The sequence below is a fragment of the Miscanthus floridulus genome, chromosome 16 (genome assembly GCF_019320115.1).
Source record: "Miscanthus floridulus cultivar M001 chromosome 16, ASM1932011v1, whole genome shotgun sequence".
NCBI classification, from domain to species: domain Eukaryota; kingdom Viridiplantae; phylum Streptophyta; class Magnoliopsida; order Poales; family Poaceae; genus Miscanthus; species Miscanthus floridulus.
Genome location: NC_089595.1, coordinates 82,307,641 through 82,379,457, shown reverse-complemented (window position 1 = coordinate 82,379,457; position 71,817 = coordinate 82,307,641). Strand labels below are relative to the sequence as shown.

Below are 71,817 nucleotides of genomic sequence, written 5' to 3'. Positions count from 1 at the left end.
ATCGAATTCGACGTGAATCCGATCGAGACTTAGTCGAATTTCCTAAGTCGGGAAGCGGTTTGACAAGGCCAAGTTTGGCAATTTTTGTAGAGCAATTAGGTTAGAGGGTGGTGTGGTTTCTTGGCTGGTTTTAGTAGCTTGATATGCCCTCTTGAGAATGGTATAGGTGGTTTGGTGATTAGATCAATGTTTTAGGGTTTTTTGAACGCTTTAAAAAGCATGCGCACAACGTTCCTAGCCGATTCTTCGTGTTGACGCGGTCACCGTGTCCCTGTGCCATCATCGGCGCGCTGGCCACATGCGCGCATGTCTGGCCGTGCCTGACTGGTCATGGTGGCCGGCTGCTAGGCGTGCCGCTGCTCCTCCCCACTACCACGATGTGTGTTGATGTCCACATCGCTACCGGCGCATTAGGACCACCCGTGTCACTCCATGCTGGCTCTGCTCCGCCAGTCGCCATCGCCGGTCCACTCGGGTGTAGTGGTGATTCTAGGGCCGCAGCTGTCATCACCAGCACGCATGTTTCCTCTGCATTGCGTTGTCACTTTGCATGCACCCACGCTGATTGCGTCGCATCACCACTACCGCTGCTGCGCGCGCTCGCTGCACCGTCATGTGGCTTGGCCACCATCGTCTTGCGAGTCAAGTCATGCCGGCCTCGTACGCACACATGGAGCCATCATCCATCATACTATTGTCCTCTTCTATGTAGTGGCAGCGCCACGCCATGCTCCCCAATCACAGTCGCCTTCACGCCGGCCGGCCGAGCCACGCCTCGGCCAACTCATAGAGCCTAGCCCAATCCATGTAATTGCACACACCTGGAGCTTGAATTGGAGCCTAGCTACGCGCCAAACCTACCACTGCTGTAGCCGTACGGTGTCAGGCTTCAATTTGAGGTTTCCCTCACCGTCGACCACCTTAAGACCGAACGGCAACGTCCACGTAATTGGCCTCACATCGTCCACCTCCATCCAATTAACCATGAACCCAACTAGCTCTGGTGGTTAGCTCATGAGTGGAGTCGACCCAACAAGCTTTCATCCTCCAGTGAGGTACTACGGAGCATTTCCCTCATGGTGGTCCACCATGGCCATTGGGGTGGGTGCTCGGCCAGGGCATCGTTCCTTGCTCCTTTGTCTCAATTGAGTGGGTCTTTTGCATCTTCTTGACTTGGTTTCCCCTCCTATGAAACAGTTTCACCAAGGGTGCAGCGAGTCACCGAGAGCACCATCGCCGCTCAGGAGCGGGGGCTTCGAGTCCAAGTTTGGACGGGGACCTGGACCCGTTGACATGAGACTGGTGGGTTGGTCCTGCTTGTGCCTGGGGTACAAGCGGGGCGTGTGTTTTGGGGTACCCAGCTAGGCACATTGATTCATGAATCGCCGTCGTGTCGGTATGACTTGTCTCTATAAATGTGTTTTTTTGGGTGGTTCTACCACATGGGACGAGCTGCTTTAGAGGGACGCTGAGACCCACCAGTGGATCCTCGACCTTCTAGATGAGGCTGAGAAGGAACAGGAGCTGAAGCTAGTCATCGAGGAGAAGCTCGCAGCCCTAGAGGGGAGGGTGAGTCTAGATGCCAAGGCGGTCACCCAGCTACACAAGGAGCGAGACGAGCTGCTCCAAACCATGGGGAGGCTCCGCTCGGAGTGTGGCGTGGCCCACGAGGAGTGCTACCAGGCCATCCGAGAGCGCCACGAGGCACAGTAGAGGATTGGCTCCCTCTAGGCCAAGCTCAGAACCGCTACAACCTAGAGGCTGGAGGCCGAGGGCGTCTCTGTCGGGCTGTCCATGGAGCTCTCCGAGGCGAGGAGGAACCTTTAGGCAGAGAACAATGAGCTCCGTATCCTGAGCGCCACCCTCGGAGTGGTCTACGATGACCTAGAGGTGGTGCGGTCGGAGGGGACCAGTTCGCTCGTGGCCCATGTCGTTGAGATCACGATGTGGGTGCGCCAACTTGAAAGGAATGCCCTTTGCGCCAGGATCAACAAAGCCTTTGCAATTACCCGCTCTCATTACGTGGACATCATTGACTTGGAGACGATGAGCCTCGGCTTCGCTCCTGGCTACGAAGCCCATGGCTAGATGAGATAGAGATGGCGGTGGCTCCTCTCTCGCAGGACCTAGCGAATAGAATTGAAGACATAGTTCTCCCCCGGAGGGGGTAGTTTGTCAAATAGGTCAAATGCTCATTTATTGTAATGAAAGGATAAGACCCTTATGTATCATAAAAATAATTTTGTCATTTTGTTTTGCTTGATTAAACTTGTTTTCCTCCCTTTTTGTATGTGAAAAAGGGGCTCACGTATTTCAACCCTTCTGTTCATTAAGATCATAGGGCTCGAGGTGTAAGAGCGGAACTTTGATCATGCTGGTGAGCAAAGACACCATAGCCGCCGAGGTGTAGGCTTTTTGCAGTCCGACCTGGGATGCTCAGTTGTTTGTTTCTGCAAACCTTGCCGCTAGGCTTAATGTGAGGAAGAGGTCTAACATGGTGACTATTTCAGAAAAGGTGTATTTATACCTTTATCATCCCCCAAGTGAGATTTGGCCCATTGCCATTGTTGGGGTCGGATGTCACTGAAGATCAAGGAGAGGATAGCGACGTTAGTAGGAGAAAGCATCTCTTGCATTTGTGTGTACCCCTCCCTAGTATCTGAGCTATTGTTCTACGACTACGTGTTCCTTGAGCCCCCACACGTAGCAAGGGTTCGGTCGAGGGTCAGCTTGTTTTTGTGATTGTCACTCCGTCCATGGTTTCTACAACTAGAGGGCTTGAGTTAACCGTCACCTACCTCGATGGCTTAAGTGACGCGCTCGGTGAGCTCATTAATAGGCATGTTCGAGCGGAATCCAGTTCCATCGTTCGTGATGGGGCTGGTAAAGCCCTCGTGTGGCATTCCACTGCTCCTTAACCCACCTTACAATAGATGCCCTCTCAATGGGGATTCTATGGGTTCGGCTAGAGGCTAGGATTGAATGAGAAGGTCGAGATGAGGCCGCTGGGGCTCATCTACATTTTCTCCCTTGGCTCTTGTTTGGCGCGAGGCAGCCTCGGGCCCTCCACGGGCTAGCCTTTGAACCTTGGTCTCCTGATTTAGGGTTAGGCGGCCTGAGCCCCCGAGCCCCATGGGGTTTAGTAGGGGTTAGCTAAATTTCATGTGTCACCCCATCCTTGGTTTTTGCAACCGGAGGGGCTGAGCTAACGGCACTTTCCTCGATGGCTCAAGTATCGTGCTCGGTGAGCTCGCTAATAGGCATGTTTGAGTGGAATCCGAGTCTATCATCCACTGACGGGGTCAATAGAGCCCTCATGTGGCATTCCACTACTTCTTAACATGCCTAATGGGCTTGGCTCAAGGTTAGAATCGAACGAGACAGGTCAAGATATCCCTATCCATTTCTAAGCAGGGTTGGGCAAGGCCGCTGGGGCTCATCTTAGTTTGACGTGAGGCATCCTCGAGCCCTTCACGGGCCAGCCTTCGAACCTCGGTCAATCGCCACTCATATCAAATGAGACGACTACCGCTTCGTGACGCGACGCGAAGCGTTGTGATGTAGCAATTGCATATGCGATGCTTTGGTGTACGGGATGAATGAATGAATGAGAATGGATGAATGGATGATCATATAATGGAAAAGAAAAAGCAGGGCCAGTAAAGTTACCTCGATGGCTCCAGAGACGGGTTCGAAGAGCTCTTACCGGATATGTCCGTGTGGGGTCTGGATCCAACGTTCATGATGGAGCTAGCGTAACCTGCATGGTGTATCCCACTACTCCCTATCTATCTCTCGGTAATGGCCTAAGTCATTCGATCAACATGGGTGACCTGTCGGACTCTCCTCGATGGAGATTCCGTAGGTTGGCCCCTACAAACCCTCCTTGAGAAGGTGGAGGCTAGAGCTTGTGGTGTGGAGACAAAGACTCTAATCATGCTGGTGAACGAAAACACCGTAGCCGCTAAGGCAAAGGGTCATAGCGGTCTGACCATGTTTACTCAGAGTTTGTGTCCACACACCCTGCCTCCAATTTTTAATGTAAGGAGGGGTCGGTCACAGAGAATGTCTACCAAGTAGACACTCTCGCCAGCCCCCGAGCGATGTCTGACCCCTTGCCATTGCTGGGGTCGGAGGCTTGGTAGCAAAATTAATGCATAAAGTAAAGGTGCTTGTCTCTCGGCAGTGGCTTTGAGCTGTTCGATCGAGCTAGGCACCGATTTTACCTTGATGGTAAGAGTGATGGGTTCAGGAAGCCTCCATCGGATGTGAGCAGGATCCATGTCTGCACCCTACCCATTTCTTGGTGGTGGCTAAGCCATTGAGTCGACTTGTGCTACCTGCTGAGACAAGATTTTCCTATGGAGATAAAGGATGAGAACATCCTACGTAAGAATTTAGTTAGGCAGATAAGCCAGGCGAAGAAACTTGTAACAAATGGATAGGTTTCCAAATTTCATTATAGCAAACAACTTTTTAGCTCTTCTCACCTTTCGGTATAAAAAAAGTTAGCGCACTCCAACGCTTTCCATCGTTAAGGTCATAAAAGCTCGGAGTGAGGGTGAGCCAGTTCTGATCACACTGGTGAGCAAAGACACCATAGCCGATGGGGCGTAGGTCTCTTGCAGTCCGACCAGTTATACTCAGAGCTTGCTCCCATAAACCTAGCTCTTGGGTCTTAACGTAAAAGGGGGGCAGGCACAGAGAATGTTTGTTGGAAAAATGTGCTCATATTAGCCCCCGAGCGAGGCCCGACCCTTTACCGTTGCTAGGGTCAGATGTCCTGAAAGATCATGGAGTTTGATAACAAAACTGATAAGAGAAAGTGTGAGTTTATTAAGGGTAAAAGCGACATAGCTGCTCGATGTTCCAGGCATTGGCGAAGACCTCACCGTCGTTGGTCTTCAGCTTGTAGGCGCCTGTCCAGAGCACCTCCACGATGACGTACGGTCGCTCCCACAGAGGAGAGAGCTTGTGGTGGTCTTTGTTGCTCTAGACGAGGCGTAGAACCAGGTCTTCGACGTTGAGGGCCCAACCCCACACTCGACAGCTGTTGTATCATTGTAATGCCTGCTGGTACTTGGCCGAGCGGAGGAGGGCAATGTCGCGTGCTTCGTCCAATTGGTCCATGGCGTCCTCAAGGATTGCCTCGGCTCATTGTTCACCGTAAGCCCTGACCCTTGGTGCTCCGTAGTCGAGGTCGATTGGGAGGACAGCTTCGGAACCGTAGACTATGAAGAATGGCATGTAACTGCTGGCCTGGCTAGGGGTCATTCTCAAACTCTAGAGCATTGCGGGAAGCTTGGCAACCCATCTTGCGCCAAACATGTTCAACCGGTTGAAGATCCTAGGCTTGAGGCCCTGTAGGACCACGTTGTTTGGGCATTCTACCTACCCATTCATTCGGGGGTGCGCTATGGAGGCCCAGTTGACGTGGATGTGATATTCATCACAAAATCAGAGGAACTTCTTCCCAGTGAACTGTGTCCCGTTGTCCGTGATGATGGAGTTTGGGACTCCGAAGCGATGGATGATGTCGAAGAAGAATAACACGGTCTGCTCAGATTTGATCACGGAGATAGGCCAAGCCTCTATCCACTTTGTGAACTTGTCAATGGTGACAAGCAAGTGGGTGTAGCCCCCGGGTGCTTTTTTGAGAGGTTCAACCAGATCGAGTCCCCAGACCATGAACGGTCAGGCGATGGGGATCATCTAGAGCGCTTGGGCCGGTAGGTGAGTCTATTGAGCGTAGTACTAGCACCCCTCGTAGGTGCATACGATTTGTTCGGCGTCGGCTATCGCGGTAGGCCAATAAAAGCCCTATCAAAACGTGTTCCCAACTAGGGTTCTAGTTGCGGCATGGTGACCATAGACCCCACCATGGATATCGCTCAGTAAATGTTTCCCTCGTTCAATAGGGATGCAGCGCTATAGGATTCCAGTGTGACTTCGCTTGTAGAGTTCGCTCCTCACAAGATCAAAGGACTTGGCGTGACGTGTGAGTCGTCGGGCCTCCATCTTGTCCATTGGTAGCGTATCACGGAGGAGGTAGTCATGGTAGGGCGTCCTCTAGTCAACCAGAGGGTCATGCTCTATCGCTGGATCCTCTTCAAGCTCCATGACTTTGGGGCCAGATGGAGCCGACAGTTGGTCAGCCCCTGAGCCTAGAACGGGTGGACCATCACCGTCTTGTTCCAACCCCTCATAGCGAACTGAGGGCTTGTGTTGGTCGCTGGCAAAGACACCCATTGGCACCGGCTCATGGCTGGATGCCACCTTTGCCAGCGCGTCAGCCGCCTCGTTGAAGCGCCTCAGGATGTGGTTGAGCTCGAGGCCATTGAACTTGTCCTCTAGCTGGTAGACTTCTTGGTAGTATGATGCCATCTTGGCATCATGGCAGCTTGATTCCTTCATCACTTGGTCCACAACCAGCTGGGAGTCTCCCCGGATGTCGAGGCGTCGGATGCCCAACTCGATGGTAATGCGCAGGCCATTGATGAGCGCTTCATATTTGGCCACATTGTTGGAGGAGGGAAAATGGAGGCAAACCATGTACCTCATGCGTACCCTGAGGGGTGACACGAAGACTAGCCCTACGTTGGCACCCTTCTTCATTAGCGATCCATTAAAGTACATTATCCAGTACTCTTGGTCGACGACCACTGGTGGCATTTGGACCTCGGTTCACTCTGCCATGAAATCAGCAAATACCTAGGATTTGATGGCCATCTGGGAGGCATACGCAATGCCCTGACCCATCAACTCAAGTGCCCACTTCATGATTCTTCCCGTGGCATCCTGGTTTTGGATGACTTTGCCGAGGAGGAAGGACGTCATGACTGTCACTGGATGTGACTCGAAGTAGTGGCGTACCTTCCTCTTGGTGATGAGGATGGCGCATAGGAGCTTCTAGATTTTGGGGATAGTGGGTCTTAGAGTCGGATAGGACCTCGCTAATGAAGTACATGGGGTGTTGTACTTTGAGGGCGTGCCCCTCTTCCTCTCGCTCCACTATTAGGGCGGCGCTAACCACCTATGTGGTGGCCATGACGTAGAGCAGAAGGGGTTCTCCATTGATGGGAGGAACAAGGATCGAAGCCTTCGTCAGAAGCTGCTTGAGTGTGCAAGTGCCTCCTGGGCCTTGGACGTCTATTTGAAGTAGCCGGCCTTCTTCAGAAGTCGATAAATGGGGAGACCTCATTCACCGAGGCATGAGATAAAGCGACTGAGTGCAGCGAGGCACCCTGTAATTTGTTGTACCCCTTTCATATTCCGAATCGGGCCCATCCTTGTAATGGCTGAGATCTTCTCTAGGTTAGCTTCGATGCCACGCTCGAAGACGATGAAACCAAGCAACATGCCCCTCGGGACCCTGAAAACGCACTTCTCGGGATTGAGCTTGATGCCGTTTGCTCAGAGTTTTGTAAAGGTCTGCACAAGATCAGCTACGAGGTGGTCATCCCATTCGAACTTGACCACGATGTCAACCCTGGTATGTAGCCCTAGTGTTCTTCAGACCGAATGGCATTGTGACGTAACAGAACGATCCGAAGGGGGTGATGAAAGATGTTGCGAGCTGGTCGGACTCTTTCATCATGATTTAATGGTACCCGGAGTACGCATCAAGGAAGCAGAGGGTTTCGCACCATGAGGTAGAGTCAACTATTTGGTCTATGTGTGGCAAAGGAAATGGATCCTTTAGGCATGCCTTATTGAGACCCGTGTAGTCAACACACATCCTCCATTTCCCACTTTTCTTTCGTACAAGAATAGGATTGGCCAACCACTCTGGGTGGTATATTTCCTTGATGAATCCGGCTACCAAAAGCTTTGTGATCTCCTCACCGATGGTCCTGCATTTCCCCACATCGAAGCGATGCAAACGCTGTTTCACCGGCTTGGAGCCTGGGCGGATCTTCAAGGCATGCTCGGTGACTTCCCTCGAAATGCCTAGCATGTCCGAGGGTTTCCATGCAAAGATGTCTTTGTTGGTGTGGAGGAAGTCGACGAGCGTGCTTTCCTATTTAGGAGAAACTATGGTGCCAATGTGCACCACCTTGCCCTCGAGGCTGTCGAAATCTATTAGGACCTCTTTGGAGCCCTTCGCTGGCTTGAAAGACCCGGTCGCCTTCTTGGGGTTGGGCGCCTCTTCGGTGACCTCTTTCCTGATGGTCGCGAGCTCTCTAGAGGCGATGATTGACGTGACGTGATCGCAGCACTCGACCTCGCACTCGTAGGTGCGCTGGAAGGAGGTGCCGACGGTGTTGACCCTGCCAAGGCTCGGCATCTTAAGCTTGAGGTAGGTGTAGTTGGGAATAGCCATGAACTTCGTGTAGAATGGTCATCCCAGGACGGTGTGGTAAGTTCTGTGGAACCCCACCACCTCGAAGGTGAGGGTCTCCGTCCTGTAGTTGGACGGACCCCCAAAGGTGATGGGCAGATCAATCTGCCCAAGCAGCATGGACTGCTTTCTAGGCACGATGCCATGGAAAGGTGCTCCGGTTGGCTGGATGCACGCTCGGTCGATGCCCATAGCATCGAGCGTCTCAACATACATGATGTTGAGACCACTGCCTCCATCCATCAGTACCTTGGTGAGCCGCTTTGTACCGACGATTGGGTCGACCACGAGCAGGTATCTCCCTAGCTGCTGGATGCTCTTTGGGTGGTCGGTCCGATCGAAGGTCATAGCGGACTCTGACCATCGGAGGAAGGTTGGTGTGGCCGGTTCGGTCGTATAGACCTCACGGCGCGTGACCTTCTAACGGCGCTTGGAGTCGTAGGCCGCCGATCCTCCGAAGATAATGAGGCAGCTATCCAGCGTTGGGAAGCCGCTGTCCTTCCCCTCGGCATCCTCCGTGGTAGGGTCAGGGTCCTTCTCGTGCTCCCCTTTGTTGGAGCCTCCAGATAAGAACCGCTTTATAAGGCCACAATCCTTGTACAGATGCTTGACGGGGAAGGCATGGTTTGGGCATGACCCCTCGAGTAGTTTTTCAAAGTGGTTCAGAGTGCCCTCCGTGGGCTTCCAACCACCCCTGCGGTCAGTGGTGGCCACGAGCAAGCCCTCACGCTGTTGTTTATTCTTCTTTTTGGCAGGACGACTGGAGGCACCTTCGCCGGTCTCCTCGTCCCGCCTCGCCTTGCCCTTGAGGCGGTCAAAGATCGCTCCGACCACTTCTTCGCCCAAGGCATGGCTAGTGGTGATGTTGAGGAGTTCCTTGGTGGTTCATAGACCCTTATGTCCTAGCTTGTGAACCAGGGACTCACAGGTGGTCCCAGATAGGAAAGCTCCAATAATGTCGGCGTCGACGACGTTAGGTAGCTCGTTGCATTGTCGAGAGAAGCACCAGATGTACCCATGGAGGGTTTCTTCGGCCTTCTATCGACAGTTCTTGAGGTCCCACGGGTTCCTAGGGTGCTTGTATGTGTCCTGAAAGTTTCCCACGAAGATCTCCTTTAGGTCTGCCCAACTTTAGATTCTATCGGACGAGAGGTGTTCCAACCATGTTCTTGCCGAATCAGCCAAGAACAATGGAAGGTTACAAATAATGAAGTCATTATTATCCGCACCACTGGCTTGGCAAGCAAGCCGATAGTCCTCGAGCTATAGTCTGAGGTTTGTTTCCCCAGAGTACTTTGGGATATTGGTTGGTGGTCGGTACCTTGGCGGAAAGGTAGTGTTGAGGATGTGTTGCCTGAAGGTCTGAGGCCTCGGTAGGCCGAGGCTCGGGCTTTGGTCCTCACTGTTCTTGTAGCGTCTGCCATGATGAGGGTGACAGCCATGGCTAGCTCCATCTCTCAGGCCATCGTAGGCACGTCTTTAGGCGTCGAGGGTGTTGCGTGCGTCACGATTGCGGCCGAGATGCTGACGCACCGGGATCGCGGTGTGCTTCCTACTTCCTTGTGGCTCCTGGTGGACCGATGCGTCCCTATCGGGGTGCTCCAAGGGCATGTGCTGGCTAGTGTCGAGCTCACGTCGCAGAGACAATGAGCTCTCAGCCTGCTGTGTCACCGCACACTCGATCAGCGTGCGAATCTCATGGTGGGCCCGATGATACTCGGGCGTCGCGGCCTCTGGAAGACCATGGAGTAGCGGCAATGTTCTGGCTCGCTCGGGTGAAGCGAGGGAGGGCTTCTTCATCGGTGATGATCCTTCGGTTTATGTCACGGACCATGGCGCATGCGCGCCCACCGTCTCCGTGGTGCTCGATCTCCCGATTGAGCTCCGCGCATTCCTACTTGAGCTGGAGTCGCGCTTCCTCGATCTCTTGGTGTCGGGCTTTCAGCAGCTCCACCCGCATGCGAGGTGGGGACGTTGTCTCCCCCTCGGCCTCGTCGTCGAGGTCATTCGCTGGGGTGGCCTCCTCGTCGTGGATGCCTTCGACGTGTCTCTCGGGGGTACCTGTCATGAAGCATTCACGAGAGGGATGATGGCTTCCCCTGCTGGAGTCACAGCCAGAGGGTGACTTTGGCTCCTCTGTGAGGAGGTCGTAGAAAGACTCCACGACGTGTTTGATCACCCCCACGAACTCGTTGTTCGTGGGGGATGGGATCATGCGCTGCGCCACAAGGTGGTCAACGGTCTCTGTGACGTTGCAGAGACCAAATGAGAGCATTGTCGGGGCGCTCCGAATGAGGTATTCCGAGGAGAACGGCTCCCTCCCGATAAGTTGTGCCATGACATTGGCGAACAAGAAGGTGAGGTGGTGTAGGTTCTCTTGGGACAGTTGGGGTCCTAGGAAGACGCCGAGCTGACGCTCCAACCTTCCGTAGTCGAAGTCAAGCATCTGGCCACTTCTGGGGGCGCGGGCCTTCGGTGCATGCAGCCATAGCTCCTCAAGCATCTCGATGATCGTGTCAAGGCTAGCGGAGTGGAAGGGTTGAACGACAACGGGCGCCCACGCCAGCTCTCCCTCCGCCGTGACATTGAAGTCCAGGTCCCCAAAGCGCACGTGTGTACCCGGGACCCAGCTAATGTCGTGAGTAGCCATCCGTGGCCTGATGTTAATGTCGGGACATGCAAAGACCCCTACCTAACGCGCCAACTGTCGGTGTTTCGAGTAAACACCAACGAGTGAATTTGTGTTATTGCGCGTCTGGTTCGGATGGTATGCTAAAAACACACAAGATTTATACTAGTTCGGGCAGAATGTCCCTACGTCCAGTTCGTGGATGCTGCTCATGTTATTAGCACTGAAAACTTCGTAGTAGGGGTAACAAACGGGCGAGAGAGGGACAGGTCCCAAGTCTCTGATGGAAAGATCGAAGGGTGCCAAGAGCTAAGTCACTGCTCAGCTGTGTGTTCGAGGTTCGACGCTAGTGGTTCTGCTCTGATGCGGTGAATCGATCCCCTTAGTTGGGTGCCCTGCTTTCCCTTTTATAGGCCAAGAGAGAGCAGGGATTACAGATGGGAGAAAAGAGAAAAACCAGAGGCAAAGGAAGTCCTTCAAGGACGTCGGGTCTTCCTTTTCCTCTGTGCGGGCCCCACTGACATGGCAGGTGGTGACAGGGATAGCTCCACGCCGGGCACATGTCCGCTAACCCCGACAGGGCCACGCTGGGCGTCTATCCGCTGACAATGCCATGTCCTGGCATTGTCAGCGAGTTGTCACGTCCCATCCTGCCCCGACGGGCGGTGCGGCGGACCAGGGTGCTGATCAACGACCATACAGGGAGCAGGCAGCACAGTGACCGCACGTCTATTACTGTGGATGATGCGAGTTTCCTTCTGGACCGTAGTGGTTGTCGTGAGCTTCCGTAAGGATTCGTGCCCGAGGGCAAATGACCGGGCGAGGCGGAGTCAGCCCTTAGACGTCGGGCGAGGTGGAGCCAGCTCTCGAGGGTCGGGCGAGGCAGACCCAGCCCTCGGGGGTCGGGCGAGACGGAGCCATCCCTCGGGAGTCAGCCGAGGCGGAGCCAACCCTCGGGGGTCAGACGAGGCAGGGCCCACCGCCTTGGTGGCCGGACGAGGCGGGACCCAGCAAGCGGTGTAGTCACGCTCTTTATCGCGCGGACGAATCAACGTTGATGGTCATTAGCTCCTCCTCTTCGGATACTCTAGTATTGATCCTCGACGCCCTCCATCCAGAAATGATAAGTATATTTAACGGGAAACCATTTAGAGTAGATTTTAACCTTTAATCTATACATAACTTGTTGAGTGTCTGTATATTGTTATGGGTAAAACATATGTATAATCTCATAATATATGACGACACATGCAAAAAAAAACTCATAACGTATAATATAACCAATATTGAAATTGAATCAATATCTGGCAATCTAAGTGCACTAACGGAACCTGACTTGCCCAGGACAACGACTGCCGCAGGTGCTTGTGAGCCCGTATGTTACTTGGGAGAGCTGATTGTGCTCCTTTGTCCAGAGTGCACAGTTTTTTTTTTTTTTTGTGTGTGTGTGAAAGACAAAGTTTATTTTTTTTTTACTTTAGAAAAAAAATCCAAAATATAAGCTATGTTCATATACCCACTAAACTATCGTTTGGTTTGGTTGTTTACCCTTCTCAATTATTTCAGTCGATCCAATTTACTTGTAAACAAGATTTGCCTTTTTTTTTGTTTCTCCACATTCAAGTTTATTTCTAATTTCAAATTTTATGAGGGGATAGCTAGCACCATAGTTTATATTTTCAAATATGCCATAAATTTATATCATTATTTTGGTTGGTTAGGACGTATAATAATAAATTAAAACTAGAAATACAAATTGTATTAAACATAATGATATAAAATTCATAATGTATATTTTAAAAATACTTTATGTTGTCCACTATCGCCTTATAAATTACGAAAGTAAAATTCAACTTATATGTATAGAAATGAAAAAGACAAAACTTGTTAAAGGGTAAATTGAAGATTGGAATAGTTAAAGGGAGTAAACCGAACTAAAAATTAGTTTATGGGGTTATTTGGACATAAACTACACTTGGAGCTATTACTTTGAACTTTTTTCTTTACTTCTCAGATTCTCATTTTTATCATAGTAGAAACACATACTCTCCTATATGCACAAACACTCATTTATAAACTTAGGCACACAACTCTATCCTTAAGAGCACCCACCAGAACACTAAGCTGATATATTTTAGGCAAAATTTATTCTTGGATACTAATTGGTTGGCTTTTAAAATTTGCCAAACCAAAAATTTGGAAGCCATAATTTTGGCTATTATTTGGTTGGCTACCAAAATTTACCAACCTCTCACGTTTGGCTTACCAAATCCATGGTATTATTTTTTTTTTTTTGCCTAGCTTTGATTTGCCGAATCTTTGGTATGACAAATTTTGGTCACAAACCAATAAGCTTTGAAAGTGAACGCCCTTTGCGGGTGGACTCTGAAAATGGAGCGATTTGCTGATGGATATTTTTGTTGTTGTAAAATTCGCTCCTAGACATTACACACTATAAAATATTCATTTATTGCTTGGAATGAGAGAGAACAGAGGTGAAATATCATTTTTGCCCCTTTCTTCTTTCTCTCTCCCTCTCTTTTCTTTCTCCTTCGCACCTGATCCAGGCCTGGCCTGTGAGCAACGCCAGGCCGTGGAGCAGTTTGGGCATGTTGCTCTGCACCTACTGGTTGTTCTCCCCGACCTTGTCTAGAATGTTTACTAGGCCACACAGAAGGGATTTGTTGAGTTTCCTTTGAGTGATGAAAGTTCGAGAGTTATTTTTTCAGCTCCAATACTCTATTCTCTGGAGTACATTATAGGTTATTTGGTCATTACTGTAGCAACAACTATTCATAATTATATGAATAACCACATTGAAATGTCTGATTGATTTCACAGAATGCATTGTTAATTTGTTCGACTGACTCATTTGCAGCTGCAGCGGCTGCGCGTGTGAGACAACAACAGTAGGTAGAAAAGCAATAGATACAGCTGCAGCACTGCAAATAAGGGCAGCCGAATAGGCAAAAGAGCTAACTGGATGAAGCATCATGTTTATTGTTGCGCCTAACTGAAGATTCTGCCAACATTCAGAGATCACACTAACTCTGATTCTGCAAACACTCAGAGATCACACTAACTCCATGAGAATTTTGTCTTAAGATTTTTTAACAGTTTTATAAATGACTCCTGAAACACTTCGTGGTTGACTAACTGAAAGAGCAATAAAGCAGCAACGATTATTCAAAGATCCCAGTGACTCACTGAATATTCGACTTTGAAAATTTCTGATTAATTTCACAAAATACTCTGTTAATTTGTGATTGACCGAAATATTTCTTTCTTTTGGATGATTTCAGGAAGTGGATTTTAAAAATGCTACCTGTGAAGTTTTCAAATCTTCTGAACAAGGGAAGATCTGAAGTTCTGAACAATTAAAAGAGCTGCTGTCAACTACATGAAACAGCAGGTTTAAAATCTTCTGAACAATCAAAACAAGCGCCTAACTGAAGATTCTGCTAACATTCAGAGATCACACTGACTCCCTCCTAGAATTTTGTCTCCTTAAAAAAAATTCATAGTTCTGTAAGACTGCCAAAATTACAGATTGAAATGACTCCTGAAACACTTCGTGATTGACTGAAAATACACTTGTTTGAAAGAGCGATGAGGCAGCGATTGCTCAAAGATCCCAGCACTAAGAAACCAATTATACAACATTTCCCTTTGAAAATTTCTGAATGATTACACAAAATGCTTTGTTAATTTGCGATTGACTGAACATTTCTTTCTTTCGAATAATTTTATGAAGTGAATTTTAAAAATGCTACTCGTGAGGTTTTCAAAATCTTCTGAACTTTGATCCAAACAATTACAAGAGCTGTTGTCAACTGCATGAAGATGCTGCTAACATTCAATCAGATCACACTGACTCCCTGTGAATTTTGTCACCTAAAGTTTTTCACTTTTGTAAGACTGTCCAAATTACAGATTTGAATGACTCCTGAAACACTTCGTGATTGAAAGGGAGATGAAGCAGCAATTATTCAAAGATCCTGCCAGTGACTCGCTGAGAACCAATTATACAACACTTCACTTTGAAAGTTTCTTATTTGCTTTCATAAAATGCTTTATTAATTTGTGATTGACTGGAACATTTTTTTCTTTCGGATGATTTCACGAAGCGAATTTTAAAAATTCTACCTGTGAGGTTTTCAAATCTTCTGAACTTTGATCTGAACAATTAAAAGAGCTGCTGTCAACTGGATGCAGCAACATGTTTATTGTTGTCTAACTGAAGATTCTGCTAACATTCAGATATCACACTAATTCTGTGAGAATCGACCACAGTTCACAGCACCTACAGTGCTCCTCTTATAAGCACACCCTACCCGGCCCAAGTTGTTGTGGTTCATCTGTGTCACTGTGTGCAGCACGCACACTCTGCAAATAAAAAAAAATCACAGCACCAACAGGTGCAGCCTAGTTTGTACTGCTGAAGTGACTCCGTTTGAGATTCGGAGATCTCAATGTGAAACGAAGTTGATGAAAGACGTGACATCTTTCCACGAGGATCCACCGTCTTCAGACGCAGCCCGAGCCGCATCCTTCCATAGCGCCGCTCGCTTCCTAATGTCCTGGACCTCGGCCGTGTCAGGGCGCATCAGCCTCTCCACGGCCGCGGCGATCTCCTCTTGCAAAAATGGGACTCCAAATATGGGGTGTCTACAGATTGAGTTAAATCCACCAGCGGCCCTCGAACTTGTAGGCGTGTGTCACATAGGTCCATGAACTTGGAAAATGCATTTCTAGGTCACTAAACTTGTTAAGTAGTGCACCGCAGGCCCATACCAGCCACGTGGATATTTTTTTACTGACGTGGCATGCTAATATGACATAATTTTTCATTTAACCCCTCACATCTATTTTTCTCATAAAAAACAGACACAGCGCCCGCCGTGCTTAGGAATGCATCGAATAGGGAGGCTTCAGCGACACTGCTCCATGCTCGACAAGAAGAAGCGCGGGCCGCGGCCGCTGCCGTCGGGGGCGGGCGTGGAGTCCGGCTGCGGGCGGCGGCTGCAGGAGAGCAAGCCGTGGGAGGCACTGGAGGAGGCGTCCGAGGATGGGTCCCTCGCCAAGTCCCGTGACGAAGGCGCTCCTCGATGGAGGAGACAGTGCGGAGGGGGGGTCAGTGCGACGGTCGAACCTCGTCCTCCGGCGCCGCCAAACATGCCCAACGGTTCGCTGGACAGGGTGCTTTTTGGGGGAGCTGCGGCGCCGCCGACGCTGAGCTGGAGCGCCAGGTTCCAGATCGCGCTTGGCGCCGCCCGAGGCTTGCTGTACCTCCACGAGGGTTGCCGGGACTGCATCATCCACTGCGACATGAAGCCGCAGAGCATCCTGCTCGACGAGGACCTCGTCCCCAAGGTCGCCGACTTCGGCATGGCGAAACTGGTGGGGAGGGACTTCAGCCGCGTCCTTACGACGGTGCGGGGCACCATCGGGTACCTCGCGCCAGAGTGGATCTCCGGCGTGCCCATCACCGCCAAGGCTGGGTGACAACGGAGCACGGCGCGTCGCTGTCAGAGTACTTCCCGCTGGTGGCCGCGAGGAATGTCAGCGAAGGGGTGGCGCTTGTCGCGCTGCTGGACGAGCGGCTGCAGGGGGACGCCGACCCGCGGGAGCTGGGACGCCCGCCAAGGCGCATAGCCCGTCGCCGGCGGCCGAGCCGGCTGCCAAGATCGAGACGAGCGACGTGTCAAAACTGCTCGCCGCCCTGGAGGAAGAGACCTGCACAGTGGAGCAAGCGTGGGAACGGTGGCAGAGCAGTCGCGACGAAGGCGAGGCTCCGTGGTCTGCGTCGGCTCGGTGTGTTCTTAAGCACGGCGGGCGCTGGGTCTATTTTTTATGAGAAAAATAGATGTGAGGGGTTAAATGAAAATTATATGTCATACTAGCATGCCACGTCAACAAAAAATGTCCACGTGGCTGGTATGGGTCTGCGGTGCACCACTTAACAAGTTTAGTGACAAAAAATGCATTTTCCAAGTTCATGGACCTATGTGACACACGTCTACAAGTTCGAGGACCGCCGGTGCATTTAACTCTTACAGATTTAACACTCGGGGTGGATGATATATGGGTCCATCTATGTCTATGAAATATGGATGAGTGTCAAATCTGCAAACACGTCATGTTTAGAGTCCCATTTTTGCATTTTTTTCGCCCGGGCCATGTCCCTGAGGCCGACCCCAGTCTTCCACACCTCGGCGACGAGCCGGCTGTGGTCGGCTGGTCTAACGCGATGGGCAGGGTGAGCATGGGCACGCCGGCGTACACCGCCTCGAGCGTCGAGTTCAAGCCACAGTGGGTGAAGAACCCCACGACCGAAGGGTGGCACAGCACCCTCAGGCCTCAGCTGGTCCGTCCACGGCACGATGCGGCCGGAGTCGCCTTTGCGGATCAGGCCTCTCATGCGGGAGCACGCGTCGGCGTCGCGGAGCACCACAGGAACCGGGCCTTGATCTCGGCCAGGCCAGCGGCAATCTCGTCGAACTGGGCGGCGGACGCCGAGAGGAAGCAGCCGAGCGAGACGTACAGCACCGAGCACGCGGGCTGCGCGTCCAGCCACGCCATATAGCCGTCACCGTCTGGACTGGCCTTGTTGTGCTCTTGCAGTGCCATGAAAGGGATGCAGGGGGCCAACTGCGTACACTGGGAAAGGAAGGTTTTGCCTCAGCGCGTCGATGGCGTCGCTCTCGAGCTATTGGAAGGTGGTGAAGATGATACATTGTGCTTTCTTTGCAGAGGATGTCCAGCACTATCGAATTGGTGTGTGTGGGTGTGGGCACAACATCAGCGAACCTGATTGATTTCGTGCCAGGAATGTAGTTTTCAATCAAACAAGGATCAGTAACATCTGCATAAGAGCACGAGATCAGCTTGCGGAAATGTTGACATGCCAAAGAAGAACAATGTTAGTATACGAGTTGCACAGCTGCTCGCACCCGGAGACATGGGCAGCAAGCCGCTCGAACGGCGACGCCATCTTGGTGTGCACGGCCTCCAGGAAGCCGACCATGTCGTTGGCGCGGCCGTGCTCCGAGGGGATCACGTTTGGGATGGCCTCGAAGCGGACGCGCGGGCCCAGGTCTGGCAGCGCCGCCGAGGCGCCGAGGAGGCCGAGCCACTCCTCGGTGACGACGACAGTGATTTGTGTGTTAGGATCGATGGTGTGTATCTCTGTGTGTAACCATGGATTCGGTAAGCCTCCTCGTCTTTCTCTACTGCGATGCAGCAGCAGCGTAGACGCCGGTGCCGTGGCGTAGTAGGCGTCCAGTGTAGAGACAGCTCCGGCTTGGTGTAATCCTCGCGGACGCCGGTGCTCGGCGCGGCCGGTGAGGAGACGAGGTGGCGATCCAGTGGTGTTCCCGTGGCCTGTAGAGGCGACAGCGGTCGTCGGTCGGCACATCCCGTCGCTGGCAACACCTCTTTAGGATCGGATTAGGGTTTTCTGTAGTTGGGATGGCGGCTCCGTTCAACCTCGTGACCCGAGCCCAGTTCCTCACTCCTCTATATATATGTGTTGTGCGACAGGGGCCCACCAACCAATTAGGGTTGGGCTCCCCCGATCAGGGAGCAGAGGCAAAGGCCCAATAGGCCGTTGGGCCTATTGGTGGAGATCAACTAACATTCTCCCCCTTGATCTCATTCCATCTTTCACTTTCATATCATTTATTTTTGTTCATTCCATTACAGATTAGCTCATAGAGCATGTCTCATCGTCACGGTCCATTGCCGATAGACTTAACAGCTACAATACACTACTCTGTTCTGAAATAGATCCTTATCTTTGGGCCTTCTTTTGTCCAGGAATTTTAGGCTTTCCCTTAAACCCATGCTAGCTACATGTTCTCTGAACACCATGTTCTCTAAACATGTTGGGTGGTAAGCCTTTTGTAAGCGGATCCACGAGTATCTTTTCTGTACTTATATGCTCAAGACTTATGACTTGATCCTGGACTTTATCTTTCACAACATAATACTCTATGTCAATGTGTTTGGCAGCACCACTTGACTTATGTTGTGAGCATACTGTACTGCCAGATTATAATCGCAGTATAACTTTAAGTGGTCTATAGATGTCGTCAACCACCTTCAAACCGGGTATGAACTTCTTTAGTCAGTTCACCTGCCCGTTGCCTCATAACACGCTACAAACTGTCATACATTGTGGACGATGTAATGATAGTTTGCTTTGAGCTTTTTCATGAAATAACTCCCCTTTGCGAGATGATAGAAAATCCACGTCTGGATATATATACACTGTCGCATAATCAGAATCTGAATATTCCACTATGTGGAGTCAATCAGATCTTCTATACGTCATCATGAGGCCTTTCATTCCTTGCAAATAACGCAAGACTTTCTTTATCAATTTCAGTATTCTGTTCCAGAATAGCTCTAGAATCTACCAAGTAAAAACCCGGTAACAAATGCCAAGTTAGGGCGCATACATACTTGAGCATGTTGCAAGCTTTCGACAGCTGAAGCATATGGAACCACTTTCATTTGATTGAGCTCATATTGGTTCTTAGGGCATTGAAAATCACCATATCTGTCGCCCTTGACTATAGGAGCAGGTGAGAGACTACATTTTGTGCATACTGAATTACTTTCTTTAAGATTCTTTCTATGTATGCCTTTTGTGACAGTCCTAATACCCCTTTTCTTCTATCTCAGTGAATCTCGATTCCTAGAACGAACGAGACTTCACCAAGATCTTTCATATCAAGTTTTGAGGACAAAACTTCTGTCTCCTGTAGTAGACTGACATCGCTACTAGTAAGTAAGATATCATCCACATACAGGATAAGGAAGATAAACTTCTCATTCTTAAACTTTGCATAGACATAATTATCCTCTATATTCTCTTTAAAACCCAAAATTCTTTATTGTCTGATCAAACTTCAAGTACCACTGTCTTGAAGCTTGTTTTAATCCATAAATGGATTTCTTTAGGCGGCATCCCATTCGTTTTTTTCCTTCCATGACAAAACCTTTCGGTTGTGCCACGTAAATATTTTCCTACAAGTCTCTGTTGAGAAATGCCGTCTTTATATCCATATGATGTAATTCTTAATCGTAATGTGCCACTAATGCCATTATGATTCTGAAGGAAACTTTATATGAGACTAGAGAAAATGTCTCATTGTAATCAATCCCTTCTCTTTGCATATAGACTTTTGCCACAAGTCGCGCTTTATATTTCTCTATATTCCCTTGAGAGTCAAGTTTTGTTTTATAGACCCATTTACAGCCTACTGTTTTGGCTCCTTTAGGAATTATTTCCAAATCCTAAACTTTATTGGTATTCATCGATTTTATTTCATCTTCTATGGCCTCAAGCCACTTTGATGAATGATCACTTCTCATGGCTTCTTCAAATGAGGTGGGATCATCCTCCATTTGAAATTCCTTAGTGTTATACACTTCATAATCAGCAGAAATAACTGATTTTCTAACTCTTTGAGACCTTCTAGGGGCCTCCACATTTGGCACATCTACTGTTTGAGGCTGTTGTTGCTCCCCCTCATATGTGGCAATAGGTTCTATAGAATCCTGAAGAACAGGTTCCTCATTTCCATTCATTGTTAACAACAGGTGCTGACACCATAGTATCTTGCACTGTCGGTGTAGCGACAGCATGTAGTAAGAAAATTGGCTCATGAATCATTGGAGTGGGCGCATACACCCGCTTCACTTCAAGGTCAATTTCTCGAGCTACCATGCTCCCCCTCATCTTTTTATCCTCTAGGAAAACAACGTGTCTCGTTTCCACAAACTTTGTGTGTCTCTCTGGACAGTAGAAACAAAAACCTTTTGACTTTTCTATGTAGTCAAACAAATGGCAACTTACTATTTTGGAATATAACTTTCCAATGTTTGGGTTAAATACTTTAGCCTCAGCAGGGCTCCCCACACACACGCAAGTGGTTTAGTGAGGGTACTCTTTCTGTCCACAACTCATACGACGTTTTGGGCACCAACTTACTTGGTACTCTTTTGAGAATATGAATGGGGTTTTTAACGCCTCCATCCATAGGCTCAACTGTAAGGTGGAGTAACTTATCATACTACCCACCATATCCATCATGGTACGATTGATTCTTTTAGCTACTCTATTCTGCTGAGGTTCGTCCAGTATAGAATACTGGGCTACTTTGCCATTCTCCTGTAAGAACCCTGCATAAGGTCTAGGAACTTGGCCATATGGGGTATGCCGACCGTAGTACTCCCCCACGGTCAGACCTGACTATCTTTATCTTTAATATCTTAAATTTATACAATGCTTCTCTTCTTTCTTTAATTGGATAAATATAGTCATAATAGGAGTAATCATCTGTGGATGTTATGAACGAATCATTACCATCCACACTCTTTACAGGAAACTGACCACAGATGTCTGTGTGAATAATCTATAAAATTCATGTGCTTCGTTTGTCATCTTTCTTAATCTTCTTTACATACTTTTCTTTTATGTATTCTCTACATTGTTCTAAATCTAAGAGCTCTAATGGAGGAAGAATATCTTCTTAACTTATCTTTCTATTCTCTCCCTCGAAATATGGCCTGAACGATAATGCTATAATTTCGACAACGCATCGTGAGCTCTCTTATGCCACCATTTCTAGAGTAACACTCTGTCACCAGCTGCTTTATCAGCTGGGTAGCATATGTCTTTAAAGAGACAGTGAACTGACTCTTTATTCTATCGAGGTACTCGGTGACCGTGTCACACTCTAGGATTAAGCCCATAATTGTAGGTTCAATCATGTTCTTTATCACAGCCAAACATTTCTTGTTGGCAGTGACCCACTTCCTATGCATAAAAGTCATAGGACATCTTTTGGGATTCAAAATCCCTTTCTTTAGTTGCCCAAGTGGCATTATTCTCTTTTGTCTCCTTCACCGGTGACACAAAACTCAGTGGAACATGGTGAGGTGACTACCCAGTCCACCTTAGATAAGATGAAAACCAGGTCAAACCTTTTCTTAACATATAAATAACACCATTTGCATGCCTTGATTTCAACGTTGGTCAAAATCAAAACATACAATTATTCTTATACACTAATTCTACATCATCTTTGGGCAGAAATAGAATTAATACATAAATCTTTAACTTTTCCAACTGTTCTTACACACTAATTCTACATCACCGTTGGACAGAAGTAGAATTAATACATAAATCTTTAAAATTTATAACTCTTCTTATATACTAATTCTGCATCACCGTTGGGCAGAAGTAGAATTAATGCATAAATCATTAAGATTATGATATTGTTATTAACAACGTTGGTCAGAAAATAACAACATCATAATCATGTCAAATCTCTTTTTCTCCAATTAAATACCACATTGGTTCAAAAATAACTGGAGAATCAACATTTTCTTTAGCAGCGGAAAAAATCTCTTTTTCTCCAATTAAATACCACATTGGTTTAAAATAACTGGAGTATAAACAACTTTTCTTTGGTTGTGGAAAAAAAATCTCTTTTTCTTAAATTTTACCCACAGGGAAAATTGCTTTTTCTATTTTCTTTAATCCATTAATCAATTTCCAGGAAATAAATATTTACTGGAAAAACTTTCCTTTTCTCCAGTTAAATATCATGTCTGTTCAAAATCAATAGAGAATATACCTTTTCTTTAGCAGCGGAAAACATATACTCAATTTCTTGAATTTTACCCACAGGGAAAAATTACTTTATCTATATTTTCTTTTGAGCCAATTTCCATTTTTCAATTTTATAGAAAAAGAAAAAAATCGAAAACGGGCTCCTTCTTCAATATTTTGGCCCAAGATTGGCAAAAGCCGGCTCGGCCCACACAGCTGCGCGGCGCCCGACCGCACCCAGGCTGCAACCTGGGCCTGGGCCGGCAAAGTGATTCGGCCGCGCGCGCCCGCCTGGGCCGCGAGTTGGCCCATTTAATCTTGGTCGTTCGTCTGCATCCGACGGCTGCGCGTTCATTTCGGGCGGTATAAAAACCGACGCCGCGCCGGTGCCCGAAACCCTAGCTCATTTCCTTCCTTTGCTCTCTCTCTCTTCTTCGCTGCTCTCTTCTCTCTCTACCTCACCTCTTCTCAGCGCAGCGCAACAGCGACCGAGAGCGAGCGAAGCGAGAGCGACAACGATGGAGCGGCCATGGGGCTGTCGCCGGCCCCCTCGCCGGCGCGCGTGCTCCCCAACGGGTGAGCACGCCGCCGTCGAGCGGCCTGGCCACGGCGCTTTCTTGGCCGAGCCCGGCGAGCCAGCTCCCCCGACTCAGCTCTTTCTTTTCCCCGTGCGCCGGCGTGACAGCAACGCTGCACGACGGCGAGGTAAGCCACCCCCTTCCCCCTCTTCCCCTTTCGGTTTGGATATGTTTTCCTCTTATCTGAACCATTGAGTGTTGGGGATTAGGGTTTAGATCTAGGGTTAGGGTTCGGTATCCGACCTTCCCCTTTTCCCTTTCTCTGATTTGCTTTTGTGATCTTTCTTTTCTTTTCGGAGTTCATCCGAATGGGATCTAGGGTTAGGGTTCAAGTGCCGACCCCTGTTCTTTTTCCCTTCTTTGGATTTCCTTTCTTTTCTTTGATTTGTATCGAATCCCTCTTTTCCCCTTCCTAGTCGCGAGTTAGGGTTAGAGATCTTTTGAATCGATTCGGGATGGGGTTAAAATTATGGTTAGGTCTTAGGGTTCGGCCAAATTCGAACCCAATCTTCTTCTTCTTTCTACTGTTTCTCTTCCCGTTGAAAGCTTTTATGGGTTTAGGGTTCGGTTTGAAGTGCCGAGAGCCCTTTCTTCTTTTCCCAGTTAGGGAACCTCTTCTCTGTTCAGATCCGAAAAGAAGTGTTCGGTTCTTTTCTCTTGCCGTGCGCCGGTGAACGGTGCGGCATCTTTCCCCCCGCGTGGTGGCGGTGGTGACCGGTAGACAGTGACGTCCGCCACCCCGGTCTCCCTTTCTTTCTTCTTTTATCTGATTAGGGTTAGGGTTACACAGAGGCAACCTAGCTCTGGTACCATTGTTAGGATCGATGGTGTGTACCTCTGTGTGTAACCATGGATTCGGTAAGCCTCCTCGCCTTTCTCTGTTGCGACGCAACAGCAACGTAGACGCCGGTGCCGCGGCGTAGTAGGCGTCCAGTGTAGATACAGCTCCGGCTCGGTGTAGTCCTCGCGGACGTCAGTGCTCGGCGCGGCCGGTGAGGAGACAAGGTGGCGATCCAGTGGTGTTCCCGTGGCCTGCAGAGGCGACGACGGTCGTCGGTCGGCACATCCCGTCGCTGGCAGCACCTCTTTAGGATCGGATTAGGGTTTTCTATAGGTGGGATGGCGGCTCCGTTCAACCTCGTGACCCGAGCCTAGTTCCTCACTTCTCTATATATATGTGCTTTGCGACAAGGGCCCACCAACCAGTTAGGGTTGGACTCTCCCGATCAGGGAGCAGAGGCAAGGGCCCAATAGACCGTTGGGCCTATTGGTGGAGATCAACTAACATGGTGACGCCGTCTCGAGCTGCCAGGAGGTGGCACAGGTTCAGCATCGCGTTGACGTGGCCGCGGCCCGGGTACGGCCCGGTCACGAGGTGGCACGGCGGTGCCGCCGTGGAGCCCATTGCACCACCGCCTGGTCGAGGCGCACTCTCACACGAGAAACCTTGAGGTGGTCTTGTGAACCGTGACGAGATCCGCCATTGGGGACGCAGAGTCATGCTGCGGGGTTGGTTGGTGGTGCCTCTGCCTCGATATCCTCCGGGATCTGGTGAATGGCCATGCCCATGATGAACTGCACGCCATTTCTGACACCTTCCATTACTTTTCTGAACCCATGATAGTTTCGCTGATTGCGTCCTATGAAAATCAGAAAATAAAAGGAGAACATTTTGGGGTTCGGATCGCGTTTTATTTTCAAGCACAGCTGCACAAGATCTCCAAATCAGCCCGATAAGTATTAGCAAGGACCAGGCTTTGCAATTGTGTCGAAGATTGGCGCAAGAAGAGAAAGGGCGTCTCTGAAGAAGACCCTGGGCCAGTTCAATTTTGGGCTCGTTGAGACCCGATTTTCTTGAACAGACATGGCAAAAACAGAAAGAAAGAAGAAGAAAGAAAGAAAAGACTAGCTACGCATCATGGCTATATTTCTTTATTGGGCTGGGCCTAGGGCTATTCCTGATCCGCAATGGCAACCAAAAAAACATCGGCACGGCAACGGCCAACGGGGTCAATCGTCAGGTTCAAAAAAAAAAGGTCAATCGTCAACTGAAACTGAAAACTATAGCTGTTTTCCTCACGCGTGAAGCCGCTTTGCCTTCGCCTTGGCACGGTGGATGATGGCCGTGGAGGATGTGGAGGTGGTTGCCAGGTTGGTGGTGGCTTAGGAGTGGCAAAATGTCGCGTGCATCGGCCTGTTCGTTTGGCTGTGGCTTATCGTAAACGATCGTAAATTTCTAGCTGGAACATTATTTTTTTCTCACACAAACCAACCAGCAGTACTTCTTCACGAATCAGCAACGATACGAATCAGCCAACCGAACAGGCTATGTGGTAATGAATGGGTGCCAAATTGGTCCATGGGCTATAGTTGGCCCAGATATGGCACTCCGCGTGACGGGCCTTGAATGTCATATCAACGAGGCTCCGCTAGCAGACACCTTCCCTGTTCTCCAGGCTCCTGCACATGCTTGTGGGCTAAAATATAACTCAACGACTAGCTTCCAGACGTCCGGCGCAAGGTCCGTGTCTGGAGCCCGCTTCCCACGCCCAGCGCCTGCTCTATTCCGTACACCCCACCCGTTTGGTACGCCACTCGAACAACTTGCCTCACCCACGCCCCCTGTTCTCACGCGGGCCCATGTCGTCTAAACATCACCAGCATTGAGAAGAGGAGGAGATACCGAGGCAAGGAAGCAGAAGGCGATGAGAAAGATGCAACACTCGATCTACTTTTGAAACATCCAAAGAAAATAGTTGAAACATTTGCAACATACGTCTAAATACTTGTAAAAACACATGAAAAACGCTTGAAAAATCCGTTGCAAAATATATGCAACATTTAGATAAAACACATGCAACATATGTGTGAAACTCGTGCAACATTCAGATAAACACACTTGCAACATACGTGTACAACTATTGCAACATATGCAACATCCCGATCTACTTTTAAAACATCCACATGAAACACTTGCAACATCCAAATAAAACATCTGAAACGCGCAATGTCACCTTGCTGCTTGGACGAATCACGGAGCTTGACGCCACCGTGGTGCATGGAGCGCTCGCCGGTGCACCTCTGGGCGAGGACCTGCTCAGTGGCCTGGGGGAGCACCCGCGCGAGGCGCATGAGCACCCTTGCCCGAGCACCTGCTCCACGGCATGGGTCAACGCACCCTGGGCGCAGCGGAGGACGGGCTTGGCGCGGCGGGGGATGGCGGCGGCGATGCGTCGGAGTGGCCTAGCAAGGTCGACGCCCAAGCGCTACACCTCGGAGGTGGTCGCCCGTCGCGCCTAGCCATGTCAGCGGCCGAGCGCTGTAGCCTAGAGGTGGCAGACGAGCAGATATAAGTAAGTGAGCGAATAGAAACAAGTCCATGGACAAACTGATTTTTTATTCAGAAATAGAGGAGCGTGGGGTCTGGCGTCATGCGGCCCACTAACGGTGCGTCCGGTCGCCCGGATGCCCTCTTACTAGCATCAGCATTTTTTTATTTAGAAACGAGAGAGCGAGGGGTCTTGAGCTGACGTCGCACAGCCCAACAGTGTGTCCGGACGTCCGCTTCGTGGCATTAGCGAAAATATTATAATGTTCGAAAGCCCTTCTTCTCTAGCTCATCGTGTTCACGAAGAACAAAACTCAGCCCATCATCCGTATTCCGGACAGGGGAATTGAATGAAGAGTACACGTGTGACGATGCGTACGAGTGTGCACGCACGCGCAAGGGCTCAGTTTCGCCAATCGCCAGGGCGATGACGGCCACCGCGGCTTCCGTGTGGGCCGGTCGACAAACGGCCGTGGCCGGCCAGCCAGCCGGCCGGGACGACCTCGACCGAGAGAGGTGTGGAGGCAACCGGTCGACCACCGCATCTGGTGGCAGATGCGCGGACCGCCGGTGCCTGGGTATGCGTAAGAAATTTGTCTGTCTATTTACGGTTGTTAGTGTAGACTTGTTGTGTTTGGCTTAAGGGACACTTCTCTGTAGTGCGATGCACGTAATAACGTACGGAGTACCAAAAGTTCGCAACGAACGGGGCAGGTGTGAGGGAACAGTGTACCGATATGTACGAATGGAACAGCTAGAGCAAGCGATGCCACTGCCAGCGAGGATGCGATCGGGTAAGAATTGAAGGTATTCACTCACTGGGAGTTCAGACGATAGTAATAAAACCGTTACGGACATGGGAATTTGGAGATATTAACACTGGGACGTACAAGTACTGGGAACCATAGATCATCCTTGTGAGTTTGCGACGGTGCAGAAAGCAATTGCAGCTATCCAGCCTTTAATCCTCGTAATACTCATGAAATATACGAATATAATCCGTATGATGACCCGTCCTGTATACCTTCTCTTTCCTTATTGCCTTGGTGTATAATGGCTCGTCCTAATTATATATAGATGGCTCGGCATGAGATCATTTAAACACAGTTCATTTACGTCTAGATCTAAGAAGAACACAAGCATTGCCCGCATGGGGGTCATAAATAGGGACAATTTAGGGTTTGTTTGGTTTCTTAGACCGAATTTTAGTCTCTTTCCCATCGAATATTTGGACACATGCATGGAGTATTAAATATAGACTAAAAAATAACTAATTACACAGGTTACAACTAATTTGCGAGACGAATTTTTTGAGCCTAATTAGTCCATGATTTGACAATGTGGTGCTACAGTAAATATGTGCTAATGACGGGTTAATTAGGCTTAATAAATTCGTCTCGTAAATTAGTCTCCATCTGTGTAATTAGTTTTATAATTAACTCATGTTTATTCCTCCTAATTAGCATCCAAACGTCCGATGTGATATAGACTAAAATTTAGTCCGTGGAACCAAACACCCTCTTATTCGACAACTAGCGATGTTCGAACTTGTTTGACTGTGTCGTCTCTTTTTTTTTTAAGTCGGGAGGGGAGGCCCCTAATATTAAAATTGCAACTGTACAAATGCAGGTGCAAAGCCAAGAGGCTCAGAGAGGAAACAAGAGAAAATACAAGGGGAATAAAGTACAGAAATGCAGAAGAAAAAGCTACAAAGTACGAGTGAAAGAACTTGCAGAACTAAAATAAATTGGACTGAGTTGACAACATCGAGAGTATGTGTGAATTCTCAATTTGATGGCCTTCTTGTTCGATTGTATCATCTTGGTCTATAAATTCACAAATCGATCGTATGAATTCTCAAACTTGTTCATCTATATCATCCCGATCTCTAAACTCGTAAATCGTTCGCTTATGTGCTCGAACTTGTTCGGCTGTATGATTTAGGTCCCTAAACTTACAAATCATCCGTTTAGATCCTCAAACTTGTTCAGTTGTGTCATCCCGGTATTGCAAATCACCCATTTAGAATCTCAAACTTGTTTAGTTGTGTCATCCCGTTCCCTAAATATTGTAAATACTGTAAACTTATAAATTCAATATATATTTATAGAACTATCCAAAAATTATAAATCTAATTTTGTTAGACTCCCGTAAACATGTACTTTAAATTAGAATAAAGGAGATCACCATGTACTCTCTATTTTTAACTCTGTAATTAAATAACTAAATATGCACGTACATTTTTAGACACGTGCCTATTTAGTTATTTAACTATAAAGTTAAAAATAGAAAGTACATGTTGATTTCTTTTATTCTAATTTAAAGTACATGTTAGCAGGAGTCTAACAGAATTAGATTTATAATTTTTGGATAGTTCTATAAATATATATTGAGTTTGTAAGTTTATAATATTTAGTGACCGAGATAACACAACTGAACAAGTTTAAGGATCTAAACGGATGATTCACAAGTTTATGGACCTAGATGATGCAGTCGAACAAGTTCGAGGACCTAAGTGAGTGGTTTAAGAGTTTAGGGACCGAGATGACACAGATTAACAAGTTTGAGGACTTAAACGATCGATTTGTGAGAGAGACCGGAATGACACATCCGAATAGGATCGAGGACAGTTGGTGGACTTTACTCGTATTTTTTATTAAAAATATTTTAGTTTCTTTAGCTGTTGGATGAGAAATCAACAGCCCAGTTTTTTTACAATCATATCTCCAATTCCACCTTCTTTCTTCCAGGGGGGGCACCATACCTTCATATCATGTTGCGTTCTTTTTCCTTCTTGCTTGACTCTAGTGGTGTCAACACTACTAACCATATCACTCCAATCACAATGCCCTTGATGCCATCCTCGCAAATTGCCAACAATCTCAACGGCTGCGACTGACGCTCCCACTGCTCAGTTACACCATCGGGCCAAGGACGTCCTTGTCTCTATAGCCAGAAACTACAAAAACCCAAATCTTCAGTCCCTGGCCTCCTCTAATCCTCCTCTGGGCAGGTCAATCAGCGCGCTTGCTGCTCCATTGCAACTCACACCCTCAGAGTCACAGGCAGAAACCGGAAAAATAATGGAGCATGCGGAGACGAGACCACCACCAAATCCAACTATCTTTTTTTCTGATTCTCAGTCTTACAACTAGCCATGTTTGCTAGCCACGGCATGTTAACCCCGGTTGACTGCAAGTTAAGCACAGCTGCACAGGTTTGACAGAGAAGCTGTGGCCGTGGTCTCTTGTAAGATCGAAGGAAACAACATGGTGAGATGGCGGCGCTTCTGGGCCCGGCAGGGAGGCAGAGCCAACAGCGAGTCGGGAAGAAGATGACGTCGTCTCCTTGACGCCCGCGCGTTGTCGAATCGAGCCCGACGCCACCGCCCACGCTGCCTGTGCACTGTGCCACGGCGCGCTGTTCTGTTCCGCCGGAGCTCCGCCGAGTTCAAAAGCCGAGGAAGCCAAACCAAAAAGCACATTTGTCGCCGGCGTTTGTAGCGTACTAGTCCAGTGTCAACTGACCATCTGGTTACCAAGCGAGACCGAAAGAACCTGAGCTCTGCTCTTCTTTAACGAATCGCGTCGTCTGCTTTGACGAGAAACCGTGCTTTTACTCTGCACTGCACATCCCTCGAAAATTCTCTCGGCGACGAGGATGGAAGAAGAAGATGGACGCCAAAAGGGCGACGCCGTCACGCGGGGGTAGTCAAAAGAGCCAGCAACGGGGACGACCAGTCGGCGTCAGGCTTTCCGGAACCGAAACAACCACCGAACACATGCCAAAGCTGTGGATCTCTCGGAAGTCTGCTTTGTTGCAGCAGCCACTGCCCACAGCCAGCAGGTACCTGCTTGCTGAAGCAACAGCAAACGACCCAGCAGCACGCTTTTTTGGCCAATTCGGTGTGCCGCGTCCCTGTCGTGCGGGCCTGCGGCTGCGGGACCATACTACGGAACCGTGAGACACCCATCCTTTATCCTCCTCTGTTGCGTTGAGCTGAGAGAACAGATGCAAGGGCGAAAGGAACGTAAGTAAATGGCCATCATGCTCGTCACACCGGTGGCAGTAAAGCGGCGCACCCAACCCTGCACGGGCGCTGTGATCACTGCTCGCCATGACGGGCTGTGCAATTAATTGTACACACACCTGTGCTCCTCTCCTCCTAGCGGTAACACTGCAGCGCAGGTGCATCCGAGTCGGATCGCCGGCCATGTGGGAGCAGCGCCGTAGCGCCCAGTCTGTCCTGGCCGGGGCGGCCTTGGCGCGCGCCGATCCCGCGAGATCGTTCGTTTCCGGTTGCGCGAGCGTGCGTCCGGCCTGCACGTCCGCGGACCGCGAATCGTTAGGCGCCGTCCGGCGTACGGGCCTCGGTTCTCCTCGTATTGCTTGGTATCGTTAACTGATTTGTTGTGAGAGAAAAATATTATTTGTTGGCTGAAAAATACGGCTTATAAATCAAATAAACGGGAGGGCTAAATCCCTAATACGAATACCCGATCTGGGACTGGGATGCCACGCCATGCCATGACGAGACAGTACTGCGGGTACCGGTATCGTCCTGTGCAATTTTGCTTATAAAAGCAGCCGGGGCAGGGCGTGTTTATGTGGGATCACGCTGGATTAGGGCTGTGATTTGGAAGCCGTGGAGACAACTGAATCACACCGAAACGTACTGTACGGTTCGAGAGGGTTAGTGTGTTTTAACTTACTATCGATGGTTTCAAGCCTCTAGGATTATCGCTAGCATTCCTGATGATAACACTCAAGTGGCAACATCATTTTTCTTTTTTTCGGTGGAACGAACCACAACATCCAAATTCAGAGAAGGGTAGATTCAAATTGTCGTCACTGAATTGCAGTAGGGAGATCCTGAATTCCTGAGGGAAATGCTCGTCTTGAGTCCACAGGTGGCTCTCTATAACTATAGTAGTAGGAGTAGGGCGCAGCAGAGCTTCGGGTTGTTTACACTGACAGAGAGTAACAGAGTATTCGAAAAAGCGAAAACAGAGCATAATTATAACCTGGCATTCACTACAAGAGGGAGGTAGGGAACCATTAAACCGAGGTCCCTGAATCCCAAATGATTGAGAACCTGTGATGTCAAGTAGTAATTAAATTGCAGCAAGCAATTCAGTGGTCTCGTATCAGATATTTATATATATATTCAGATTGCCAAGCCAGATCTGTTAGAATGATTGACTTTATATATATATTCAGATAGTCCTATCCTATCGAGATGAAGCGAGGAGCAGCGGGGGCCTTTTCGACACCACACCACGAACCATCCAATCATCTCACGGATAAAAGATCACAGCACGACACCACCAGAAACAGCATACTTGCAGACGACGCTAACAGTCAACAAACAGGGATTCACTATAACGTGGCAAACAAAATCAAGCACAGTGCATGCTTGTTGGTTCACATTGATTTGTTCAGTGACATGATTTGATAAATAACATCACTGGCTCCTTAACACCATCCATCATCTGATCTAACAGCATCAAGCGCCAGTGTGTGTGATAGAAAAGAAGCTAAGAAGGGAGTACTGCTCACTATACATAATGCACATACTCCAACTAAACAAAAAAAACTTACACCTGTAAATCCCGATTATTAAGGCACTTACTTGTCTGTAACTATCCTCCTTCCCCCAAACCGAAAAAAGAATAAGAACACTAGTAACAGCTGGACAAAACAATCAAAGAATCAGAGACCACCGTTTCGCAATCTCCATCCACTGTTCTTCTTCCTCAGTTCTTCTGCCACCCCGCTATTCCAACCGGTGATCCGAGGTGATCCGGCATTGGCAGTGGCAGTGGCGTTGCTGAGACACGATCAGCCAGCCTGACATCATCTAAGCTCAGCCCCTCCACTCCGGGCACTGGTCGGCCGGCCTCGTGTTCTGCGACCCTGCCTTGATCGGGCATGGCGCGTACACCGGCGGCACCATGCAGTTGTACATCAGGCAGAGCGAGACGGTGGAGGGGAGCGACGACGACGGCGATATCTCGATTCCCGTCAGGAAGTTGTGCTGCAGGTACAGCACCTGCAGGCCGCCGGAGCCCACCAGCTCCTGCACCAGCCGCGCGGGGACCTCGCCGGTGAACCGGTTGTTGTTCAGGTACAGCTGCCCGACGCCCGCCAGCAGCGGCGAGAGCTGGCCCCAGAACCGGTTGTAGCTCAGGTCCACCATCGGGATCGTCACGTCGTTGGACGGCTGCACGAGCCCCGCGAAGAAGTTGCGCTGCAGCTGCAGCACGGACAGTGGCAGCGAGAACACCGACGCCGGGATCGGGCCCTCCAGCTGGTTCATGCTGAGGTCGAGGAAGTTGAGCCGGGTCAGCCGGGGCAGCACCTGATCGACCGTGCCGGTGAGCTTGTTCGCGGACAGCGACAGGTACTGCAGCCCGACCGGCAGGGTGGGCACGCCGCCGGAGAGCGCATTGTGCTTGAGGTCCAGCCGGAGGAGCGGGGACGAGTCCGGGAACGACGGGACGCCGCCGGTAAGCTGGTTGTGGCAGAGGATGAGGTTGGTGATCGACGGCAGCGCGGCGATGGACGGCGGGATGGTGCCGGAGATCTGATTGAAGCTGACGTCGAGCGTCCGGAGGTTGGACAGCGCGCCGAAGCCGTCCGGTATCTGGCCGGAGAGGAGGTTCTTGCTCACCGCCAGGAACCGGAGATTCGAGCACGACGCGAGCGACGCCGGGAGCTCCCCCTCGACGCGCCCGGGCACCAGCGACAGCTCGGTGAGCGCGGACAGCCGGCCCAGCGCTGGGTCCAGCCTCCCCGTCAGGCCCGGAGACCCCGCCCGGGGGTCGCCGAGCGCGAGCGCCGCCACCCGGTCCCCGTCGCAGAACACGCCTGGGAACCCGCACGGATCGGTGGTGAAGTCCCACCCGTCGAAGAACTCGGAGCCGGGCATGTCGTCCAGCGACCGCCGCACCGCCTGCAGCGCCAGGAAGTCGACCGGGTCGAGGATCCCCGCCGCCGGCCGCGGCGCCACCGCCACGGCCGCCAAGACGACGCACGCCACGACGGCGCCGAGCCGCGCGGTCACCGCCATTGCCGCTCCTCCTCTGCTTTCGCGCGCGCGCGACGGCTCTTGCCTCTGTCACTCACCTCTGCAACCGCAACTGCAACAAGAAGGAACAGATCAAAAGCACTGATCAACCGCGTCGGGCCGTGGCACAAAGAGCAGCGTGAGCGGCGGCGTGGGAACCTTTAAGCTTGTCGCGCGCTGTCTTTAAAGGCGCACGGCGTGGAGGTGGTGCGGCGAGAGGGTGCTGGCCTTTGTACGTGGCTGCCCCCGTGAGGGGAGGAAGTGTGGAGGAAAGAGATGGCCTTGACGACGGTAGTCAGGCAGCTGAGGTCGCGTACGACGCCCTCACTCCCTCTCGCCTCGCTTTCTCGTGGAGGCGGAGGCGGCGCGTTAGCGCCTTTAATGGAGGTGGTGGCTTCCCCACAGCACAGCAACGCACACGTACCGCGGCGCTGCTCTCCCTCTCCGCACTCCAGTACCCGCAAACCGCTACACTTCGCCGAGAAGCCAAGAGAGAAACAGTAGTTAAGAATGTGCAGCTGAGCTGGGCTCCCGCGGGCGGGCGGGCGGCGCGGTGGCGGCAATGATGGTGGCTTGGTGAGGTCGGAGGTGGAGAAGACGTGGTGGTGGGCGCAATCAATTCCGCTTCGCCGCGAGCTCGCCTACTACTGCACTACTACGGTACTACCACGCTACTCCCCTCCTCCACTGCTCTGATTGGCTTCTTCTCTGCTTTTCCGATGGGCTTCCGAATTCTTTAGTGGCTCCGGGCTGCGCGGCAGGCTCGGAGGCGCAAACGGCTGTCCGAGCCTGAGGCTCGGGTATGGCCGGGGCACCCGGGCCTGAGCATGACAGGTGGGGTCTCTCGGCTCACGTGGCAGTTGGCGGCCATCAATGCGACCGCCTCGGGGGAGGGGCCGGTCCGAGCCTTTTTGGCACCAGTAGAAACCGAGAAGTGGTAGGCGATATACTTTGCAAGCTGCGATCCGCGGCCGTGGTCACGCTGCTCGTGGGCCTGGACTCCGTCGGACCCACCTGGCATTGCCGGGGGCCGATGGGCTCGTGGATCTACCCCTGTGGCGGTGGGGTTTGCGACGGGGCCGGAACACGACGCGACCGTAACGGGCCGGTCACCTAGCTCGGTCCCATCGCGCCTCTGCGGTTCTGTTCGCCACGCTGGCGCCCGGGCCTCCGGGGCCAGAAAAGGCTTCAGCACGGTGGTTTAGTCGTATTTGGTTTATGAGTGATGGTGTATCAATTAATGAATAGTATTTTTCTCTCATATTAAATTAGTTAATAGTATTTTTAGTCATGACTTATTAGTCGAACAAGCCTAAACGAATAGGGTGTTTCTCTGCAGAGCAGCTGGGCCATCTGTGGCCTTATGGAGATTTTGTCGCCTGTGATGGGAACTGATGAAGCGCCGGAATGGGAAGCTTGGATTATTATTACTGCTTCCTCATCCAAAAAGGATAAGCGTATTTTAAGAAAAATCATACTCCTACAGAGCAAATTTTCACCCTTAATTTCTGTCACAATATATTCTCAAATTCATCTCACAGATATACTTTAAATACAAATTTATTGATGCAAGTTTGATTTCCTAGATTATATTTAAGTTGACTAATTACTATTAAAAAAATTAAAGCTTATCATCCGTGGGCGAAGGGAATAATACGCCGTGCCAGAAGCAAAACGTACACGCAGTGCTGGCTGGGTCTGTCTTTTGAATGTGAGGCGGAGTTTTGTCGTGTGCAATCGTGTCCAAAAGCGTTGGCATGAGCATGCCAGCGTCGGCGAGGCTGTGACAAAATATTTGTAAGGGAAGGACCACGTACATGGCGACTAGTGAGTGAAAATTTGGATCTCACCTGAATCACTGGATGCTGGAACGTGGCTATACATGATCTACGAGGCTCGGACAAGGAGGTGACGAGAGGTCAAGAGCCTCAATAGTTCCCGGAATGTGCATGGTGGCTACATGCCCCAGCCTGTTCGTTTGGCTGTGGCTTATCGTAAATGATCGTAAATTTCTAACCAGAACAGTATTTTTCTCTCACACAAACCAACCAACAATACTTATTTATAAACCAATAACTATACGGACCGGCCAATCCAACAGGCCGCTAGTACATACGCATTGGTGGACCAAAGGAACCGGTTGACGGCTCCGCTGGGCCTCTAGCAGAGCCTCGCTTCGATTACCTCTCTCCTCCGTCGACAGGGACCAGCATGTCAGAGCCCGTTTCCGGTCCCACATTCCAGCGACAAAATAAAGTGGCTCGCTGTAACAGTAAGTGAAGCTAGTTGTAGATTTGGTGACGCTCTCTCCATTATTTTTCCAGTTTCCCCCTGTGATGGAGGCAGCAACGAGTGGGCTGATTGACCTGGCCAGAGGAGGTGTGGGGGAGGGAGTCGTGTCGTCAGGCCGTGGGGCCGGGAAGGCAACGGTAAGATTCACAGGTGGAACGGAGGTGCCAGGGCGCATCCACACGTGTGGGCAGTGGGCACGATCACTGTAGACTTGGCTTGGCGTGGCTGATGGGAGTGCACTTAGGTTAAAAAACGAGCTCCAGACGTGGCGACCATTCTTACCGCACTAGGTAATAAGCTAGCACGATTTCTCCAACTCTTTGCTGCTTTTTCATAAAAAAAACTCTTTGCTGCTTCAGGCTCTGTTCTGGTATTAAATCGGCCTCTGCTGATTTATACAGCTAAGTTGTTGTGAGAGAGAAACAATGTTTCACGACTGATTTGTACGAATTAAAGACGACTGAATAGCAAAAGCAAACAGAGCCTCAGTTCATGCCAAAGATATGGGCTATATAATTTGCTGAGACAGAGAGGGGGAGGGGAAGAAGTGGGCTCTTGGTTTGACTGACACATTATTTTCCGTTTTTGCCACGACAAGGCCACTGCTCTGTCGCCTTAAAAACACGAGTAATCCAGCACAATCTCTCTAACCCGACGCGAAGCAGCAGCAGTGCTTCGGTTTCCCTTCAAATGAGCAGCAGTGAATAATAAAAAAAAATGCTAATCACCGCTCATTGTCCTCGGTCCTTCACGCCCGAATACACCGCTCATGGTCATGGGGTGCATATCAACTGAAGCACTGGTAATTTCTGAAGATTTTGTGAATTGCTAGGAAACCATAGCGAGAAAGGCAGATATTTTCTTTAAAATATATAAACTATATATCCGCATTTATAGGTGAGGCAATGAACTACACGTGCACAAGAGTTCAAGTGCAAATTCGATCTCATTTGAGAGAAACGGAAATGGCAAAAATACTTGTTATAATTTCAATTTTATCCACTATTGCAAAATGCGTCTGAAATTAGTCATTTTTGTTTAGGTCAATTAGCACTTTATTATTATTTTTTGTTTAGATGTGGATCATAGTATTACTAATAGCTGTGTGAAGTTTCAAAATTCGTTAGAACTAAATTGAAGGTGCGGTTTGAATACTTGCACAATTATCTACTAGTAGATACATGCACCCCTGCCCAGTCTATGAGAATTGCATTTACAGCCCTGCCCCTGGCCAAACAAACAACCAGCTTGTTCGCTTGTTGGTTTCAGCCAGGTCTTATCAGTCAGTCAATAGTATTTTTCTCTCACAATAAACCAGCATCAGCCAGACTTATCAGCCCAGGCTCAACGTCTTGCAGTTGCAGGACATCATAATACGCGTGCTACCGAAATCATATCTTAACTGGGGGGATCAGAGTTGATCATGGCACACAGACGGCGCAGTGCCATCATTAGTTAAAGGGGCTTGTGTATCTGAGTCCCCTTCTCGCACAGTAGCTGGCAGTGTAGCACGCAGGCAGGAGCTAACACTTTTTAGGGCCGTTTGGTACGGCTCCTCGATCAGCTCCGGGAGCACTTCCGCAGCACCAACCAAACGCTAGAAAATGGATCCGCTCCGCGTCGGGAGCCGCGGGAAACCCGCTAAGAGGAGAGGAGAGAGAGAACGGGAGCCGGAAAAACGAGCTTCGCCCAGCTCCGCCCCTGTTGCCATGGGCCCAACGCGGGGCATGGGCGGATTTGCCCCCACCGAGCCGTGCGGGCACGCGCGGCCGCCGCCGCCGCCGCACGGGCGCGAAGTCGCCGGAGCTCTGCGCGCGAGGCCGTCGGGGCGGGCGGCGCGGGTCCGTCAGAGTGGCTGGGAGGTGGGCTGCCAGGCTGACGCGGGGCTGCCGGGCTGCCGGGCGTGCAAGCGACGGAGTGGCTGGGAGGGCGGGGTGGAAGTGCGGCACCGATGGCGCAGTGGCGAACTTGCGAGGCGTCCACAGAGGCACAGACCGGAGGTTGAAGGAGATGGGGTGCGTACGCGGCCACGTGAGTAGATAAGGTTAGGAAAGAAAAAAAAAGAAAAGAAAAGAAGAGAAAAGAGGATAGAAAAAAAGAAAAAAAAAAGATAAGACCATGTTTAGTTCCACCAAAATCTAAACTTTGACACTATGAAAAAGAAGATTCTTCATCATATCAAACTTGTGGTACATGTATGGAGTACTAAATGTTGACGAAATCAAAAACTAATTACACAGTTTAGTAATACTTTGCGAGACGAACGTTTTGAGCCTAATTAATCAACGATTAGACAATTATTACCAAATACAAACGAAATGATGTGGCTGCCGGCTACGGCTAGCCACACCGTGCCCCCGTCATTGCGGCGTTAAAAATGGGCGCCTAAGCTGTGGTGCAAAAATGACCTGAAAATACTATGGCTGCCATATCTATGCTACAAACCAAACAACACTATTGATTAATGGATCCGTCTATTGATGACTTGAGTGATCTGTAAGCTTTGATCACTCGAGTAATTGATACGATCAAATCACACAAATAAAGATCTGAGAAAGCAAATTCGATTTGACTCGTCCTGTTCACTCGGATGACAGAAACTACAAAATCACACGATTTAATAATGCCAAGTATTCATGTGATAAAACCATATGTATACATTGGTCGATACAGAAGTTGGGATATTAATATATTCTCTTTTCTAAAAAAAAAGATTTATACGAGACCAAATCATGACAGGAAGTACACATTTTAGCCTTCGAACGAGAAGAAAATAGGAAAAATCATCTGCTTTGTTATTTGAAAATAGGAAAAATAATAATTCTCAAAAAAGGAAAAGATTTAAAGAACAAATAAAATTGAGAAAAAACAAATATTTTCACATAATCGTAAGCTACACTTAACCTTACCCTGGGAATAACACCAAAATAATCACCGTGACTTCTCGTGTAAATCTAATATAAATTCATAGTAACTTAAATCAGATTCTGGGAGAGAAGAACCTGAACCAAATCTTAGTTCCTTTCATGAATGCTAATTAGGAAAAATAGGAAAATTTCAAATAACAAAAAATTGTGAAAAAACAAAGAAACACATATTATTTATGAATTGCAAATTAACAAAGATAGAGGGCCTTAAATTTTAAGTATTATACCAAAGAATATGCAAAAGAACAAATAATCAAAGTTACAAAATACAAAAAATTATTATGGAGTGCAAAATAACAAAATATTTGAGCTTCAGTTAACCAGACATATCAAAATATGAAAAATTTAAATATTAAATAAAATTAAGAAAAACACAAAAATCCACATTAATATTAAGTTACACTAATCCTACCTAGGAATTACACCAAAATAATCACCATAACTTCTTGTGTAAATCTAGTATAAATTAGTAACTAAAATTAAATTCCAGGAGAGAAGAATTTGACCTGAACTTTAGTTCCTTTCATGAATGCTAATTAGGAAAAGTAAATGGAAAGGAGATGAAAGCAAAGATTAGGTAACAGAAACATTTCCAACCGAGCAATACAGTAAGACTAAATAATTTTCAAGTTTTGGAACTTGCATATGTAGATGAACAAATAATCAAAGTTACGGAATCCAAAATTTTATTAGGAATTGCAAAATAACAAAATATTTGAGCCTTCAATTAATCAAACATAGAAAAATAGAAAAATTCAAATGATAAAAAATTAGAAAAAACAAAGAAACACATATTATTCTATGTGTCGGTGCAGAATGTGACAAATATTTGTAGTTTTGCCGTACGTTGTGATCGGAGGTGGCCTAGCACTCAATGACACAGTGTTTATACTTATTCAGGCAACGTGCCCTACGTCTAGTTTGAGTCGGTTGGTGACTTTATTCCTGAGTCCAGGTGCTCGAAGTCTGCAGTGGGGTTACAAACGATAAGGAGAAAGATGGGGTGTACAAGAGATCCGATCAACTATGGTCGGAAGGGCCGAGAGCGACAGGAGCTCCGCTATGTGCTAAGTGTTCAAGCGTGTGCTTGGGGTTCGAACCCGGCGGTTCTGTGGTTGTCAGCTAGTGAATTTGATCGATGTTGGTTAACTAAAAAAGGACTAAAAAGCTCTCTTTTGCTGGAGGGAGCGCATCCCCTTTTATAGATAAAATGGATGGCTTTACAAGTGAGAGGGTGAGGGTACGTATGCTACTGGGCTCTGTTGCCCATGCCGGCGGGTACAAGATAATGGTAGGCGTCTACAACACTGTTGATGTCACTGTAGAATCAGATGCACATGGGAGGTTGCGTTGCCTTCTTCAGAAATGGCAGATATCGGTACCTGCAAATACTGTTGATGCCTAGAGGCATGTGAGGAGTTTCACCACGTTCACCTGGTACGGTAAATCCTGACGCCCACAACACTATCGATGCCCAGGGGCATGTGGGGGGCCTTACCGTATGGGAGTTTACGGCGCCTACAATACTGTAGAGGGAAATGTCGGCGCCTACAATACTGTTTGTGTCAGGGCGGTTGCAGAGTACCGTTCCTGCAGGTGTACAGGGTATGGTCCCTAGTATCGTGGTTTGACTTGTGCGCCCTGGCTTGCTTTCTTCGTTTGTCCCCTGGTTCCTTCCGAGCGGGCGTCCCCAGTCGGATGGCCCCAGTCGGTCCTGGTCGCGCCAGTCGGAGAAGAGCGATGAGCAGGGTTTCTGCGAACCTCGGTCGGAGACGCGGGGTCGGAGTCGGACTGTAGCACTTGGGCCAGGCCTTCCGATCGGAGAGGCCGTCCGGAGGCGCCTGGAGTCCGAAGCGAGCGCTCCGATCGGAGTGGTGGGCCGAAGTAGTTGACGAGCGGGCGCTGTTCTTCTTCGGCCAGACCTTCGGTCGGTGACTGGACCGCCCTTCCGGCCTATTATTTTTAGACTCTTGGGCCGGCCCATGAGTTGTGTGCTGCCTGCTTGGGTCGAGCCTTGGCGTGGAAGCCGGTCCCTGAGGGACCCCAGGTTTATGAACCCGACAGGAGCCCCCGAGCTCCCGGGTGATTCGGGCAGAATCGTCTGGGGGTTTTTATTTTTGATGGCAGGTGCACGCGAGCGCACCCGCGGGTGTAGCCCCCGAGCCTCCGAGTGGTTCAGGCAGAACCATCTAGGGGGTTTTCTGTTTTGTCGGTGGGTGCGCGTGAGCGCACCCGCGGCTGTAGACCTAGAGCCCCCGGGCGGTTCGGGCAGAACCGTCTAGGGGGTGTTCGGTAGCGGGCGTGCGTGCGCATTTTTAGTTGGGACAGAGTTTGTTTTAACCAAGGCGTCGTTGGGCAGCCGAGGCGTTTTTAGTTGGTTGAGAGATCGAGACAAGACTCACTGATCCTGGCGTCGGTGCACGCCGTGGGATCGGGCGAGGAAGTTAGTTTTGATCGAGACAGAGCTCACCGATTCTGGCGTCGATGCACGCCGCGGGATCAGGTGAGTTGGAGTCGTGGGGCGAGATCAGGGTCACGGACCCAGGTGCTTTGGAGCGCAGTCGAAAGCGTAGCCGGATGGGGCGAGATCGGGGTCACAGACCTAGGTTTTTGGAGCGTAGCCAGAAGCGTATCCGGATGGGGCGAGATCGGGGTCGCAAACCCAGGTTTTTGGAGCGCAGTCGGAAGCGTAACCGGATGGGGCGAGATCGGGGTCGTGGACCTGTGTGTTTTGGAGCGCAGTTGGAGTGGGCAAGTTTGGGGTCACAGACCCAGGCTTTTTGTGTCTTGAGCCCCCGAGCCTCGTTGGGCCTTAGTAGGGGTCGGTGTGAGTTGTGTGCGTTACCCCATCCTCGGTTCCTCACAACCGGAGGGGCTGAGTTTTATCGCTTGTCCCGATCGCTCAGGCTCGAGTGACGCGCTCGGTGAGTTCGCTAACTGTAACACCCTAAAATTTGCCTCTTTTGAAAACATGTTTAAAATGAGTTATTCGTGAATTTTGTGCTCATAAAATATAGGAAAGTAAAATTTTTTATTAAATTAAAATTCATCATAAGGTTTAGCAACATGTTTGTGCTTACATGCCGGTGTATTTGTTTCTTTGAATTGTGTGGATTTGATTCAAATTGAAAACATTCAAAATGCTTTTGGAAAAAAATTAAAAATGGCTTTGAAGTAAAAGAAAAGAGGGAAAAAGAAAATTTGAAGACAAAAGAATTTAAAAAGGTTGTAAAATTTATTTTTGAGGACTTACTAAAATTTCTCACTTTTAGTTAAGTTGAAAAGTATATTCGAAATTCTAATTGAATTTGGTTTGAAAATGAAAAAGAAAAATAGAAAAGAAAATTTGGAAAAAAACTCTCCCTCTCTCTTCTGGCCGTGTCCGCAGGCAGCCCAGCAAGCCGGCCTATTTGCTTTCTTCCCCGCGCCTCCCTTCTCGGCCCGCTCCCACTCTCCCGCGCGGCCCAGCTCCGCAGCCTAGCTCAGCAGCCTGCCGCGCCACGCTTTCCCTCCCTACCTCTCTTCTCTCTATTTGGCCACAGGCCCAGTTCACCCGAGGCCCGTTCAGCGGCAGCTACGCCCACGCTGCCTTCTCACCTTGGCTCATTGACGGCCTGACCCGCGCCTAGTTTCGCTGACACCCTGGGCCCTGTCGTCAGTCTTTTCTCCTATCTCTTGTCGCTGACGTGGACTCTCCGCGGTGGGCGTGTCCGTCTCCGCCTCCGCCCTGACTCCTCGTGGCTTGACGTGACCCGCACACCTAGCTGTCCTATAAGACCCGGATGCCTGCGCCATAACCCGCTGCCTTCATCTAGCTGCTTTGGAGCCGCCTCCGTGCCCTCGCCGCTGCCCGAGAGCACCACAAATCCTAGGTAGCCGCTACCGCCGTTCGGTTCGCCATTGCGTGCTTCGTCGACTTGCCTAGCAGCCTGCCTTGCCTCACGTGAAGGTAATGAAGCTTCCCGAGCCACCGTGAAGAAGCCGGGAGTCCACCGCTGCCTCCATACTCCGAGCTCCAGCGCTGCAGTTCCCTTCGCCAAGACGCCGAGCAGCCAAAGCCTCAAACGCCAGCGTCCGCCGTCTGCTTGGGCCAACACAGTGTCGTCTTCGCTTGCTCCGCGCCGCCAAGACCCGCCAAAGTAAGCTCACCGTTCTCTTCTCCACCTCCCCAAGTCCTTTTCGATGTAAACCGCGCTCCAAATCACTGTTTTGGCGTAGCTCTGGTCACCAGCCATGGCGCCACTGGCCGAGAGCCATGCATGCGATGCGTCGCCGTGATTAAATTTGGTTGTTCGCTTGATGACATCATCTTCCATGTCATGCTCAATTTGTGGCAGTTTTCCTTTACAAAAACAAATCCAGAAATACAATAGAAATACACATCATCTTGAGCCGTCCGTTTTTAGATCGATGGCCCAGATTAAAACATACCCCTTTGCTGTTCTTTTTGCTAAAGAGACCCTGTATTTTCGGCAAATAAACCCGCAGTCCAAAGCGCAATCACAGGTTACGTTTTCTTCTTTGGAAAGTGTAGTTTCGTCGGATGAGATTAAAAATACGTTTTCGCTTCTTTATAGATTTGCCACTGATTTTGTTTTAGCCATAACTTCTCCGTTTTAACTCTGATTTGATCCGTTCAACTTGCGTTAGGTTCATAATTAAGTAATCTACATGTGTATACCACTGTTATGTAGGTTTCTAGCTTTTAAAATTCATGATTAGATTTAATCTATTATTTTAATAAAGGAAATCTTGTTTATGTCATATCTTCTACGTTTCAACTCCGTTTTGAGCGATTCAAGTTGCGTTAGATTCATAGCAACGAGATCTACGCATTAGTAATAGTGTTTATCATGTTACTATTTCTACAATTTCATGGTTTAAATCATATCTTGCTTAATAATCATGCAACTAGATTTTATAAATAAAATATGATTTGTTTTACTTTAGTTTTATAATTCAAATCTAAATTTGATTTAATTCAATTCATATAAGCTTTTATATAGTTAAAATAAATGGAGCCTATAGTCTTCTTTTCCGCGTATTAAGCAGATCTATCGGTAGATGTATCTTTTTCACTGTAGCTCCGATTAGAGTGTTTTTTGCGTCTGTGTGTTCGTAGCGAGACGTAGATTCGTTTTACAAACTTTTCATCTTGATTTTATGTTTGGTGTACTGTTCTAATTTAGATCTATTGTTGCTTCATGTATGATTATACGAATGTTTGTGTGGTGCTTTATGATTACGTCCAGTCGGTGAGATATACGTGGTGATCAAGAAAAAGAAGAAGAGCGTTGAAGATTAAAGCTTACCGAAGGATCGGTGTTTTAAGGCAAGTATAGCATGGGATCTTCCTTGTTGCCCTATACACCTTTAATCACTTAATTCATATTGCATGCGTCTACCTTGACTGCCATTACGGATTTCCTAGTATTTTGTACTTGTACCTTGACTCCTTTGGGATATGCATTGGGTAGCTTTGCTAGTGCTCAACTACAACCATGATCTTGTAACTTGACTAATGGTATATGCAATAAACATTAAAAGATGTTTTTTAGCAATATGGAACAAGGGGGCTAGAGCATCGGGCTGTTTTTATGGTGCTCTAGATTCCTCTCCCTAAGGACTTATCTGTAAGTGATCATTCGGGACTTACAATACAGCTGTGAGGGCTATATGGCTCTGGCTTTAGCTCACTATGAGGACCTTTTCTAGCTTGTTAGAGGTTACCTTTATTGGCGTAAGAATGGCTTGATGAATCAGGTATAGGACAACCTCTACTCTTATGTGTATAGCCACGATGGAATTGTGCCATTTGACAGAGGGGTTCCTATATCTGTTTGCCGAGTGAATCTAATGGCCCTAACTTATTAGACGAACCTTTGAAAGGCTTTATAGTGAACCCTGCCGACCTTCCTTGGTAGTGGGTCAAGAGGCTGATCACCTCGGGCGAAAGGGTAAATCACGACTCACATTGAAAGTGTACAACCTCTGCAGAGTGTAAAACTGGTATATCAGCCATGCTCACGGTCATGAGCGGCCTTGGAACCCTTATGAAATAGATGATCACTAATGGTTAATGATGTTGAACACAGATGATATTGATGATGAAGATGCTCATTAATAATTATTATTTATGCTATTCATTATTGATGTTTACCTGATCATGTGTTTATATGGGCTTGTGATAAATTTGTTGCTACTCCTATGCTAAAATTGTGACCATTAAAAGCTAAACATAGTTAAACCAGTGTCAGCCTTTTGAGCCTCATGAACCCCATGTTATATTTGTTGAGTACGACATGTACTTACACTTGCTTTACTTTTCAAATATTTGGATGAAAATCTCGAATGGGTACCAGATTACTAGAGTTTGGAGGAATTAGGCTTGTGATCAACCAGTCAGTTGTCCCTGTGGATTTGGAGTCTTTACCTGAAGATCGGAGTTGTCTTTACGCTGTCTATACTTTGAGGTTATATTCTTTATACTAATACGCTATGTATTTAAGCATTGTCTTTTGATATTACCCTTATTTGTAGCTATATGTGAGATTTGACTTCCTGGGCTCACATATGGTGTGTATCTGGTTTTGTTCTTAAAACCAGGTGCTACACTAACGGGTATGATCGAGCGGAATCCAGGTACGTCATTCGTGATAGGGTCGGCATAGCCCTCTTGTGACTTTCCACTGCTCCTTTACCTGCAACCCGGCAGATGCCTGGGTCATTCCGGAGGGCGACCAGGGTGGCCTAACGGCCTCCCCTCGATGGAGATTCTGTGGGCTTGGTGAGAGGTTCAGGATCAAACAAGAAGGTTGAGATGACCCGGTCTGCCGGACTAGGCGAGGGCCGCACAGGGCTCATATGCGATTTTCTCCCTGCTCTGTTGGTTGCTCATGTCGAATGAGGCAACCATCGCTTCATGACGCAACATGGAGCGTTGTGATGCATTTCGCTGCACGTGCGATGCTTAGTTCCTGAGCCCCCAGGCGGTTCAGGGCCCAAATCGTCCGGGAGGCACGGGTATATGGAATGAATGCGTGTATGGATGTATGAAATGTTTATAAAGAAATAGAAGGGTTTGGTAGTTTCTACCTTGGTGACTTGAGTGACGGTGTTCGGAGAGCTTCAGTCGGAAATGTCCGACCAGGACCCATGCTCGTCGTTCATGACAGAGTCAGCATGGCCTACATGGGGTGCCCCTTCGCTTCCTACTTGTGTCTCGGTGTGTCTTTCTGAGTCGTTCGATCGACTTGGGAAGCCCAGTGGTCTCTTTCGATGGAGATCCTATTTTGGGTTTTTCCAAGTCCCGCCTAGGGAGGTGGAGAGCCCGCTGCGCATGGTGACGCTTCGTCTCTCGCGCCTGGTCGTGTGGTAGTGGTGGGCCATACCTAGGCCACGTTCCGCCTGACCGGGCATCGCTCTGTCTGACCAGGTGTCGTTTCGTCGGTCAGTGTGCGTCCCATCGTTTCTCATCCGTATTGAATGGGGAAAGGGAGAGAGTTTTTCGCTCTGATCTTTTGCCCCTCTTCAGCTATCGCGTCTCCTCCTTAAATAGGGGGGAAGGGGGGCTTTTCGTCTCTGTCCTTTGCCTGTTCTCCAACTATTGTCTCTACTCCTTCTTCCTCCTCACTGAGAGTGCCTGTATGTGGCGGTTCCTAAGTGAGAGAGATGGTAAGCGAGTGAAAGCTCTAGTTTGGTTTTGGTGAATTGATGAAACCCTAAGTGCTAACCTAGTTCATCAAGTGATCATGAGATAGGTAGCGCACTTCAAGTAGAGAAGCAAATGAAGATCATAACATGACAATGGTGATAGCATGGAGATGATCAAGGGCTTACACTTGAAGAGAAGAAAGAGGAAAACAAAAAGCTCAAGGCAAAGGTATAACTTGTAGGAGCTATTTTGTTTTGGTGATCAAGACACTTAGAGAGTGTGATCACATTTAGGTTTGATAGCCGTACTATTAAGAGGGGTGAAACTCGTATCGGAATGCGGTTATCAAAGTGCCACTAGATGCTCTAACTCATTGCATATGCATTTAGGATCTAGTGGAGTGCTAACACCCTTGATAATATTTGTGAAGATATGCTAACACATGTGCACAAGGTGTTTGCAGGGTTGAGATGGGTTTGGGTCCCTCTCTCCCTCCCGCCGAGCTTGCGAGGCGGGATTCGGCGCTTTCGGGAAAATAAAATGTCTATTTTCTATTGCGCCGGATGCAAAATTCTTGGTGGTTGGCACACTTGAGCAAGGGTGAAGAAGTAAGAGTTGAAATGGAGTTGATCAAAATGATGCTGGCGTCGGTCTACTGACCGAACGCTGGGTCACTCAGCGACCGGACGCTGAAAGGCTGCGTCCGGTCGAGCTGTCAGACGGCACAGTGGCTAGGGTTGAGCACCGGACGCTGGCTGCGTCCGGTCAAGGTGGACCGGACACGTCCGGTCGAAAAAACATGCCTCGGGGAGCTTACTGGAAACGACCGGACGCTGGGGCTTCAGCGTCCGGTCAGTTTTATCGGACGTGTCCGGTCATGCTCGGGAGCTTACTGTAAACGACCGGACGCAGGGGCTTCAGCGTCCGGTCAGTTCGAAGGAGCAGCGTCCGGTCGAGGCTAATGACCGTTGAGTCTGGACATGTGGCTGACATCGAGCGACCGGACGCTGAGAGCCAGCGTCCGGTCAGTCTGACCGGAGCGTCCGGTCAGAACGCGTTTTACCCAGTGAAGGGGTATAACGACTCTATTTGATTGGGGCTCTATTTATAGCCCCATGGCCGACTCAAGCTCACACTCTTGGCCATTTCTATTGACATAGCATACTTGTGAGCTTAGCCAAAGCCCTCCCACTCATCTAGATCATTGATTCATCATCATAGTGAGATTGGAAGTGAATCCAAGTGCATTGCTTGAGTGATTGCATCTAGAGGCACTTGGTGATTGTGTTTCGCTGCGGGTTTTGCTTGTTACTCTTGGTGGTTGCCGCCACCTAGATGGCTTGGAGCAGCAAGGATCGTTGAGTGGAGGAGGTGATTGTCTCCGACTCCGATCGTGGTGATTGTGAGGGGTTCTTGACCTTTCCCCGGCGGAGCGCCAAAAGGTACTCTAGTAAATTGCTTGTGGCTTGTGTGATCCTCATCTTGTGTTGGTTGTGCGGCACCCTATTGAGGGTTTGGCGAGTGATGCCAATCAGCGCGTGAACCTCCAAGTGAGTGAATCGCCACAACGAGGACTAGCTTGCCAGCAAGCAAGTAAACCTCGGTAAAAATCATTGTGTTCATCATTTAATTCCGAGGTGATTGGTCATCATCGTTATTCATCTTTGTGATTGATTGGTTCATTCATCTACACGGCGGTATAACCCTCTTGATCACTCTCTTTACTTTACCGCAAACTAGTTGACAAGCTCTTTAGTGTAGCTAGTTGTGAGAGCTTGCATGCTTGGTTGGTGTGGCTCTTTAGTTAGCCTTTGAGAGCACACTAACATAGGGTAGTGTCATTGCTCTTGTGTGAATTGACACTATCTAAACTAGAATTGTGGTAGGTGGCTTGCATTTTTGAGTAGGCTAGCGCAACACTCGCTTCGCCTCATAATTGTCTAACCATTTGGTTAAGTGTTGTTGTAGAAATTTTTATTAGGCTATTCACCCCCTCTAGCCATTAGGACCTTTCAGCGAGGGCGAGGTCTTACAGATCCTTTCGTGAATCCGGAGCATGATGTCGAGTTAGAGGCTGCCCGGGGCGGTGTCGGTCGTCTTTGCCTGAGAAGGGGCGGCTTTTGTCGAAGGGGTGGCTTGCTGGACTCATCTACGAGGCCTTCTTCGGGATGGAACCATATGTGGACTTTCTTCGGTGGATCTTCATCGGGCGAGCCTTGTCAGAGGGGAAGTTGCTCGAGATCATGCCGGTGGAGGGTTCTGCACCTGCAGCTGCTCAGGTTGGCCAGTTCATAAAGTTTGATGAGATCTCTACCAGCCCTATCGGCCATACCTCGGTAGCATCGTCCCTGACTAGGAGCTGCCTCGACTGCATGAGAAGGTCATGAGCTCTTTGCTCTTCTGCTGAGCATCTATGGGCGTGACGCCCTTGAGGTACCCATTGCGCTTGCCGGAGTCGAGGGAGCAAAACCAGGTGGGTCCCTTGAGGTACCCGTTGCGCTCGCCGAAGTCGAGGGAGCAGAATCGGGTGGGGCCCTAGCGAAGGTGGTTATGTCTAGCGACGTGTGCCGTGGTTTCTCCTTTGGCGTTCAGGCGATGTCATCGAGCGGCCGCAGTAGTATTTGTAGTAGTAGAAAATATAATAGTTGAGTTTGTGGGTGAGTCTCCATGTGAACAGTTTTTTGTATCAATGAATACATCAGTACTGATTTTGTGACAAAACCACGATATCTGTTCTTTGTTTCTATCCTAGCATGACTTTTGTTTTTATCCTTTTTCCTCTCTCACCTGCTCGTTAGTTCCATAGGCCACAGCTGTTTAAGAGTCTAGGCATGGCCTGTGGGGCTCGGCTGCCTGTAACCGTAGGTCGTGACGGGGTGTGTTTGGTTGGGAGTAAGAACAGAGTCATATAGGGCAATCAAAGGAATGGAATGTGCTTCTGCATGGGAACAAAGTTGTTTATCATGTGATAGTAAGGAAAAGAGAGGTAATATTTGATATTGTATCCTTATGAAGCCCCCGAGCGCCCCGGGCTGAAAGTGTTCGGGTTGGGGCGCTTTTATAGGAGCATGTGTTAACTAAAAAGCGGTTTAGACCAAATTTAGGGGAAAATGACGTAGCTGTTCAATGTTCCAAGTGTTGGTGAGAACATTGCCATTGTTGTCCTCTAGTCGGTAGGCGCCCGGTCAGATTACTTCAGTCATAGTATAGGGCCCTTCCCATGGTAGAGAGAGCTTGTGTTTTTCCTTCGTCGATTGGGTCCTCCGGAGTACGAGATCGCCGACTTCGAGTATCCTCCCTCTGATCTTCCTTTCGTGGTACCTACGGAGGGTTTGTTGGTAGCAAGTGGAGCTAATGACGGTCGTCTCGCGGGCCTCTTCGAGCAGGTCGACTGCGTCCTGTTGGGCCTCCATGGCTCGGTCATGGTCGAAAGCCTTCACTCTTGGGGCACCATGGTCGAGGTCAGAGGGTAATATTGCCACAGCTCCGTAGGCCAGGAAGAAGGGTGTGAACCCTATAGATCGGTTTGGGGTCGTTCTTAGGCTCTAGAGGATCGCTGGGACCTCTGCAACCTATCGCCCAATGTACTTGTTGAGTCAGTCGAAGACGCATGACTTAAGTCCCTGGAGGACCATGCCATTGGCGTGTTTGACCTATCCGTTAGTTCGTGGATGTTCGACCGAAGCCTAGTTGATCCTGATGCCATATCCATCGCTGAAGTCTAGGATCTTCTTCCCGGTGAAGTTAGTCCCGTGGTCAGTGATGATACAGTTAGGAACGCCGAACCGATAGATGATGTCGAGGAAGAATTTGACTGCCTCCTCCGAGAGGATGTTGGTGATGGGCTTGGCCTCTATCCACTTGGTGAACTTATCGACTGCTATGAGTAGGTGAGTGAAACCGCCTGGGCCCTTTTTGAGGGGTCCCACCATGTCGAGGCCCCAGACAATGAATGGCCAGGTGATGGGGATGATTTGGAGTTCCTGTGTTGACAAATGGGTTTGCCGAGCGTAGAACTGGCATCCCTCACACCTGCAGACGACCTCCTCTGCATCTCGCAGCGTGGTGGGCTAGTAAAAACCTTGGGGAAAGGCTTTTCTGACCAGCGACCTTGGGGCCACGTGATGTCCGGAAATCCCAGCATGGACCTCAAGGAGGAGCTGCCTCCCCTGGTTGGTGGGGATACACTTCATGAGTACCCCTGATGGACTCCGTTTGTACAGCTCGTCATCGAGCGCGATGAAGGTCTTGGTGCATCGAGCGATCCGTCGGGCTTCAGTCCTTTCAGATGGGAGAACCTCCTCGAGGAGGTAGGCAAGTAGCGGTACTCGCCAGTCGGCTTGATTGAGTGCCAGTATGGCGACGTTCGTGGGTGACATTGTCCTAGAGGTACCGGGATCGGAGCCCCCGAGCGCTAGCTTGGTGTTGGGGTCCCTTGAGTGCCGGCCGGGCGTTGGGGTCAGAGCTCCCAAGCGCCGGCTGGGCGTCGAGGTGTGTCTGGGTTGGACTTTCTAGGATGCGGGCGGATGGCTCGTGGATGTCGTTGATGAAGACCTCGCTCGGGGATGGATCCCATCCGGCGGCTAGTTTTGCAAGGAAATCAGTGGCATCATTGTCCCTTCGAGGGACATGATGCAGCTTGATCCCCTAGAATTTGTCCTCGAGCTTGCGCACCTCTTAGCAGTATGCTGTCATGAGGGGGCTTTTGCAGGAGGACTCCTTCATGACCTGATCCATGACCAATTCTGAGTCGCTGCGAATGTAGAGTCGCGTAGCACCGAGCTCGATGGTGATGCGTAGTCTCTTGATAAGGGCCTCATATTCCATGACATTGTTTGAGGCTAAAAAAATAGAGGCAGATGGCGTAGCGGAGCCTACTCCCGTCCGGGGAGATCAGAACCACTCCAGCCCCTGAGCCGAGCGCCATTACGGACCTGTCAAAGTACATTGTCCAGTACTCGGGGGTGACGTCAGGGGTCGGTAGCTAGACCTCCGTCCATTCGGTGACAAAATCCACGAGAGCCTGAGACTTAATAGCGGTGCGAGGGGTATACCTGATGTCATGGCCCATGAGTTCAAGTGCCCACTTGGAGATTTGTCCCACGGCGTCGCGGCTGCGGATGATGTCTCCGAGTGGGTATGAAGTGACGACCGCAATTTCGTGGTCGGTGAAGTAGTGTAGGAGCTTCCTGGTTGCCATTAGCATGGCATATAGGAGCTTCTGCACCTAGGGGTACCAGACCTTGGGGTCGGTAAGTACCTCTCCGACGAAGTATACGGGTCGCTGTACCTTGAGCTGGTGTCCCGGCTCCTCCCTTTCGATGACCAGGGCGGCGCTCACCACATGGTTGCTTGCCACGACGTAAAGGAGGAGGGGTTCTGCCTGTTCGGGAGCGACGAGGATTGGGGCTGATGTCAGGGACATTTTGAGGCTTTCGAGAGCCTGTTGGGCTTCCTCAGTCCAAATGAAGGCGTCCATCTTTTTGAGGAGCTTGTAGAGTGGCATCCCCCGTTCGCCGAGCCGGGAGATGAAGCGGCTCAGGACAGCCAGACAGCCGGTGAGCCTTTGCACGCCCTTGATGTTGCATATGGGGCCCATGTTGGAGATGGCCGTGATCTTTTCTAGGTTGGCCTCGATGCCGTGCTTGGACATGATGTATCCAAGCAGCTTCCCCTTTGGAACCCCGAAAACACATTTTTTCGGGATTCAGCTTGATGTTGAACCTTCGGAGGTTCACGAATGTTGCGGCCAAGTTTGTGATTAGGTCGCAAGCTTGAGCTATTTTGACCACTATGTCATCAACATAGACGGCGCTTGTTGGTTTCGGCCGCTCGGCTTGATCAGACTGATTGAGCAGGTCGATTTGGTCGGCGAAGCATTGCTACATGCACCTTTGGTAGGTGGCACCAGCGTTCTTCAGGCCGAAAGGCATGGTCACATAGCAGTATGAACCATATGGGGTGATGAACGTGGTTGCGAGCTGATCGGATTCTTTCATTGCGATCTGGTGATAGCCTGAGTAGGCATCCTGAAAGGAGAGGATCACGTAACCTGAGGTGGAGTCGACTATCTGGTCTATGCGCGGCAAAGGAAAGAGATCCTTTGGACACGCCTTGTTGAGTCCAGTATAATCAATGCACATTCTCCACTTCTCGGTCTTCTTTTTGACAAGAATGGGATTGGCCAGCTAGTCGGAGTGGAATACCCCTTTGATGAATCCGGCTGCTAGGAGTTTGGCGATCTCTTCGCCTATGGCCCTGCGCCTTTCGTCGTCGAAGCGATGCAGGCGCTGCTTGGTGGGCTTTGAGCCTGGGATAAGGCGCAGTGCATGCTCGGCGACCTCCCGCGGTATGCCCGGCATGTCAAAAGGCTGCCATGCGAAGACATCGCGATTGTCGCGTAGGAAGTCGACGAGCTCGCATTCCTATTTGGCTGGGAGCTGGGTCCCGATCCGAACCGTCTTGGTTGGGTTGGTGGGGTCGATTCCCACCGCCTTGGTTTCCTCGAGTGGACAGAAGGCCGCCGAGGAGGTTGGTTTGCTGCAGTCTAGGACTGCCGGGGCCGACGATTCCCCGAGCCATGGGAGCTCGGATGAGGTGACGACCGCAGTGGCGAGCTTGTAGTGCTCACGGTCGCACACGAAGGCGTGCAAAAAGGCGCTACTCACGGTGATGACACCGTTTGGTCCTGGCATCTTCAGCTTGAGGTAGATATAGTTGGGGATTGCCATGAATCTTGCGTACCATGGCCGCCCCAAGATGGCGTGGTAGGACCCTAGAAAGTCCACCACCTCGAAGGTGAGGACCTCCGAGCGGAAGTTGGCCCGACTACCGAACATGACGGGCAGATCGATCTGTCCGAGTGGGTAAGCCTGCGCTCTCGGGATTACCCCATGGAAGGGGGAGCCCGCCAGGCGGAGCTCCGATCAGGGGATGTGCATGGCATCAAGGGTGTCGATGTATAGGATGTTGAGGCCGCTGCCTCCGTCCATTAGCACCTTGGTAAGGCACTTCTTGCGGACGATGGGGTCGACGACGAGCGGGTAGCGTCCTGGTCTCGCGACGTGGGAGGGATGGTCCCTCTGATCAAAGGTGATCGGAGATTCCGACCAGCTGAGGAAGGAGGGGATGGCCATTTTGGCGGTGCATGCCTCTCTATAGCGAACCTTGTGCTGTCGCTTGGACCAGATGGCGTCGGATCTGCCAAAGATCATGATGCATTCGTCAGCGTCAGGAAACTGTCTCTGTCCTTGCCTGCCATGCCTCCTTTCTTAGCTGTCGCCTCTTTGCCGTCTCCTTCCTTTGGCCCACTGGCCTGTCGAAGGAAATGTTTGAGGAGCTCGCAGTCCTTGTAGAGGTGTTTGATGGAGTAGGCGTGGTTGGTGCACAGACTGTCCATGAGTTTGTTGAAGTTGTCAGGCAGTCCTTGTTGGGGCTGCTTGCCCATGCGATCAGCCATGGCGACCATCGTGGTGTTGTCCGATCGGCGCCGATCCTTTTTGTTCTTCTTGCCCCTCTGTGTGGAGGGGCCCTCGTTCGGGTCCGCGCGCTTGGCCTTGCCTTTGTCCTGGCCTCCGCTGAAGACCGCTCCGACCGCCTCCTCGCTAGAGGCGTGGTTAGTGGCAACGTCGAGCAGGTCACGGGTGGTACGGGGTTTCAGGCAGCCAAGCTTGTGGATCAGGGACTCGCAGTTCGTCCCGGAGAGGAATGCACTGATGACGTCTGCGTCGACGATATCAGGGAGGGAGTTGCATCGTTGGGAGAACATATGGATGTAATCCCGCAGGGACTCGCTGGGCTCCTGCTGGTAGCTCTTGAGGTCGCAGGAGTTTCCAGGGTGGACATACGTCCCCTGAAAATTTCCAACGAAGATCCTCTTGAGGTCTGCCTAGTCGCGGATGCTGTCGTGCGGGAGGAACTCAAGCCATGCCCGAACATGTTCCCCCACACAAATGGGAAGATACTGAATGATGAAAAAGTCATCATCCACTCCTCCGGCCCGATAGGCGAGCCGAAAGTCTTCGAGCCAAATGCCTGGGTTTGTCTCCTCGGTGTATTTGGTGATGTGGGCGGGTGGTCGGAAACGCTGCGGGAACGGTGCTCTTCGGATACGCCGGCTGAAGGCCCATGGTCCCAGGCCCTTAGGGCTGGGGCTCCGGTCGTCCGGCCGGCGAGCGCGCCTGGGGCGCGTTTCACCGCTTCCCTCGATTGTTCGGCCGGGATTCGTGTTGCCCGCCGCCGTACAGTGGACATCATCATCGTGTTAGGCCCGATGCCAGTTGCTGACGATGCTACGAGCGTCCTGGCATGGATTAGGCCGCTCGTGTACCGGTGGTCGGTGAGGAGCAGGCGCCGGGTCAGACCGTGGCGTGGGTGCCGCCCCCCGAGCCGCGCCTGATGACTATAGCGGCGAGCAAATGGAGCGATCCGTCTGGTGCGTCCCCGTCCCCCCCGGTGGGGAGAGAGGGTGCGAGTCGGAGTCACGACGCGGAGCTTTCCGCCTGTTGAACGGCGACGACTTCTACTAGAACCCAGAGGTTCCGGTAGACTGCCCGCTCCTGTGGGTCGACGGGCTCGAGAACGCCGCGCAGAAGCATTGCCGCAGCGGCGATGTTCTGGCCGGCTCGAGCGAATTGTGGGAGATCATTCCCATCGTTTATGATGTCGCGTTGGACCTGACGGGCGCGACCCCGGGCGCCACCCGCCGGGCTAGCGCAGGCGGTGGCTGTTTCTGCCATCGTTGTCGCAATTCCTCGGTGTGCGCTTGCGCAGACGCGAGGGCCCCCGCACGCGGGTCCGGAGGGGTGTGAGTCTGCGTAGACTCCACAACCACCAGTGGCTGTCCCAGAGCGTCCGCCATAGCACACTCCCGGGACGGACGGTGGTGGGGTGCCACGTCGTCGGTGTTGGAACCGTCACTCTCGCCCTCGTCATCCGGGAGTTCGTGGAAAGCGGCGAGAGCGCAGCCTGCCATTCCCATGAATTCAGATGTGAGGGGGGATGGCGCCAGCATCCTTCGGAGCCCCCGAGCATACGCATCCGTGAAGGACGCGAGGCCGTAGGGGAACCGATCGTACGGTGTTTGTGGTTTGGGCGATACAGTCTCTCCGGATGATCGGTGGGAGGTAGTAAATAAAGAGTAAATAACAGTACACATATTACTTACATTGGGGTTTGAGTAGAGAGTTTACTCGGAATGAAGCGCAGATGCCGTGTTGTCGAAGTCGTGTGTCCCGGAGTCGATGGAGGGCGTCCCTCCGACGGGTGCCGGGACATGCGCCTCCTCGCGGAGGTGTAGTACGCCGAGCCGGTTGGCGACGAAGTCTAGGCTTCCGAAGAGGAAGGCCTAGGATGGCTCGGAGACGGGTGGAACCCGCATCCCACTCGGTGGGGGAACAGGAAACTCGGGCGAGCCGAAGCGAATCATATCACCTGAGCCCGCCACAGCGAGGGTGGCGGAAAAGTGGGCCATCCGATGACCAAAAAGTGTTGAACGTGCAATGTCTTCCCCACGGACGGCGCCAACTGTCGGTGCAGAATGTGACCAACTAGTAAATATTTGTAGTTTTGCCATACGTTGTGATCGAAGGTGGCATAGCACTCAATGACACATGGTTTATACTGGTTTAGGCAACGTGCCTTACGTCCAGTTTGAGTCGGTTGGTGGCTTTATTCCTGAGCCTAGGTGCTCGAAGTCTGCAGTGGGGTTACAAACGAGAAGGAGAAAGATGGGGTGTACAAGAGATCCGGTCGACTCTGGTCGGAAGGGCCGAGAGCGACAGGAGCTCCGCTATGTGCTAAGTGTTCAAGCGTGTGCTTGGGGTTCGAACCCGGCGGTTCTGTGGTTGTGAGCTAGTGAACTTGATCGATGTTGGTTAACTAAAAAAGGACTAAAAAAACACTCCTTTGCTGGAGGGAGCGTATCCCCTTTTATAGATAAAAGGGATGGCTTTACAAGTGATAGGGTGAGGGTACGTATGCTACTGGGCTCTGTTGCCCATGCCGGCGGGTACAAGATAATGGTAGGCGCCTACAACACTGTTGATGTCACTGTAGAATGTCAGATGCACATGGGAGGTTGCGTTGCCTTTTTTAGAAATGGCAGATGTCGGTACCTGCAAATACTGTTGATGCCTAGAGGCATGTGAGGAGTTTCACCACGTTCACCTGGTACGGTAAATCCTGGCGCCCACAACACTATCGATGCCCAGGGGCTTGTGGGGGCCATACCGTATGGGAATTTACGGCGCCTACAATACTATAGAGGAAAATATCAGCGCCTACAATACTATTTGTGTCAGGGCGGTTGCAGAGTACTGTTCCTGCAGGTGTATAGGGTATGGTCTCTGGTATCGTGGTTTGACTTGTACGCCTTGGCTTGCTTTCTCCGTTCTTCCCCTGGTTCCTTCCGAGTGGGCATCCCCAGTCGGATGGCCCCAGTCGGTCCTGGTCGGGTCAGTCGGAGAAGAGCGGTGAGCAGGGTTTCTGCGAACCCTGGTCGGAGACACGGGGTCGGAGTTGGACTATAGCGCTTGGGCCAAGCCTTCCGATCGGAGAGGCCGTCCGGAGGCGGCTGGAGTCCGAAGCGAGCGCTCCGGTCGGAGAGGTGGGCCGAAGTAGTCGACGAGCGGGCGCTGTTCTTCTTCGGCCAGACCTTCCGGTCGGTGACTGGACCACCCTTCCGGCCTGTTGTTTTTAGACTCTTGGGCCGGCCCATGAGTTGTGTGCTGCCTGCTTGGGTCGAGCCTTGGCGTGGAAGCCGGTCCCTGAGGGACCCCGGGTTTATGAACCCGACACTATGAATTGCAAATTAACAAAGATAGAGGGACTTCAATTTTAAGTATTATACCAAAGCATATGCAAAAGAACAAATAATCAAAGTTACAAAATACAAAAGTTTATTATGGATGCAAAATAACAAAATATTTGAGCCTTCAATTAACCAAACATATCAAAATAGGAAAATTTCAAATAACAAGTACAATTGAGAAAAACACAAATCTTCACATTAATATTAAGTTACACTAATACTACCTAGGAATTATACCAAAACATCACTCACGACACATATCCACCATGTGTTCGCATGAAGAAATATGCTAACTATACCTCTGAAGACACATGATGAGAACTCACAACCTGATCATGCACCTACTATCTCATGTAGAAAGAATCAACTCCAATGTGCTTCGTGGTGTACTCAGATACCGACTAGGCTGGCTGTCTCGAGACATGGAAGTTCACCTCGAGCTATGCGGTGTTCTTTGGGGACAATTTTGTTTTGGTCATCTAAGTGCTAGTCTCGCGACCTAGTGCAAAGGCTGAGTTTTGCACCTTGGCTAATGTTGTCGCCTATCTAGCTGTGCCAACTTCTCGAGCTTCGTGCTCCTCTTCATCGTGCCACATTGGTCCACTGTGACAACATGAGCACCGTCTACTTATCGACCAATCATGTTTAGCATCAGCGTTCGTAGCATATTGAGATCAATCTTCACTTCATTCGAGAGTGTGTTGCTCTTGGTGACATCTGCATGTTCCTACTACATCACAATGTGCCATATTTTCACTAGAGGGCTATTGTCTTCAGCCTTCACGGAGTTTCGATCTAGCCTAAACGTTCATGGTGGCGATACTTCTAACTGTGGGAGTGTGTTAGGTGGATGATTAGGCCAGCCCTCCTTGGGCCTTCAGGTTTTGCCTTGTGGCCTAGAGCCTGTGTAGTCTTTGTAGATTGGTTATATCTATTTATAGGCAAATATTCCACGGTGGTCATACTTCTATTAACCAATCTAGGATTACTCTTGCATATATATGTGCCTGTACTCTGCAGTTATTAATCGATCTACTATTTTCCCAATCCATATTCGCTTTCAGTATACACCACTAATAATGGAATCTTAATTGACATGCCCTGATGCTCCCAAATCCTGCCACACTAATATTTGGTCATCATCTTCTCTTTGGGTCATTGATATCCTGTCACAAAGTTTTACATGAAGGAGCAGATTGCACTCACATGAAGTGTTAATATATGAAAATAGAAAAGGTTCTCTCAGAAATCATGTATGTGAATTGGCCTGTTCTTATGACTAAACTATGATCTGCAGGCACTAAATCTTCGTGAGAACTCTGGTAGTTTGAACCTTATGGCACAGTTTCCATTTTACAGAGAGATTCTTTACAAGCCAGACTTCAAAAACAAAAAAAAATTGGGCCACCTGTTATTTTTGACATGGACATGAGTCCTGGAGATTTTATCTCACTTATATATCTCTTGAAGGCACCTATTGAAGTAATAGATTTAAAGGTATGATTAATGGAAGAGTGTTCTGCTCCACTGCAATAAAGATTTCATTCCTTTTTTATGAATGCAATTTTATTATAATGTTATAGGGGATTTTGGTCAGTGGCAATGGTTGGGCCCACATTGCAAGCATTGATATCATTTATGATATTTTACATATGATTGGCCGCGATGACATTCCTGTCGGTCGTGGTAATACTAATGCATTAGGAACTACCAATTCTTGGTTGCAACTATGCCAATATTATTCCCCAGGGTAGTGGGGGACTTATTGACTCGGACACTCTATGGGCTAGCTCGGTCATTGCCAAGAAGTCCTAGAAGGTATCTTTTTATAGCTACCTGACGACATGCATATAGATAGTGCAAATGACCTAGATACTTACAATTCTACGCTTTCCTTTGTCAGGTATACTGCTGAAAATTCAGTAAAATATGGTGCTCCTAGAAACAATGACCATCCAGAACTTCGGCAGCCATTGGCTTTTGAAGTTTGGCAGTCTATCAAAGAGAAGCTTCCTCCAAGTGAGAAGATCACTATTCTTACCAGTGGACCTCTTACAAATTTGGCCAATATAATGCTCTCTGACAGGAACACAAGTTCTGTAATAGAGGTCAGCTCTTTGAAACATTTTGGTTCAGGGCAGTTCCAACTGTATTTTGATCTCTGCTAATTTCAGTATTTTCACTGTCAGTATTGATATGTAAATGTTCCTTATATGCAGAAGGTTTATGTTGTTGGAGGTCATATCAGAGGTGAAAATGATTCCAAGGGAAATGTGTTTACTGTTCCATCAAATAGATATGCAGAGTTTAATATGTTTCTTGATCCACTAGATGCGAAAACAGTCCTGGAGTCCTCTCTGGATATCACACTGATTCCTCTGAGGTCTCAAAGAAAAGCTGCTTCCTTTAAGTCTATACTTCACGCTTTGAAGCATACTGATCACACTCCAGAATCAAGTTTTGTCCACCGCTTGCTGTTTTTGCTACATGAACTTCAGCAGAAGCATCGGCTGTATCACCATATGGTAAATGCCTACAGTTCATTCTACTTGTCTGCTATAACGGCATGTTGTCAAGAAAAAAAAACCCTGCAACACCTCTGATTTTGTGATCACATTACGGTAGATTTAACTTCACAAGATTTTGAAGCAGTGGAACTTTATCATTTCTCCAGAGGAAATAGCATAGCTTACGATTGCTTAGATTTATTCTAACTCTTCCAGTTTCCAATTGAATGGTCAAGTAGACCTAAGAGTCATGTTATGCATTCAAACCAATGATAAGGATATGGAACCTAAAATTACTACAGGCCAAAATATACACAAATATTTATACTTGACGCAGTACTTATTGTTTTTTTTGGTGGGGGGTGATCCTCTTAATCACAGGATATATTTCTGGGAGAAGTTCATGGTGCTGTCTACTTGGTGGAAGGATTTAGTATGAGACCGTTCATACAATCAATGCCAATAAGCGTCGTTGCCAACAGCTCAAGAAGCACGAATGGGCAGATTGTGGTCAACAAGCAGAGTGCAAATTCTGTAAACGTTTTGGTTGATTTCAGTAGTGGAAAATACTACAGAAGAGTTGGCAAATCTTTAGGCAACAAGGAGCAATCTGCTGTTGTTGGTAGTTTTGCAGAACAGAATACCATCTGGAGCAGGCCACCTGAGATTCTCAGAAATTGAAGGCATAAACACAAAGGATTAGATAAAGCAGCCTGATAAATTGATGGCATAAACCCAAATGATAATTTTTATGTACCATGGAGACCCATCGGTACGTATGCATGGGTTTGCTGGTTGTTACTCCACTCTTTCATTTCCATGTCAACTGAGATCCAAAAATCCATTGATTTTTATGCAGTGCCTAATCGGAGGTTGCTCCAAGTGGATGCTGCTTTTTTAAAACGTAAACGGCAGGAGCTCCAATTAAGATAAATATATGTACAAGAAGGGGCAAGAGGCCCTAAAAGACACTAGGCTGATAAACTGGGAATCCAGCCTGCGACAATGGCAGCCGATGGAAGCATCTTCAACTTCAACGTTCCCTGCCCAAACCACTTCCCTAATAATCACTACACCACCTTCCTAGCTCTATGCTAATGGCATCTTTGGAAAAGGAGGATGGGGTAATATTCAGAGGGGAATCACACTCCCATCGACAGGTATTCATACTAATGCACGATGATGCAACGTTATGGAAGATCAGGCTGCCAAAGAAGGATAGATCAGTAGCCGAGGTTTGGTGCCAAATGTTTGCTTCCCCTATGTAATCAATAATATTTATCAACAAACGATGATGTAACACTGGTGATGAAATCCTTGTAAACAGATGGGTCCAACGGACCTAGATCAATGAAATAAAATTCAGGTGGGGAGCTACCCCCACCCCCCCTGGTTGTCAGTAAAAAAAAGACACTAGGCTACACATTTTTCCAAAGGATTTTCGCTAGGAGGGACTCCAAAACTAATAACCCGAGCTCATGGCTAGTTGGAGTGCTTATTGTGTTTGATCACCCAAGTTGTGGGTCTAGCTTGAGCGGCTAGTCAGCGTGTGAATCATCACATTAAGACTTGCCACAACGAGGACACAGGTTGCCGGCAAGCAACCGAAGCTCGAGGACAAATCTTGTGTCTCCACACTTGTTTTACATTCATATCTTTTGCTTGTGTGTTTGCTTGTAGTATAGCTCACTAGTCACTAGAGTAGTTGTAGTTGTAGTTGCTCTCTTGTTTACCTCTTGTGTGCTGAAGTGAATTAGTTTAGAATTTAATTGCTACTAGAATTGTATAGGGGCTTGCTTGGGTGAAATAAATCTAGTGCAAGTAGTGGCAATTAGGAGTTGTTATTTCTCTAACCACCTTGCTCTAGTGTTTGTGTTATTTGTAGAGAAATTTTTATAGGTTATTCATCCACCCTCCCCTCTAGCCATTTAGGTCCTTTCACCCATCCCCTTCAGAGATCATTATTCCAACATTCTCCTGATCAAAAGGCTAGAGATCTCTCGTGGTCCCAAATCACTGATGATTAGGGTTTTGATTTTAGAATTTGGGTAAAATTTTATTTCTCAAACTAGGGTTTCGGGATTATAGGGAAAGTTTGAGTTTGATCGTGATTTGCAAATTCCTGTCCTCTGATCTGAAACCCTAGCTCCTTAGTGTGCATAAAATTGGTCATGATTAACATTAATAGCGGTCTAGTTGGGCTTAGGAGTGGCAAAGACGACTGAACACTAATTAGACTGAATTTGAGCATGATTAGCACTAATATGTGATTAAGCATGATCAAGGTCTAACCCTAACCCTAAACATGCACATTCCACACATGACACATTAGTGGTTCGTGAACTAAATTAGCAGCTTCATGATGCCACAATATTAGAAAAGAGAGGTGCTTAACCATAGGATCTCTAATCTAATTATATGAACACTAATTAATCTAATGTGGATTAGGATCACTGAACATAACTTGAAGTCATGTAATCTGCCATCGGTGAAGTAGATCGGTGATGAACTGAGTTGACACTGATAGTGCACCTGTTCAATGCATGGGCACTATGCCTACTATTCGCGATGAGGAAGAAGAGGCAATGGCCTTCGGGTTGATCCAACACTTCTTCAATGTCTTAGGATTTAAGTGATGAGTGGACTTAGAGTCACACTTACAATGGTCCGCATAACTTAACGCGGTCCATCTTCCGTATATCGCAGTGTCGTTCACCCCTAGAGCCGCAACCGCTGATTGTTAGTCTTAGACTTAGACACACTTCCAGTCGTGGCATGAGGTGAGAATGTAGCACTTCCTTGACTCGGCATGCAACGGGTCTGGGCATTAGCATATCCCCTCTTAAGCCTGGGATCATTTTTCCAACAGTGGCATCCACCCTGCTATCCTATAGGTAATGACGGTGGTGGCAGCTAGATTACTCTAAAAGTGACAGAGGTGACAGCTGAAGTTTTGAGTCCATCAACTGTACATGGACTATGTGATCGTGGGGCTAATGGGATGTTTGGTTCCACGGCCTAAATTTTAGTCCCTGTCACATCGGATGTTTGACACTAATTTAGAGTAGAGTTGGAACTTGGGCCATGCCATTTGAGGGCGGGTCATGACACGGTCTTTTGGCATGATCCGAAGCACAGCACGACACGAAGTATTTTGGGCCGTGCTGGCACGATATGAACATGAGGGCCGTGTCGTGCCTAGAATCTCGGCACAGCGGGCCACATGGCCCGGCCCATAATTTGGGCCGTGCTTAGGTCAGCACGACATGAAAATGGCACATAGACACTTCTACAACTATACAATGCAATTTTATAGCATTTACTATACTATCTCTCATCTAATTCTTAATAGATTATGAAAATCATTAAAACTTTCATTTAAGTAGTACACACATGATATATATATTTCATATCACGATCGGAAAAAAGAAAACTAGTAAATATATTTTGAGGGCAGTGCTTGGGCCGGCACGACCTGAAGGTGTGCCGGTGTCACAGGGTCAGAACGGCGGCAAGCATTGTTGTTCGAGTCGGTGTCAAAGTACGTGTCTCCGATGGCTCGGGTGGACTCAAGAACACAAGAATCACATAGAAGACGCAACGGTTTATCCTGGTTCGGGCCAATCGATGCCCTACGTCCAGTAGCAGATTATCCTTATACTCAAGAGCACCAAAATTTGGAGGGTTACAACAGAGTTTACAGGAGGTAGAGAGAGATTTGGTAGGGGGTTAGCTTGGTGCTAATCCTAAGGTTGCCTCGCCACCGGTGGAGCCTTCCTCTCGTCAGAGAGGAGGAACGACGGGTACGGTGGAGGAGCTCTCGGTGCCCCTCTCTGGGTTGCTCTGCTCTCGGCCGAGCAGAAGCAGATCGATGAGGAATGGAATGATCTGTCTTGGATCGTCCTCCCCCTCTAGGGTTCGACCTTATCCCTTATATACTGAGATAGGTCGGGTACATGGCGGTTTGGGGGGTTCAGCCTATTGTCTACATGCGTCGGAGTCTAGGAGGGTCTTGCAGCGGCGCTCCATGGACCATGGCAATTAGTGGATCCAAAAAGGCCCTGGGTGTCGTCCGTCTAGCCTGTTCTGACACACTGAGTGCCAGGCTATGTTGGCTTGGACCAGCCTTCCCAGGCACACCTTCAGGAGTCTTTTTGGTGGCGAATGAGGTCATCTTGGGGGGTTGACGCACAGGCCCAGAAGCCCCTGAGCCCCCGAATGCCGAGGAGAGCCTGTCTTCTTGTGTCATGCCCCATGCGTGACCCTATCGGGGGAGCGGCCAGCAAGGCCACGCCTAGAGCGCTAAGTCGCAGAGGACCCGAGCCTCAATGGCTCGGGGCGCATCTTCTAGTGCTCGGGCCTTGGATGATGTCATAGGCCGAGCAGGAGCCAAGGGCTGGGCTTAGGTTCCCCGTCGATCGGGAGCCTGAGGTTTGGGTGAGCCCCTGAGCTCCGAGCAGAGGCAGCGACGTGCTCGGGCTTGGGCGATTTTCTTAGTTTGAGGTTGCGCGCGAGCGTACCTGATGGGTATAGCCCCCGAGCCCTTGGGCGATCCTAGAGGGGTCGGTCGGGGGTCTCTTCGGTCGGGAAGCATTGATCACGAGGATTAACATACCCATATGTTAGGATCTTGTTAGGTGCCCTAAGCCCTGCATGGCCTTACTTGGCCTAGTTCATGATGACGACGAAGGGCTAAAATCGATCTTCTGGTGACCGAGCTAGCCATGGTAGGGACGGCTTCTGCTGACGAGAGTGCGATGCCCTACGTGGGACTCCCTCCCCAAGTGTAAAGGGGTGCTTGGCTATTGAGGTTGAGCGGTTATGGTGCTAGCCCCTTCTCTGGTCCCTATGTCGCTTAGGTTTGTGGCTCAAGCGAGGGTTCAGAGAACTCGTCTAGGAGTTACCGACTTTAGGCCCGGGGCACCCTTCCTTTTGGTCAGAGCTTGCCGTGGGTTAGGTGATCGAGAGCGTCTGGGCTCTGGCTCGGGGCCACCTAATCACCTAGAGGGCCATGCCTTTCTGGGGGCTTCGGTAGCAGGCCCCGATCCCCTTGGACTGGCCTTCTTGGGCTGACCTTCTACAGCCATAGGTCAGGGTGCTGGGAGCGCTTTGACCCTAGGCGGGGACCCTCATTGGGCCCACTGCTTGGCGGCTTCCAACCCAACTTTAGGGAGTTGGTTGGTTTTGGGGGTGCGCCACCCGAGCACCCATCGATCGGGGGGTCGGGTTACTTCGTCTGGGGTGCTGGCGTAGCCCTAGAGGCCATTATGGGGCCTCCTTGTTAGTGGGCATGGTGGCTTCTGGGCACGTCCCCTCTGCTGATGCTCTATGCAGGCAGTTGATGGTGCCTATGGTGCCGCACCCGGTGGAGGAGTTATGGCGTGCACTCCAGCACCGTTCCACTTCGTCTGGGAAATGGGATGTCGGGCCATGTGGAGTGGATCTGGCAGAGGAGAAGCTATGGCACTTGGTGCACACGGATCCATGCCATTGATGGTGGCCGGTTGGCTCGAGGGGAGTCAGATCCCTTCAAGTCCCATGAGGAGGTGTGCGCGGAGTGGGCGACGCGCTTGGTGGAAAGTGGAGCGGGGACTTGAATTGTTGTTAATGCCCTCCTGACTCCACCTTTACTACATGGCGACCATCACGTAACCACTCCAAGACGTGCTATGGGGATTGAGGGGCGCCTGGCCAGTTCCCCGAGGCAAGCCATCGATGGCTGATTGGAGGGCCCGGAGTCGCTCATAGCGTATCAACTGGGGCTACAAAGGGGGAACCCCGGGGACATGGCACCTTCTATCCCTCCTCTGGCTCCTTCTCTTCTTCCTCTCAAATCCAACTCCTAGTGGCTATGGCGATGATGGAGTGCGACACCTCCCTCCGAGTGAGTCTGACTCACTTTGCCGGGTGATCGCTCCCACGAGAGTTGAAGGACCCTAGCAAGGGAAGCCGACGGTGTGGCACGGAGGGGGAAGCAGAACTGCGGTGCTGGGTGGTTGTCCAGTGCCTCCAGCATGGCCAGTGGCCCGGGCGACCACAGTCTTCCCGTCAAATGCTGCCAGCTCTAATGCTTTCCCTGCGTCGAGGCCCGCTGAGTCTCTATCCCGCTGTCCTTCCTTGGAAAATGGAAGGATCCAGCGACGTGAGTCATCAGGGATCCTTTTGTTTTATCAGTGGAAGTGCTAGTGGTCCGGGGACTCACTGGGTCTTCACACCAGCGAGCTTAGCCAGGAACTGCCGGCTCTAGGTGAAGGTCGGTTGGCGCGATGGCGCCCCCAACCTCAGTGCATTCCCGAGCACTAGTGGGTTAGGAGGCTGGCTAGGCCTTCACCGCCTCTGTCTGTGTGCCACGGATGCTCGGTCGGGAGTTCATAGCACGATGGTGGTGTTCATAGTGGTTTTTGCCGCCGTATATTGTAATCTGGTCGTTCCCAATTAATGAAATGAAATTACTTTCATTTATAATCTCATTGCTCGCTAGTCATGCTCAGAGACTTTAGGTCCCTCGTTGGTATGGGTTGTTACGACAATGGCCTCAGTGGCCAAGATTGTCGCGCCCATGCTACTAGCAGGTGAGTCCAATAGGAAGCTCGTCTTGTGGATGTAATTAACCAAAAGCTCGTCTTGTGGATGTAATTAACCGGAAGCGCCCAACAGGCTCCAGGAATCAGCGAACTACGCAATTTTCTACAAGTCAGACCCCTCCTTAAGCATGACGCTGTATAGAGCCAAAACAGAGGCACCTCACCCCAGTACCCAGTATAGTGGAGCATCCGTCGCTTAGGACGGAGTGCCCACCAGTCACTAAGAATGTGAGTTTGTTTAGGAAACCTACCCAAGGGGCCGACCGTTACTTGATGAGTCTAGCCATTAATGCTGTAATAGTAGTAGAGCTATAGTTAGATATCTCTTCCCAAGTTCCTAGTCAACTCCGAATCTCTTTATCTATCGCACAACCATCTCCAATCATTGGATCCTCTCTTTTCAGGTTCGGTTATCTCGACTAGTGAGAGTCGTGTGTGAGTCGCCACCGCTAACTTGGAATCATCGGGACCGGCAGCATTACTAGGAAGGCACCCCACTACTATAAACCCTATTTTGGATACTTATCGAGTTCTATTATGAGTTATGCATTACATGTAGTTTTGGTTAGTAACTTGTTTACTATACACTTAGAGTCACTCTTTAATCTGTTAGAAGCCTCTCATCTAAACAATGGGAATGGAAACGCTTAATTGCTTATTGCTTAGTTGTTTAGCAATAGTAGAAGTCGAGCATGAGAAGGGAACTCATTCTCACGCATGTAGGATGCTACACTTGGATAAATGATTACTAAAACTAATGGGGGTACAACTTGACTTACTTCACTAATCTGGCTAAGGAATAATATCACTAAAGGTTATAAACTTGGACACCACTTGATAACTTCGCTCATGCGAGGGGTAGGTCATTGTGTGTGTGGGATCTCAAGCGATGTAGCTAGTGGAGCAGTTAAGGACTGTTTATTGGGATATGTGAGTCCGAGTAACCACTCGTACATACCACATGTCGTGGATGGGGTTGACAAGCCAAGTAACTAATTGAGACCGGTTTATCCGTGAAACAGGCAAGGGTGTGGCGTCGGTCGGGAATGTCTGAGACATTGACCAGGCACCAGTCGAACCTTTCGCTGGACATTAGAGCCGGATTAGGGAAAGGTTGGAGAACATGAGGCAACCCTTACTACCGGTCCGGCATATGGAGATTAGTCCCGTTCCTCTATGTGGGTACAATTGTACACCTCTGTAGAGTTCTAAAAGCCTAAAGTCCCTCAGGATGGAACCATTCGGTTGTTCTTTCTTTTTATACCCATGGTAGCGTAATTGATGGAATATGAGCACTCTTTGATTTATATATGTTATACGACTACTTTCGTTCTAGTGTTAGAACATAGCATGTTATACATGTTAATAAACACCATTGCTTTTCTGCAAATATACAATTACCTAAAAATACCCGTTGCATCCACCAAATATCTGTGTGTTGGAATTAAGTCCTACAAGTACGAAATGTACTCACGGCGCCGCCGTTAAGTTGTTTTCCAGGTACATGATATAATAGGTAGAGCCACGGCTGTAACCACCGCTGCATAGTAGCACGTGGAAGTGGCATTTCGATTGTGCTACAACTTAACTCCAGAGTATCGACTGAGTGGCCAGGAGCTATCAACCTTAGAAGAGTTTAATTTTGTCCATCGGTTGGACCAAATTGTGGAACCTTGTAAAGATTTTCCTATCTTTAAGCATTAATCAAGTATTACTCATTAGCGTGTGTTGGTTTCTGGACTATTGTATGCCACACAACCTGATCCTAAAGAGAAGATGCCGAGTGCACTCCTGGGGGCCTCATGGTGGCAAGATAGCGACAACCCCCGCTCCGCGCAGGTGGACCCCCGATAACCTCCTGCTCGGTGATGCCAGGTTGAGCGAGCGAATGGCATGATTTTAGACGCCCTGAAGAAGAGGTTATATGAGAAGGATCAGAAATATCTGGGCAAATGGCTCAAAGAACTACCAGCTATGGTCTTGGGACTTAGTACCCAGCCCAGTCACAATACTGGAGTCTCCCCCTATTTCTTGGTGTTCAGATCAGAGGCCGTGCTACCTGTCGATGTTGCTTTCTGAGCACCAAGGATAGAGAATTATGATGAAGAGAACAACGATTAGGCATGACAAGACGATGTCGACCGACTTGAGGAAGAATGCTTGGTCACATGTCTTTGGACGGCCAAGTACCTAGACAGTCTGCGTAAGTACTACAACCGTAATATCCGGGAGCCATCCTTCACGGTCGGTGATATGGTACTCCACAAGAGACAGAAGACCGACGGGATACACAAGCTATCTTCACCTTGGGAGGGTCCATATATCGTCAAGGCTGTGACCCGACTAGGGTCATATAGGCTCTGTGATCAATACGGCGCTAACATCCCTAATTCCTGGCACATCGAACACCTTAGGCGTTTCTATCCTTGAGACGTCCTACAAAAGATATGTACCTTTTTATGCATATATGCATTTCAATAATGATTCTATCCATGATGTTTTCTTCATTTGCTTTCCATAATTTTTCTAGAAATACTTATTTCTCTATGCTAAACATTTTTGAGACAACGCATTCTATCGTCATTCAATTCGACGACCAACCATGTTCTCATTTGCGTTACCTAGAAGCAGCCCTGTCCTTGACCTAGCACCCAAGTATGTATGAGTAGTAGCGCTCCGCACCATGGTCGATCGGTAGCGGCTCCTTGGTGATGCCTATATCCCCAAGTATGCATGAGCAGTAGGGCTCCACGCCATGGGCGATCGGCAGTGGCTCCTTGGTGGTGCCTATATCCCCAAGTATGCATTAGTAGTAGTGCTCTGCGCCACGGGCGATCGGCAGCGGCTCCTTAGTGATGCATACATTCCTAAGCATGCACAAACATCTTGGGATAGAATGCCCCCCACATCTTGTCAGTACAGTGCTTAGCACTCTCTACGGTCTCCAATTTTTGCCACGGGTCTCCAATTTTCACCACAGATCTCTAATTTTTGCCATGATCTCAAATTTTTGCCATGGGTCTCCAATTTTCGTCATGATCTCCAATTTTCACCACGGGTGTCCAATTTTTGCCACAGTCTCCAATTTTCGCCACGATATCCAATTTTCACAACGGGTCTCCAATTTTCGCCACGGGTCTCCAATTTTCGTCGTGATCTCCAATTTTCGCCACGGTCCCCATATTTATCCATGGTCTCCACATTTCTCCACGGTCTCCAAATTTTTCCACGGTCTCCAATTTTCGCCACGGGTCTCCAATTTTCACCACGATCTCCAATTTTCGCCAGTCTCCAATTTTCGCCATGGGTCTCCAATTTTCACCATGATCTCCAATTTTTGCCATGGTCTCCATATTTCTCCACGGTCTCCAAATTTTTCCACGGTCTCCAATTTTCGCCATGGTCTCCAATTTTTGCCGCGGTTCTCCATTTTTGCCATGGTTCTCCAATGCTCTCCGTGCTCGCCAATTTTTCTCCATCTTTAAGTGTTCAACACTCTCCAAATTTTAAGAATTTTAATCTTTTAACAAATATGAACAAAGTCCAAATAAACATAAACTGCTCTACGTGGTATAAAATTCACCGATACATTGTTTCCGATAAACTCCGCTCTGTTTTCTTCATCACCGAGTTCATATATTTTATTTTTAAATCATGTACTACCCGTCCTACATATTTATATTGCAGAATCATCGTTTGGGTGGTCGCACCATCTGGCCTTTGGATTTCTCTGTCGATCAACTGGTCGGACCACTAGATTCATGACTTTGTCGCCGACCAGTTGGTCGGACCATTCGGCATTCACTTCTACTCGGCGCTCACTTCATCACCGACCAGTTCGTTGGGCTGCTCGGTATTTGATTCTTCGCCAACCAACTAGTCGGATTGTCTGTCGTTTTCATCGTCAGTTACGCTGGGGCTCACCGGCTAAGATGGGGACTTTGTCTGCCAATTCGCTTGTTGGCTTACTACGTTTTGCCGACGCTACATGTCATGTGTGATATCAAGGTTTTCCATGCTGTCCAGATCAGGGTGCTGATCTTGGGCGACACATTAGGGGCTTTGATAAGTATATCTATCACAGCAATCCGGTGCTAAGCTCTTTTCGTTTTCTCCATGTACCCAGTGCTAAGCGCGGGGACTTCGTCCTTTACACTTCATTCTTTGATCCTGCTACAAGATGTTTCTTTATCTTACAACAGGCTCAGGGATTAAGTGTGTATACTTCACCTTGCGGTGAATGTACTATTTTTTCTTCTTACTGATTTTTAGCTAAGCTAGAGACTAGCTGTGCTCCTGGCTAAGCTGGGAGTTGGTTATCCTGACTAAGTGATCATTGAAATTCTTTGATCCTGACACCAGGTGTCGTCTTCACCTACTGTCAGGCTCAGGGACTACAATGTATATATTGCACCTTGTGGCGGATATATTAGTACTAATATCCTCTTTGCATAAGTCATGAATGATGATCATCTGACTTCACCATCGAAGCCTAAGTGTGTACACTTCACCTAAGGTGGAGAATTTTTAAATTTTAAACTTGAGCTCCTTACATCCTTCTGGCAAGCCTTACTTGGCTAAGTCCGAGATCAGGTTACATGATAAATTGGCTGGCTTCAATTTCCACCGGTTGGATTATCAGTTAAACTGGTCGGCACTTCGTTCTATTGATTAGATTACCAGTTAAACTGGTTGGCACTTCGTTTTGTTGATTGGATTACCAATTAAACTGGTCAGATTGCCAGATTTGCTAGCTAACTCCAAGTTAAACTGCTTAGACTCGCTCAAGATGGCGTTGCTCAGCGGATACAAGGCGCTCGAGGGCTAGCTATGGGGGGTATAACCCTAGGTACCCATGGCTATGGACATGGGCCGCACCGCCAGGGGATGTCCAGCCCATAAGATCAAGGCCTACGGTGCCCAGTTCTGGTCGGCGTGCACCACAAGGCAATCAGAAGGCATCTTGGCGATGAAGGAAGATCTTTTCAGATATGATAGATATCGTATTTCTTGTAAATACTTACTATATAATCGAATAGATCTAGGCCTAAACCGACTTATAACCCTACCCCCAGACTATATAAGACGGGTAGGGATCCCCCTCGGATTCATCGCATATTCAATACAATCCAACAAAGACACAGGACGTAGGGTATTACGTCGATCAGATGGCCTGAACCTATCTAAATCGTTGTCTCTACACCATGTGTCACCATCTGGTTCCTATTACGCGTACCTCCACCGATCATCTACTACCGTGGGTATACCCCTCGGTAGACTGGCGACTAGATTTCATCGACAAGCGCTGGATGTACTCCCGAAGGGTCTCATCAGCCCTCTGCTTATAGGTACAGAGGTCCCATGAGTTTTTGGGCTGAGTGTATGTACCCTGGAAGTGACCGACGAAGACGGAACGGAGGTCACCCCAGCAACAGATGTTGTCGGGCTCGAGTTGCTCGAGCCAAGCTCTGG

General features: G+C 49.3%; 2 protein-coding genes and 2 pseudogenes across 2 annotated transcripts; 1 reads left to right on the top strand and 3 right to left on the bottom strand.

The window, feature by feature from the left end:
• Positions 1-8,020: 8,020 nt before the first annotated feature.
• Positions 8,021-8,323, bottom strand: LOC136510928 (uncharacterized). The gene has a single exon (XM_066505210.1). The coding sequence runs from the start codon at positions 8,321-8,323 to the stop codon at positions 8,021-8,023; it is 303 nt and encodes a 100-aa protein (XP_066361307.1).
• A 7,116-nt stretch (positions 8,324-15,439) lies between these two features.
• LOC136510927 (UDP-glycosyltransferase 87A2-like) lies at positions 15,440-24,579 on the bottom strand (annotated as a pseudogene).
• Positions 24,580-31,902: 7,323 nt separating this feature from the next.
• Positions 31,903-34,248, bottom strand: LOC136513740 (DNA damage-repair/toleration protein DRT100-like). Its single transcript, XM_066507700.1, has 2 exons — positions 33,731-34,248; positions 31,903-33,644 (listed from the first exon to the last, which is right to left on the bottom strand). Exon 2 carries the CDS (start codon positions 33,572-33,574, stop codon positions 32,369-32,371), a length of 1,206 nt encoding a protein of 401 aa, XP_066363797.1. The 5' UTR covers positions 33,575-33,644; positions 33,731-34,248; the 3' UTR covers positions 31,903-32,368.
• Positions 34,249-37,590: 3,342 nt separating this feature from the next.
• LOC136510926 (nucleoside hydrolase 3-like) lies at positions 37,591-60,442 on the top strand (annotated as a pseudogene).
• Positions 60,443-71,817: the final 11,375 nt, after the last annotated feature.

Coding starts and splice junctions, on each gene's coding strand:
- LOC136510928 (XM_066505210.1), bottom strand. CDS start 8,323: ATGGCTATTCCCAACTACACCTACCTCAAGCTTAAGATGCCGAGCCTT.
- LOC136513740 (XM_066507700.1), bottom strand. CDS start 33,574: ATGGCGGTGACCGCGCGGCTCGGCGCCGTCGTGGCGTGCGTCGTCTTG.